General features: G+C 36.0%; 1 protein-coding gene across 1 annotated transcript; it reads left to right on the top strand.

Moving 5' to 3' along the window:
• Positions 1-35,931: 35,931 nt before the first annotated feature.
• Positions 35,932-57,286, top strand: CYLC2 (cylicin 2). The gene is made up of 7 exons (XM_006088108.1): positions 35,932-35,948; positions 42,921-42,961; positions 44,440-44,561; positions 46,169-46,819; positions 46,955-47,213; positions 50,200-50,257; positions 57,139-57,286. Exons 1-7 carry the CDS (start codon positions 35,932-35,934, stop codon positions 57,284-57,286), a joined length of 1,296 nt encoding a protein of 431 aa, XP_006088170.1.
• The last annotated feature ends 14,803 nt before the right edge of the window (positions 57,287-72,089 follow it).

Genomic DNA, 72,089 nt, shown 5'->3' with positions numbered 1-72,089 from the left:
AATTGTGCTCCCCACCCATTCATATATTGAATTTCTAACAACTGGTACCTCAGAATGTGACTACATTTGGTAATACAGTAAACCCTCTATCTCAATTTAACAAATTTCAAATTTGATAGACAAAATTTCCCAAACACCCTGTTAATTTTAAAATTATTTTAAACAAGAATTGCTTATAATCAAATAAACAGGTTATTTTTTATTATTAATTCACTGTTATTTTTAACAAATTTTAGTGAATGGCCATATGTTAGAAAAAACACTGTAGCAACTTTGTGGACATAAATAAATATTACATATCTACAACTATAGTCTACATATTTAAATCCAAGAGTCACAGCTTGTAAACAATGTTTTGCGAATGATTAGCACATGACCACACTGCATAGCATGTGCCAACGGGTTCTGTTATTGGGTAGCATGACTTTCTGTAGCAGTTTGAACGTGTGCTGGCCGTTGTTCTTATGTGCATTAAGCCATGTCCCAGCCGTGTGCATTTGCTTACTAGTGGTGACTGGTGAATGCAAGCATTTACTAGACCTATTCAGCATAAATTTAAAATTATAGTAATACATATAAGAAACTTTTCTGTGAAATTAAATTTTTTATACATAGTTAATTTCAGTTACACTAAGGTGTCTGCATAAGTAAAAACAGGTAAACTAATTTGTCAATTTTTTAACATGCATTTGGAAAACCTACCTCATTATGTAATGGGCACCACTCTTGACCAAGTTAGTACATGATATGGAGGTTTTACTGTTGTTTTCAAGGAGGTGATTAACTTAAAATGAGGTAATAAGGGTGGGGATGTAATCCAATACAACTAGTATCCTCAAAGAAGAGATGGGACACCAGAAGTGAGCAGTCATAGGAAACAGAGGGAAAAAGAGGCCATGTGCAAGCGAAGGAAAGAGGTCTCACCAGAAGCCACCTCTGCCTGCACCAATCTTGACTTCCAGCTTCCAGAACTGTGAGGAAATATGTTTCTACTATCTAAGCCTTCCAGTCTGTGCTACTTTGTTATGGCAGTTCCAGCACACTAATATACTGACTACTCCTGACTCTGAAGTAAAATCTACACTAATAAAAGAGAAACATACCCTTTTCATTGGTACACTTTTCATTGGCTAATCAGTGAGTATATGCAAATTAACTGTCAGCCAAGATGGCAGCCGGCAGCCAGGCAGCTGGAAGCGAGCATGAGGCTTGCTTGCTGCGGACTCCAACGTTCCCCGCCTCACTTGCCGGCCTCTGAGCTACAACTCTAAGCAACTATGTACTATGTTGCAAATAAGAAGATAAACAAAACTCCAGAAACCAGCTGGACTGAAAGCCAGGCGGACTGAAACTTTGTATCGATGTTTTCAGCAGCAAAGCCTCAGAGCTAAAGCTGTCCCAGAATAAAAAAAAAAAAAGAAAGAAAACAAGGAGCCGTTGGAAGCTTCAGTCACTCGCTTCCAGAAAACAGCCCTCAGCCCCTCACCCAGACTGGCCAGGCACCCCAGTGGGGACCCCCACCCTGATCCAGGATACCCTTCAGGCAAACCAGCCAGCCCCTACCCGTGCACCAGGTCTCTATTCTATATAGTAAAAGGGTAATATGCCTCCCAGCACCCGGATCAGCGGAGCAGCGAGGCTCCCGGCACCGGGATCAGCGTGACAGGGGGCAGCGCCCAAACCCCCTGATCGCGCCTGCGGCTCTGTGTGTTACAGGGGGCGGGGCCACAACCTCCCTATCTGCCCTGCTCTGTGCCTGATAGGGGGGAGCTCCCCAATCCCCTGATTGCCCTGCCCTGTGGCTCTGTGTTTGACAGGGTGCAGCGCACCAACCCCCTGATCGGCCCTGCTCTATGTGTGACAGGGTGCAGCGCCCCAACCCCCCGCCCCCCCACGGGTCCTGCTCTGTGTGTGACAGGGTAGAGCCATAACCTCTCCATCGGCCCTGCCCTGAAGTGTGACAGTGGCGGCGCCCCAACCCCCTGATCGGCCCTGCTCTGTGGGTGATAGAGGGTGGCGCCCCAACCCCCCTCCACGGGCCTTGCTCTGTGTGTGAGACAGGGTAGAGCCATAACCTCCCCATTGGCCCTGCCCTGAGTGTGACAGGGTACAGCGCCCCAACCCCCTGATCCGCCCTGCTCTGTGTGTGACAGGGGGCGATGCCCCAACTCCCCTATCGGCCCTACTCTGTGAGTGCCAGCGGGGAGCGCCTCAACCCGCTGATCGGCCCTGCTCTGTGCGTGACAGGGTACGGAGCCCCAACACCCCTGATGGACCCTGCTCTGTGCGTGACAGGGGGCAACGCCCAAACCCCCTGATCGGCCCTGCTCTGTGCGTGACAGGGGGTGGCGCCGCAACCTCCCCATCGACCCTGCCTTGAGTGTGACAGGGGGCGGTGCCCCAACCTCCCAATCGGCCCTGCTCTGAGCCTGACCAGGTGCTGCACCTAGGGATTGGGCCTGCCCTCTGCCACCCAGAAGCAGGCCTAAGCCAGCAGGTCGTTATCTCCCGAGGGGTTCCAGACTGCGAGAGGGCACAGCCCAGGCTGGGGGATCCCCCCCCCCCCGAGTGCACAAATTTTTGTGCACCGGGCCTCTAGTCCTATGTAATAAAAGCCTAATATGCTAAGTGTCCAGTCGTCCAGTAGGCCGTTCACCAATCAAAATGTAATATGCTAATGATATGCTAAGGCCGCTATGATGTGCACTGACCACCTGGGGGCAGACACTCAACACAGGAGCTGCCCCCTGGTGGTCAGTGCGCTCCCACAGGGGGAGCGCCACTCAACCAGAAGCCGGGCTCATGGCTGGCAAGCACAACGGCAGTGGCAGGAGCCTCTCCCACCTCTGTGGCAGCACTAGGGATGTCTGACTGATGGCTTAGGCCAGCTGTGGGCAAACTACGGCCCCCGGGCCGGATCCGGCCCATTTGAAATGAATAAAACTAAAAAAAAAAAGACCGTACCCTTTTATGTAATGATGTTTACTTGGAATTTATATTAGTTCACACAAACACTCCATCCATGCTTTTGTTCCGGCCCTCCGGTCCAGTTTAAGAACCCATTGTGGACTCGAGTCAAAAAGTTTGCCCACCCCTGGCTTAGGCCCAGATTGCGAGAGGGTGCAGGCTGGGATGAGGGACCACCCCCCAAGTGCAGGAATTTTGTGCACCGAACCTCTATTTATATAATAGTTTTTTTCCATATTCTCTTCTTTTTCAACAATCACTCTTCGATCACGCTGTGAATTTTCTTATGAATATTATATACCCATATGATTAATTACTATTCAAAATGTTTATGAACTAGAGCTTTTAAGTCGCCTTAAAGCATCAGTATAAATAATGAGGAGGGAAGTTCTTCACTGACTTCATTTCCAAGTCATGTTCCCTTGTAATTCATGCTGGTTCAGATCCACAAAATCTATGTGCCAAGCTTCATGTTAGCTACAAGGCTCATAAAAAGGACATTTGCAGGAGACAATGATATAAATAGCCATCTTTTGTATTATTTAAAAACTGTGACTAGGAACATAGTCACATAATATTAGGGATAATGGAGAGGAGGAATCTGTATCACAGTAGGGCAGTGCCTAAGTTGAGTATAGATGAATAGTGACCAGGAGTTTGACAAGTGAAAAAAATGATGAAATAAAAAGGGAACAATATGAAGAAAGACATGGAATTTCAGTACTTTCAATCCTCCCTCTTGGCTAGAAACTAGCATAGTTACCTACAGGCTTCCCAGCTGCTGACATTTCCTATGTCTGTCACTCCTGAATAAATGATAGAAAGCACACTGTTATCTTTATTATGCAGAAAAAATTTAGAGTAGTGACATTTCTTGCCCAGAGGAACCAGGCCAATAACTAATAGATCCAGGGACCAACACCAGTTCAGTTTTCTACAAGTGGCCATCCTTCTAAACCTATACTTCTTTTAGATGCCAAGCTTTCTCTGTGATATTATTATGAGGCCCAAATCATTTTCCTAGAAGGACGAGAGCAAATATCAGTTCATCATTTCCTATGCGAAACAATTTTATTGGTAGTTGAAAATTAATTGCTGTTTACTCAGTTATAATTACTTTAAAGAACAATTATAGGTGCTTAATACCCTACATATCATTTTGAAAAACATGAAACAGAAATTACAAAGGCTTAAAAATGGCCAGGCCAGTGTCCCTCAGTGGTTGAGCATCGATCTATGAACCAAAAGGTTTGATTCCAAGTCAGGGCACATGTCCAGGTTGCAGTCTTGATCCTCAGTGTGGGGCATGTAGGAGGCAGCCGATCAATGATTCTCTCTCATCATTCATGTTTCTATCTCTCCCTCTCCCTTCCTCTCTGAAATCAATAAAACATATTTAAAAAATAAAGTAGGGTACATTGCATTAAGTGCTGGAAAGGTAGGTGTGAATAAAGGTGTGGAGGGCCTTGGAATGTACATTAAGAAATGGAACACCAATTAACATTAGATTGTGTTTTGATAAGACAAAATGCCTCCTGAATGGAATATGATTCCCTGCCAACTAACAATAGGCATAGTAACTGTGTAGAACACATAATTCTTCAGGAAAGTTGGCAGTTTATATCACAGTTTAAATGCATGGACCCTTTTAGGAACCAATTCTAAGTCTAGGAATATATTTTGTAGGAATCCTCAAATGGAAACAGAAATAGATTTTCAATGATATTCTTTGCAGCATTCATCATTCATTCATTCAGTGAATATGGTTAAGCACCTACAATATGTCAATGTGTCAGGAACTATACTAGGCATTAGGAATTAAATGAGCAAAATAGATCCAACACATGCCTTCATGAAGATGGCAGATTCATGAGTAAAAAATCAAATATTCACACAGATGGTTAGATATAAACTGTTAAAGTAATATGAAAATAAACACAGGGTGCTATGAGAGCATAATGATGGAGTGGTTACAGTCAGGTACACTAAGGTAAATAATGCTGAGTTCGTTACATTTAGGCTACTATTTCAAAGATAAATAGGACATGGTGGGGTCAGAATTGAGAGGGGAACCCTAAAAGGATGAAATTTAGTCTGCGAGATTAGAGAAATATCCCTAAGGAAGTGCAATTTCATCTGAGATGTGGAAAGGGTGGGAGGAGAGAGAAAGAGGGGAATATACAGGGGAGAGAAGAATTTCCAGATAAATGAAACTACTTGTGCAAAGATATGAGAAAAGCACATTTTTGCAACTAAAATAATGTCATTGTGACTTAAACACAGCATTTCAACTCTGACAGAAACCTTTAAATATAATTAAGAAAGAGATAAATTATGTTATATCTATAATATGCAATCCTATGAAAAATACAAAGAGATGATAGATGATGTATTATTAACTGAAACCTCCTAAACAACCCAAATATTTCTCAAGACACTTTGTTTAGGAAAAGGCAAATATAATACAATAGCATATATTTGTGTGTGTTCATGTATGTGCAGGGTCAATGACTTTAAAACTTTCATATATGAAAACAATATTTTGCCCTTATCATTATTTTTAAGATATTCTATGTCCTTAATCTTTATCTGATCCAGAGGGAAATGTTTTCTTATGCTTGGCAGTTGTGTAAGTAGGGAATAGAAATCAGACTTCAAATATGATTCAAAGGTGTATGACTTGGGCATCAATTTCATATTATGGGCATTTGAATTGTGTTGCTGATAGTTATAAGATGTTGACTAATTTCTAGTGTCCTATCTCATATTTCTTTTATTCCAGATGATAAAATCAAAATTGTACTGCCATAAAATTTGTGCACTGTACAATTCTGAATCATTATAGTTGAAACATTCATCAAAGCAGATGACAGAAGCAGGTTTGAAGAAAAATAATAAGATCTGTTTGGATGAAAATGAATTTTATTGTTTGCCATTTGGCTGGGAATAATTCATATAATTGTTTTGTTTTGTTTTGTTTTTAAAATTTTGGAAAGATGGGTTTGGATAGATCATTGCAACAAGAAAATAAAAGGCTGGAGCCCTAACCGGTTTGGCTCAGTGGATAGAGTGTCGGCCTGCGGACTGAAGGGTCCCAGATTTGATTCTGGTCAAGGGCATGTACCTTGGTTGTGGGCACATGCCCAGTAGGAGGTGTGCAGGAAGTGGCTGATCGATGTTTCTCTCTCATCAATGTTTCTACCTCTCTATCCTTCTCCCTTTCTCTCTGTAAAAAAAATCAATATAATATATTTTAAAAAAATAAAAGGCTGGATTATCAATAGATAGATAATTTTTGCTAAAAAAAGAGGGAGAGGTACAAAAGTTTATAGCAAATTTGGGGCGGGAAACAAGGAACCCATAACACAAAAATTAAATAAGAGCAATAGTCAGCATGGCTCAGTGATTGAACATTGACCTATGAACCAGCAGGTCGCAGTTCGATTCCTGGTCAGGGCACATGCCCAGGTTATGGGCTCGATCCCTACTGTGGGGTAGAGGATCAATGATCCTCTCTCATCATTGATGTTCCTCTCTCTCTCCCTCTCCCTGCCTCTCTAAAATCAATAAAAATATAATTTAAAAAATAAGAGCAAGCAATTTGGGAATATACAGGCTGTAGTAAGGTTATCCATAATATTTATAAGATCCATTGCAACAGCTAAGAGATGTAAGAAAGTGAAGGCCAAAGGTGTACGTAAAACATTCACTGGGGGATAGATGATATCTCAAGTCACTAGATGGGATAGGTTGGGAAAGCTCCACAGAAAAAAAAGGCCTAAGATATACCCTGATCATTAACTAATTTATAATTCAACAATTATTTATGAAGTGTCTATTAATGCATGGAATTACCTATCAGTGGCACAGCAGTGAAAAATACCGTCAACCAACTTATAATAAGCACATGTCTAAAGTAAAAGCCAACAAAAGAGTGTGGAAAGGGGGAGAGATGGAGAGAGGGAGGGAGGGAGGAGGAGGAGGAGGCTAGAGAACTAGAGACAGAAATAGAGAGAAAAGAAAAAAAGAGAAACACAGAGAAGAACACAGTCAAGGAGTAAAATTAAAAATGGATCAAACTAAAATATGTCTTCTGGATTGCTCCCCTGGGCCTGGGAAGTCATGTGCCCTACTGTAAGGCTATTTTGAGTAAATGTATGTGTAATCATTATCATGACATACAGATGGTGGTATGTGCCATATAACAAAATAAATAATGAGTGAATAGGTTCAGAGGAAGAATAATCATAAGTGTGAGAAATGCCCACACTCCAACTGCAGAAATTAAGACAGTTTATGAATATATAGATGCTACAAGGCTAAAAGAGCCAAGTTTCTTTTTAAATAGTCTTTGTAATTTCTTAGACCCTGGCACATGCAGAGTTTTGCCATCCTAAAATGAAACAAAAATAGGTCCATGACCTGACTCTGTCTTGACTACAAGAGTTTTAAAAAAAGAACAGGTGAAAAGGTGTGCTGCATGTTTTATTGTGCACCTACCCATCCCTCAAAAGAATTGTATGCCTTTTCTAAGGTGGTTACTGATAAGCAAACAGAAAAGCAAACATAAATATTTAGCATGACTCAAAGTACTATGAGGAATAGAATATATAATATTCAAGCCACATAGAATATATTAGACTAGAGGCTCAGTGCACAAATTTGTGCACCTTGAAAGGAACTGTGGGCCGTGAGGCTGCGATGGGCACAGGGGGTGCCTTGGCCCATCCTTCACGCTCCAGCCCAGCCCCTCCCACCACGGGGGGCAAGCGGGGCCAGCACCATTAGCAGGTGCCAGTGGAGGCTGCTGCCCTGATCACCCCTCAGGAGCTGGGGGAGGTGGAGAAGCCCTCAGGGGAGATCGGGGCCAGCAGTCACTGCTCCCACCCACTGACGGCGCAGAGCGATTGGGGTTGGCGCTGGGCACTGGAAGCAGGTGCGAGCGTTGGCTCTGGTGCCGGCAGCAGGCGCGAGCAGGGCCAGTGCTGGCAGCAGGTGCAAGGGCCCAGCAGGACCATGCAGGCGGAAGCAAAGAATTTTCAGTACCCACCAGAGGCTCGCCCTGATGACAGCAACCAGAGCCCCGCCTTGGTCTGGCGCCCCCACTTACCTGCTCCACCATACCACCGCAGCCGATGCCCACCATGTTCCACGCTCTGCTGCCTGCTGCTGAGGCCTGCCATGTTCCATGCGTGCCCCCTGGTGGTCAGTGCACGTCATAGTGTCTGGTGTTTTTTTTTTGGTTATTCCGTTGCTCTGCAGTTCAGTCTATTTGCATATTAGGGTTTTATATAGAGAGAATTGGCTGTTATTGCTGAGCTGGTAAAATCAATACATTTGCCCTTTCAAAATAAGCAGCATTTGAAGAACTGTGGAAGCACATCAATGATATCACAGTAAATCTGGAAACCTTTATGACTGGTTTATTCTTCATTTAAAAAAAAAATCTGGCTTTTATTGAAAGGTGTTGGCATTATTCATAGCTAGTTTGACCCTCTAAGAAAAACATGGTAGGCTCTTTTCTCAGCAAACATGCATCTCAATGAGCCATTACTTCAGCAGTGATATCGTCTTTCATGTATTTATAAGTATCTGTTTCAGCATATGATACTTCGAATGTGTATTGCTAAGATTTATTTGATAAGGTATTGTCCCATCTTGATTGCCCCATCTAATTTTTTCCCTTGTCTTTTCTACAGATAATATAAATCAAAATCTTAGTGCCATGAAATCTAATTGAACATCTTGCAATTCTGCGTGATTATAAAAGAATGTTATACACGAACAATGCTTTATGTATTTTAATGGTTTATTTGCCTCTTTTGTAAGATAATACAAATGACAGAGAAGCCGCTTAGGAACCCACATGGCAGTTTTCCATGGCACTATTCTATCTGTTTAGTTGGTTTAGGTGCTATCTATGAAACCTGATGAGCTTAGTAATAACTTTAGAAAGCAGGGTTATCAACGAACTGCCGATTTCAGCAGGAAAGAGTATCATCCACAACTGGCAATCTCTACAGACTGCCAAATTACCCAAAAATTCTATTCTGCAAAGCAGTATCTTTAATGTTCCAATAAAAAGTAACTCTTTTGGGGATTGCTTTTGTGTTTGTAATTGCACACTCAGAAACTAATTTGCATAACACTGCAAAGGACCACAGAAAAGGTACTGATAAAAAAGATAATTCAAGATGACTGGAAAGCCATTTGTGCTACTCTGTCTTCATTTATTCTTCATTCAAGGATCAGGTGCCTACTTTGTGCCTTGCACATGCTAGTCACTGGAAATAATGATTAAAAAATTTTCCATGCCCCAAAGGAGACCATGTTTTAGTGTCAAAATAGTAAACAGGCAATAAGAGCAGTCTTTGCTATTTCTTAATATACAGGTATATATCATGAATATTGTACTGGGCATTAGAAGTTTAGGAGTGATGAGTCCAGGTAACTACTCAGATGAGTTGACATTTGATGAGTTAGAAACAAAAGATGAGAAACTGGAGAGAGGCAGTCTATGTAGAGGGAGTATCATGTGAAAGTGTATAGAAGATGAAAGAGCCAAGTGCATGAGGTACAGACAGTATAATGTAGATTGACTAAGTATAGGGAAGAATGAAAAAAAATGAGAGTGCAGATTTGAAAGTTAAACAGAAGGCCGGTTAATAATAAATTTGTATGCCATGTTAAAGACTTTTGATTTAATGCTGAAGGCAATTAGAATTCATTGAAAAATTTATATTAGAACATGTCCAAAACAGATTTGCATTTTAAAAAGATCTCTGTGGAATGCATTTCATAGAGAGACATGTACTAAGATATTTTAGGAAATTCTTACAGTAATCAAATGAGTGATGATATGGACCAAAATTAAGTTAAAGGAGTGGGTTGAAGAAAAGGGAAGAGTTATGAAATATTAAGAAAGTAGAACTGACATAAGTTGGTAGGAGAAAAGAAAGAGTAAATAGCCAAATATTAATCTCTTCAGAAAAAAATGATTTTTTTTAGAATTCAGAATCTATCTGAAATGTTATAATACTCAGTTTTTACTGCAAAAGAATTAATCCAATGAAATGATTTTATATATTTTATTAAAGTTTCAAACGTATTTCACATACATTTAAGTAGATATGATATATATATATATATATATATATATATATATATATATATGACTAATGTTTGCAAATTTTAGCTCTGATTTTACCCAATATTTTTTATAAAAATAAAATAAGTTTATCTCTGTTAATTTGTTAATTCAGTGCCTGGCACATACTGGTTCTTAAAGGAACAAATATAAGTTAGAAAACAACAGATCATGTTTTACACATTTTATCTGAGTACATGTCTGGAATAAATCCAAATTTGTAAATGTGTTCTAAATTCAACCCTTCCATTTAACTACCTGTTTAGTAAACTTTTGAGAGTTTCCTGAAATTTTTGTTGTTGGGGCTGGTGGCATTTAATATCTGTTAAATAAAATCACTGGAATGCTGATGTCTCTATTTTCTGAGTTTATAAACATTTTGTAATATTTTTTGCATTTCTAAACAACTATTTTTCTTCTTTTTTATTTATTAATTTGATTTGTTCATTGAGTAAATGCTGATAACATTTTACTTTGTGCCTGGTACAGTGCTTAGTAGATGAGGAATCAGAAGTGAATAAAATAGGTAATGTCCTTTCCTCAATGAAATGGAATATGTATCTGTGTATTCTTTTGTGTACTAGTGATATATATCTCCAAAGTTTCTGCAATTCACACCTGTTCCCTATAGGTTTAGATGCTTGTGCATAAAGCTTTAATTCAAGAAACACTTAACCCTTTCAAAGACTGTGCTAGAGCTCATTATACAAATCTATGTGCTATGATGAGAACTAGGTATGCATAAAAATTAACACTATGCCCTAACCGGTTTGGCTCAGTAGATGGAGCATCGGCCTGCGGACTCAGGGGTCCCGGGTTTGATTCTGATCAAGGGCATGTACCTTGGTTGCAGGAACATACCCAGTAGGAGATGTGCAGGAGGCAGCTGATCGATGTTTCTCTCTCATCGATGTTTCTAACTCTCTATCCCTCTCCCTTCCTCTCTGTAAAAAATCAATAAAATATATTTTTTAAAAATTAAAAAAATCTAATAACACCATGAGACATTTGCCATTGAAAAGTCAGCACAATTTATCACCAAAACTAAGAAGAGAAACTCAGAGATATCTTTCTGATATATCAAAGTGTTATAATGTTAGGCTATTACAGAACGTCTGCTCAGAATAAAATTCAATGACTACAAAATTAGATTTGCAAGGCAGAAAAGTTATTATATTGAATTAATAATAGGCTAAATAATGATCAAAATCAGAAAATCAGCTTCCATTTATGACAATAAAATTTGTAAGATTGTTTTTGTTGTATAGTCTCATCTCCACACTGCCATTTTTAAAATAAACTAATTATCCCTAAAATTATATATCATTTTTCACTTTTATTGTGATTCTGGAGTATTAACTCCATGAAAAACTCTTTACACATCCTCCATTGCATATGAGAAATCTGAGCCCATTCTCTCACCTGTCAATGCATAATTTGACTCTGATGTTAGTGTTAGTTTCATTAGTAGTCTCCTACACCTGTTTCTAAACTTTTTAAAAATCACATATTCAGTCAGCCCTTTATTTCACCTTTATTTACTTACTAGAGGCCGAGTGCACATGAGGGCCGGGGGGGGGGGGGGGGGAGCCCTCAGCCCAGCCTGCGCCATCTTGCAGTCCGGGAGCCCTCAGGGGATGTCCATCTGCCGGCTTAGGTCTGCTTCCACCAGAGAGCGGTCCTAAACTGCAGTCGAACATCCTTAGTGCTGCTGCGGAGGTGGAAGAGGCTCCCACTGCCGCTGCTGCACTTGCAGCCTTCAGCCCACCTTGCAGCTGAGCGGAGCTTCCCCTGTTGGAGCGCACTGACCACCAGGGGGCAGCTCCTGCATTGAGCACCTGCTTCCTGGTGGTCAGCGTGTGTCATAACGTCCAGTCGTTCCAGGTAGTTCTGCCGTTAGGGTCAACTTGCATATTACCCTTTTATTATATAGGATATTACCTAGTGTGGAATTCATGTTAATGTTAATGTTAAAAAATACACTTAACCCTTGATTTATTCTGAATTTTCCTTTGCAATACTTTGATAGTCCACTGTCTATGGCAACACCATCTATTGGAATCCATGCTTGTCCTTACCTAATCCTGAACAATTAAAGGCATTTTACACCTAATACAACACAATTAACTATCTGTCCTTCCAGCTGAACTACCATAGTTTGGTCTCCATTTCTCTCACATTATTAGAGATGTTTTAAGTGATTTTCTAATCTCTTGTCTCTACCTTTGTAAAATAATCTCTTCGTTAAGGTATATTTGTTATACAAATAGACTATACATATATAATGTATATAATTTGATGAGATTGGATTATTTTTATATCTATTAAACCATTACCACAATCAAGGTAATATGCATATCCATCATCTCCAAAAGCTTCCCCCTACTCCTTTCTTATGAATACTTAACATGAGTTCTATCCTCATAACAAATTTTAAGTGTCCAATACTGAATTGCAGCTATAGGTGCTATGCTGTACAGTTGCTCTCTAGAACTTGTTCATCTTGCAAACTGAATGCATATACCTGCTGAGCAACAGTTCTCTACTTCCCACTAACTCTACCCCCTGGTAGCTGCCATTTTGCTCTGTTTCTATGAGTTTGAATATTTTAGTTATTTTCATATAATTGCAATCATGAAGTATTTGTCCTTATGGGATGGGCTTAATTCATTTTCTTGGCACCACCTTTGGAGTTTATTGTCCTTGGAATGATCAAGGTAATTTTTTAAAAAAATATAAAATTGATCATATCACTGACTGTCATTAATCAACTTCTGGTTAAGAAGATTAGAATAAAGACAATTTTAGTTTATTACCTTATATTGGAATTGACCAAAAGTAACAAAAATGTCATCAGTAAGTAACAAAAATAATTAATTATTATGAATTCTAATAATGTAATTCAGCAAAATACTGTTAAAATCACAGTACACCTGGCCAGTAGCTATGACAATCAATGACCACCAGGGGACAGACACTCAATGCACAGGCATGGAAACATGGAACAGACTGATTAATCTCAGAGGGAAAGGGGGAGGGAGAAGGATGGGAAGAGATTAACCAAAGATATTATATGCATACTAGAGGCCCGGTGCATGGATTCATGCACTGGTGGGGTCCCTCAGCCTGGCCAGCAGGGATCAGGCTGAAACTGCTCTCCAACATCCCCCAAGGGGTCCCAGATTACAACAGGGTGCAGGCCAGGCTAAGTGATCCCACCAGTGCACTAATCAGTGCACCGGGCCTCTAGTTTTATATAATAGACCCATTGAGCAAAAACTGAATTCACTTCTTCTAGCTTTCTTGCTACTAGTTAAAAATGTTTAATAAATTTATTTTCTACCTCTGTCTCATTTTTCATCTATAAAATATTAATACTTTGGGTAAGATCTATGAGCTCTTTTCAATGCTAATACTTTTGGTTCCATTTGTCTGCCTTGAGTTTTATTAGAAGGAGATAAGCATAAAGGAAGTAGAAAAGAGTAAATCAGAAAAGAAAGTATATCTGGATGTAGACTGAAGCAGGCAAGCAGATAAAATTGCATGAGTGGGATACAGGGCGTCAGTGGGGGATAAAAATGGGACATCTGTAATTCTTTCAACAATAAATATAAATTTTAAAAAGTTGCAGGAGTAACAAAAACAACAACCAGATAACAGGGACAAATGATAAAAAAGAAAGTCTGTGACCTTGAGCTATGTTAATACTATCCTTAAATGTACTTATTTAAAAACAGAAACTTTTCTTTATGTAGAAAAAGGAAGGTCATAATTGGGGTTCTGCAAATGTGAGGGGAGTTTGAGAGAGAGGGCCCAAAGGGTAATTTTACCTAACTCATTGTATAAATACTAAAGTGATCATTGCACATAAGGAAATCTTTGCAGCACTCATCAAATTTGATTACTTAAATTGATTTGAGAGAGAGAGAGAGAGAGAATATCATCAACTGGTTGCCTCCCACATGCACCCAGATAAGGGATCGAACCCACAACCTAGGTATGTACCCTGACTGGGAATGCTAGGAATGGAACCTAAAACCTTTTGGTGTACGGGACAGCGCTCCAACCAACTGAGTCACCTGGCTAGGCCAACAAATTTAATTTTTAAAGTTCAATAAACCTCACAATTTTTCTAACCCTTCCACAAAAATTCTGTCCTCTCTCCATTACCCTTTTCCCCAACTATCTTTCTTCTTCTTGCTCCCCAGATGCTCTCATTTGTTCTTTTGATGTCTTTTCTTTCTATCTTTGAAAACATTTTCTCACAAAGGACACACATCCTCTTTGAAGCATCTAGTTTTGGGTTATTGATTTTGTTTTTCTGTAAGTCATGTCCTCCTGCTGCTTGTCTCTGCTGAGCCAGCACCAAGTACTCACGTGTGTGAACAGACTGAAATATAAAAGCACAATATTGACTTTCAAAAAATCATAAAGAATAGAAAAGAAGACTTGGAAAGACTTTACTACATCCTTTTCCTTCCTTTTATAGATGGATAAGTTGAGTCAGGATGGAAGAAGGACCTTGCCTAGGGCCAACCATATTGCATAGACTGAGTCAGACATAATATTTCAAATGCTCTGACCCTACTGAGTATGTCATACCACAGTGGAAAGTGCCTGCTGGAGCTATATTATGTACCTTTGACTCCCTTATGCCATATGCGGGCTACACTAAACCCATCCTCACATTCCAAAAGGAAATATTCGATTAGAAGATGTTTACGGAGCCCTTAATAAAGAAACTTAATATGTGAAATTTGTTTCTGCTGGGTATTGTTCACAGTGCTTCTTTTCTTATTTTGCTTCAATTATGAAGTACAAACTCAAATTCCCTATGACATTTCTGTTCTCATTTACTTGGACCTCTTCACACATTCAAGCAAAAATCACATTAAATTAAATTTGAAATTTACTTGTTTTTTCCCCAGAATATACATGTAGTTTGAATTTTGGTGAATAACTGAAAAACCTTGCAAGATTTGACTTGTGGTTATCAATGATCACTTCTGACTTTATTTCTACTGCAGAGACAATCAAAATGTATCAGGGAATTTCTTACTATTCCTTTCAGATACTGAGTTTGTTTTCCTTTCCCTCTTAAAATGAGAGAAAAGGTTTTAGGAGTTTTATGCAGAAGCAAACTGTTAAATTATCACCTTTGGTGAGTCCTTATGTTTATATCCTATCTTTCATACCTCTCAAAACTGTAAAAACAGAAGGTCAAGGTCTCTGGAATTTGGTAGAAAGTCTAAGATTATAATTAGGCTTTGAAGTTCACTTATTTCCTCAAAGTTATATTTTTATTACATTTTTGGGTTTTGTGGATTCCTTAGCTTTGTGTGACATATTTTAAAAACATTCCATATATTACTTGTTTCTATTTCTATTTGTATTTTGGTTCTAAGTATTTAGTATACCCTGTTAATGAAAAATAGAATCATCACTGTAATTTCCACTGGAGAGATTACAACCAAAAAAACCAAATTAAAATAGAAAGAAAATAATCAAACAATCTATAACAGTGTTAAATACTATAGCAAAGTTCAGTAGGCTATGCATGTAAAACATGTATTTGGATCAAGACATATAAATATATATGTATATAATATATACTTACAATAATCATTTCACTATAAAATAGCAAAGAAATTATAGCACTCTTTGAACTCAGTTGTTATTTTCTATATAATTCTTTCAAGAATTATGGAAATATATAGAAGAATAAAATAAAGTTGTTCACTTGAGGACCTTTAGGTTCTTGGAAAAATAAATCCATAAATTATATGATTTGAGGAGATCTGTAGGCCTTTGGGAGTTGCCAAAGAAATGAAAGAGAAAGAATACATATAATGTACACAGAAGTTAATTGGAAGGGGCTGTGCTTTAAGGGATATAAGAAAACAGCATTTGGCAATTTATTATTCTTGCCTTTTTTTCCTTTTGAAAGTTGGTGCTAAATTTCTGCCTACCATTGACCACACTTCAGAGCAAGGTTAAAGATTTTGGTTTTAACTATTCAAGAATTATTTTGCTCAAAGTTTACAGAGAGGCAATGGCTTTTACAATCCAATTAATTATTTTTTCTTTTATTATTAAACACAGTGTTCCTCTGCTCCAATGTCAGCGCTTTCCAGGCTCATCAATTTCAATTTCCTTAAAAAGATCCCATCATGTAGCTACAGATTTTATTTTTGGTAAACACATACATCTATACTTTGTTTTAAAAAGTCTAAATTTACAAGATCCCATATGTATTTATATTTTCTTTGTGACGTTGGAATTTACATTTGAAAGAATACCTTTTTACCCACAGACATAAAAGCTTTACTAGACTCAACTTCAGATATTAATAAATCAGTGGACTCCCTGTATTTTTATTCACTTTTACTTTTGTTCAAGATTAATAACAATGGTACCATTATTAATTAAATTGGTTCACCAAATTTTTGAGCATATACTATTAATTATATATTTAGGACACAAAGTTACACAATAAAGATAATATCTGTAGCTTAACACTTAAGTTCTATTGCTGGAAATGGATAATTAATTACAGCAAAAAGGTATATATGCTATGCTCTGAGAAATATACTGTAAGTGTAACACAATTGTAAAGATGTGCTTTATACAGACAATTTCCAAATCTACAAACATGTTTCAAGCAGAACGAAGAGCATGCTATAAGTGCTAGAGGGGAGAAAAGCATGTCAAGTTGGAGATTTCATTATGTGTTTAGTGGCTCTGTTGAGTTATGACAGATAGATACACCTGAAAATAAAATATCTTGTCTTATATTGTATGTGCTGTGAATAATATAAACAGTGAGTTACCTAATATTTAAAAAATTTTTAATTTTTATTAAATTTATTGGGGTGACACTGGTTTAAAAGATTATATTGGTTTCAAGTGTACATTTCTGTGGTACATGATCTTCATATTCTATTGCTTACCCATTACCCAAAGTCAAATCATCTTCCATCACCATATATTTGACCCCCTTTACTCTTTACTACCCCCAGTTCCCTTCCCTCTGGTAACCACCATAATATTGACTGTCAGAGTGACCTTAATCTTGCCCATAACTTACTGTGTTTTCAATGGTCATAAAATTCTTAAATTTGTTTCTGTTTTCTGCTTATTTTTAAAAGAGTTGATAAAAGAAAAAAATGATTACCTGAAACATGTGCTTGGAAGAAATTCTTTTCATAACAGATGTGCTATATAAAGAATATCAGGATGTACTGAAATCATTCATATCCTTTCTTTTATAACATGATTGCTCAGTTAATTATATACATCTTAAACATATAAAGAAAAGAGAACAGGTGGTAAAAGTCTTAGTTAAAAAGAAGTAAGTCCATGAAAGTAACTGTATTCATCATAATTTGAATTTCCTTGCTCAAATTATTTTGTTCTATGGATCAGAAAAATGAAGAAAAGGAAAATTCAAGAGCAAAATTTTAGTATCAAAGTCATTGATGTATCCCAACAAATGTCATATGACTGCTAATACTACTAAAGAACAAACAGACAGCCATATATACAGTGAACTAGACTTTGCTTGAAAGAGGACAATAAACTTCTGGGTTAAGAAGACAACAATTTGAAATCTTAGAATCTTTTAGAAATTATTAACACAGTAATTCCTCATTAACCATTACTATATATAGGTACCATGCTTAAAAGAGAGAATCTACTCCTCCTCAAAAATACATATATTCTACAATAAAAATAAAATAGAGCTTTGTTTTCCAGCTTTTCTAATTTATTAAAGCATACTTATACTCATACATTTGCTCATTCAGAGACCTGGGGCCATTTTATTACATTCTTACTACAAGGCCCATGAATTTCACTTTTAAGTCACACAACTGTTTCTAAAAGTAGACCCCCTAACCTATCTCCTTGAATCCATTCTTACCAATTTATAATCAATTCTCCTCAAAGCTTCTTAAAACTTCCAGGGGGTCTTTTTAAAATGTTAATCCGATTTTGCAAAGTCTATGGTTAGAACTTTTTAATCCCCTACTACTTCCCTTAGGAAAAAACCCAAATCTCACTAATTCCTAAATTTTCTAGCATGGGCCTTGCTCTATAGCTATTTCTGGTATTTAAGGCTATATCACTCGTGGTATAAAATAAAGATTAGTGCAAAGATTTTTCAGAATAAAAGTTAGTGAAACTCTTTAAAGCCAGTTACTTTGTGTAGTAAAGGGGATTATTAACAAGAACTATTGTATAGGGCAAATTGAAGGGTTTCAGCAAAATCTTTCATTTTTTTCTGGTAGAACATCCTTTTTTAAATTTTTCAGTTTTATTAAGGTATGATTGAAAAATTGTAAGATTTTTTTAAAATAGTATCATGTATTCTTTTGTAAAGAATTGAGTTTTCTCAATTATATATATTCATGATAGTTTGAATACCTAATGGAAAAGGACTATGTTTTGCTTGCCCATTGCTTTCAGATACCTCACCCTCTGCCTGACCCAAAATAGTCATAATACTTGGTTGAGAGATTGAATTCGAGGAGTAAAGAGATCAAAGAAGTATAGAAAAGGGCCTAAATCTGTCCTTAAATTATAATATTCTCTTTTAGGATAGGATATTAGTATAATTGCATGATTGCTTAAGAGAAACACTGATTACACTTTTCAGACATATGCCTGGCTAGATTCCCTGGTAGACTTATTTTCTCTACTACAGAGAATCAAACCTTTCATATTAACTTCTCTTAGCAGCTTGCTTTACTAGTGTCCCCACTTTACATAACACAAGGTGGTTGCAGGTTTGTGATGAGATAGGCAGATAGCGATTCCGTGAGTGCACCTGGACTTGCTTGCAGCCCCCAATCCTCCTGCTTCACATTTATAAGAGGTCTTGGCTGGGCTGTAAAATGAGAATCTGATGGAAAGGAAGGGCATTCTTCTGCCCTGTGTACTGTTGCTTTGAGCATGAAATGGAATTTAAAAAATTAAAGGAACACACTAGTCCTAGAATCCATTGTTCTGATACCATCTGTATCACATCTCACAGGTGGCCTTGACATTTTCGCAGTTGCTCAGAGCACTATTTTATCTTTGATGTGCTTCTGTTAATGGTGCACGGAGTGGAGCTGCAGCAGCATCCCAGCCTGCTCAGTGCCTCCATGCAACGTTACATGCAACAGAGCTGGGTGCATTTGGTTCCCTACTGTTCCAGAACACATGAAGGTAGAAGGAAAGGGAACCTATAGTCCCCTACAGAACTTTATTAGGGCTATGCAGAGAAGTGGGAAACAGTTCAGGTCTTCATGGCCTCCAGCAAAATGAGAGGGATCATGGGGCGTCGGTCAGCCTTTCCTTACCAATGGAATACATTTTCTCTCTCACTATGTATGCAGGATCTAATTGCCCCCATAATTCATTTTCACAGTTTGAAAACTATATGAGGCTACTTGAACTTCACCATTCTGGAAGCTAAAGGAGTATTTCCAGGATCAGGCCCCAAAGTTGCAGGTTCCCGGAGCTTTGGAACCCATTCACTATATCTGTTTTATGTTCACCTGGGCCTTGGACTAGGTCAGGGTCTGTTGCTGACTTGGTTATTTGGAATGAGCCTTTCTGCTCCTTGTTTTTTGTTTTTTTACTAGGGCTGAAAGTAGATCCTTATATATATTTTTTCTTCTTTTCCTTTCAGAAAGAACCTGTGTTTTCCATGGCAGGACTGACAGGGTTTTGTCTCAAAGGGTCTTAGGTAATTCACTAGTTTAGACATGGTGACATTTCCTCTTGTTTGGACATCCCCTCAATGTTTCTGTCCACTGCTCCAATCTCCTACTTTGAGGCACACAGTATCTATTCTCTGAGCCATTTGGAAACCCGACTTTTTCTGGCTATTCCTTGCAGCCTGAATCTTGGGCTGCTTTGCTGTCACGAGCTCCTCCCGCTGGCCTCCCTATAGGCATCGGCATCTGGGCAGCTTCCAGGACCCACTGTGCCAACTCTGGGTATGCTTTTGCTATAATACATAAATGTCACTTTTATAAATGCAATTAAATAATAGGATTATATGCTTTTCCACACAAAGATGATGCATCTTTACTTGCTGCTAAATAGATATCATCATATTATTTACTATTCCTGGTAAGTTAATATGTTTTTGACCAGTGGAAAATAAATCAAGGCATTCATCAAGAAGACATTGTATGAGTTGCATAATCAGTTCAAGAGAAATGCAAGCAGCAGTCAGGAGTCAGACATTTGTCAATCCTGCCTCATTTCTCTTTGTTTTCCTTTAACAGCAAATTTTAACCTTGGTTGATTAAGTGCCTCCTTGACCAGTTCTGCCATATCTAGAATTCAAGCTGGTAAGAAATGAGTTATACCTAAAGAGACCCAGCTTTCTTATTTCCTTTCCAAAAATGAAGAGTTAAATTGATTCGGGTTCAATACCCTGGTATTGTGTTCCTGTGATGTAATCTGATTTGCAGCATCTCTCTCTTTTACTTTCCCATATCCCCATCATGTAATTATTGTTCCTAAAATGAGGTTTCTTACTTCATATTTTTGTTTAGGTCCTCATTCTATGGTTTTGATAATGGTGACCTAAAACAAATCCATGACCTAGATTCAGCTCAACATTATTATTCAATTTTCCAAGAAAAATATGGGAGTTTTATCCTTAAACTCAAGCCTCCTTTCTTCTAGATAAAATCTGTGATTTTACCCGAGTGTGTAGTCACCTAGAATAGAGACTATTTCCAAGCTTTCTTGAATATGATCATGTGAAAAAAATGGAAGCATTGTATGTAACAGGTAGGTAATTTCATTTAAGCAAATAGTGTTGCTCTCCTATATCACCCTTTTATTTTCTCTTTCCTGTTGTGCAGAGTGTGGATATGTTAAACTGGAGCTAGAGCAGGTTCCTTGAATCATAAATTGTAATATTCTTGGTGCAAACCACAGAATACAACATAAAATAAATTGGATCTCTAGACATTATTGGTTTTCATATCAACCCTGGGCCACTTGTCTGACTTTAAATTAAGTATCAACTTTTATATGGATTAAGCTGTTAATATTTTGTTGTATTTTTTATCATTAGAACTGAAATTAGTCTTAACTAATAGAAACACTTGACCAAAGGGAGAATACATACAAGAATAAGTATGACGACGGTAAACAGGTCAACAAAGTATGGTTTCAAATCATAGCTTAACTTTTTAGTTGAATGACAATCTACTTAAGTATTATGATTCTCAATATACTAATTTTATTAATAATAATAAATGATACTTATATTAATAAAAATTTAATTATTGTTTTTATTATATATTCCCCAATAAATATTGTGAGAATTAAATGAGATAAACCATATGCAGTGTTTAGAACAGGAGTCAGTAAATTAAGGCCTGCAGGCCATATGGACCTGCAGATCATATCCTGTCCTCTGTTTGTGTAAATAAATTCTCTAAATTTAAAAATTACAATTGACATACAATATTATATTAGTTTCAGGTGTACAATCCCATGACTAGACATTTATATAATTCATTAAATGATCACCCAGGTAACTCTAGTACCTATCTCATACCATATATAGTTATTACAATATAATTGACTATATTCCCTATGCTGTACTTTACATACCTGTGACTACGCATAACTATCAATTTGTATTTATAAGTCACTTCCTTTTTTTAAAATATATTTTATTGGTTTTTTACAGAGAGGAAGGGAGAGGGATAGAGAGTTAGAAACATCGATGAGAGAGAAACATCGACCAGCTGCCTCCTGCACACCTCCCACTGGGGATGTGCCCGCAACCAAGGTACATGCCCTTGGCCGGCATTGAACTCGGGACCCTTCAGTCCGCTAGCCGACGCCTTATCCACTGAGCCAAACCTGTTAGGGCTTCCTTCTCCTTTTTCACCCATCCCCCTTAGCAAATTTTAATGGAAATACAGCACATAAATGGTCTGTGTATTGCCTTTAGCTGCTTTTATGATAGAATGGCAGAGCTGTAGAGTTGCTATAGATACCATATGGCCCACAGAGCCTAAAACAGTATTATTTGGCCCTTTACAGAACCCATTTTCAGACTTCTAATTGAGAACATAGGAACTAATCATCTGATTATGTAATATCTCTGTATGAAATCCTTGTAGTAAGGTGTGGTCTTGCTTGTAAAGTGATTATATCACCAAACCTCAAGTATGCATATTCTTAGAGATGTTTTTTAACCCTTTGAGTGCCAACCACTATCCTAGAACTATGCTAAAATTGCCAAGGCATTTTTGCTGATTTTACAGCAGTTTAGGAAAAAAATTATGAATAGCAAGTAAATGAAGTTACATATTCAAAAACTTAAGGAAACCTTTACTACATTTGTTTTCATCTTTGACATATATTGTTTGCTGATTGTATTATAAAATACTAGTAGAAAAAAAATTGGACAAAACATATAATGTTAAAATAGAGGGACACCCTTTTCCAATATCTTCTACAAAATCGTCATCTTCACAGCAAGAATTGACATATTTAGCAATATCATCATCACTAATAAAAGCAGACTTAGAACTGGATGCCATTTCGAAGCTTTAGGGCTACAAAATCTGAGTAAACTTCATAAAATCGTAGTACCTGTAAAAAATTAGGCAGATAAATGCCAGTGGTCAATTTTAGAACTACAAACATACAGCATCATAAGTAATCTGCACTTAGGTGCCATCTGTCAATAAAGAGTGAACTACTAGCAGCTAATAGTGACACTGCAGGAGGAGTGCGATAGAGCTCCCGGCACTTTTGGTGAAAGACAGGAGGAGCGTGATTGCGCTCCGCTCCCCAGCACTCTGGGGGTTCAGTGAATGAGATTTTACTAATCCAACAGTGTTTATTGACCTAATCCTTTGGAGGCTTATGGCATAGGTCTACTGAAGGCTGATATGGGTAACAGTGTTAGTCTATAGCCTCAGAGCAGAGAATAACGGATTGGTCAATGCTAGATGAAATCCATGATCCATTTCTGTTATGGGTTAAAAAAACTATCTTACACATAAGCTCTTTCCCTAGCAATGTAAGATTCTTCTCATGGGATGAAATCCACTAACCTTCACATATTAGAAGGCCACCAGGCATAATAAATCAATTTAAATCCAATTGAACTGATGTACCTTGGGCCTTAAAAATCAATGATTTAAATGAAATAGTATCCTGCAAGAATAACATGTGGAAATGTTAAAAGATTTAGCTCCTTCTTACACAGCTAATACAGAATTTGATTTGAAAGTATCCTATTTACCCTTATTAGCAACCACTCTAGTGTCTTTCACGAGAGTCAGGCATTGCTCTGGTTCTGACTGCAAAACTTTGCAGGCTGATTCACTAAAGTGAGTCTACCAGCCATTACAACAGTACTTTTAAACAAGCATCAGGCTTTGTTCTCCTAAGAAGTATTCCTGGGAGGCTCAGCATTTCTCAGTCAACTACTCCTGCACACAGTTAAGGTTTAACTCTTTAGTGGATTGTTGCAATTCTTCATTTGAAGATGCCTATTATGTGGTTAAATTAATCACATTCACTTCTCCAAAGGATTCAAAATTGCTGCTGCCTTATAACAATAACAGGATTTTCAGAGTAGCTTTTTGTACAAGTCACTTCTTTTATAATGAGATTGATAAAATATTCCATTTAATTTGATTCCAAAAACATTTATTTTGTCCAATATATGGAAATATACTGTCATTTTGAGATACAGGTTTAAATTAGTTTGGTTCCTCCTTGCAGATAGCTAAAAATGTAATGTTGTTGACACACATATGCATATATACAAAGAGGTAATGAAATATAGTGAAGAACCTCAATGTGGAAGACCTTAATCTGGAATCAGTTTAACATAGTTCAAATAACAGATTTTATAATTGCTTGTGCTATAATATTGGGCAAGCCTTTATGAGCCTCTCCTATCAGTAAAAAAAAAGGAAAGTTATTATATTTACTTACTTTTTTCAGTTAGGATTAAATAAGAAGGCATATGTTAGGAGTTTGGCCTTTGGTTGGCCTCTGACTAATGTTGATTCACTTCTCTACTTTGAATGTACCTAGACACATGGAAAAGAGTGATTCTAAGGAAGAAAATGTTAATAAAGCTGTAACCAACTTTAAAAATAGCTATGGTTTTTGCAGGCAGCAACAGGCCATCCCTGGAAGCCATAGAGTGTGGAGTCAAGGGTTTTGAAAATATAGGGTAGTCTTCTCAATATAGACATAATATTTGTAGAATATTGAGAGGGGTATAAGTTTTGTGAAGAGGGGAGTGAAAAGGGTTAATGGAAAAGTATAATAAAATATCACATTACAGTGATTAGAATAATGAATGGACCAGTACTATCTCAATTAATATTTGTTGAATGAATGTGAATTACTTTTGACATATGTATATATTTTTACTGATTTCAGAGAGGAAGGGAGGGAGAGAGAGAGAGATGGAAACATCAATGAAGAGAGAGAATCCTTGATTGGCCCCTTCTGCATGCTCCCACACTGGGGATTGAGCCCGCAACCTGTAGCCCACGACCTCCTGGTTCACAGGTCGATGCTCAACCACTGAGCCAAGCCAGCCGGGCTGACATATGAATTTTTACCCTAGTTCTAAGTGTCCCTCATTCCTAATGAAATGGCAACAGGTTCCATTCTTTGCAAAATATGTTAATGCAATTAGGCAATTTACTGAATGTTAATCTATTAAAATGATGCATAGGTTACCCTATTTCCTCAGAGTGACTGATTTAATTTCAATGGAAAAATAGAAACTGGGCACTAAACACACACACATACACACACACACCATGTAGCAATGTCCTTCAAAGAAAAAAAATGCTTCTGCTACTATTATCTTCTTGTCCTTTCCTGCCACTTTTTAAAATTTAAATATTTAGTTTCCCAAATAAGTGTATGCCATTCCATGTGGCAGTCGTGCCAGAAGCAAAGGTCACCTATTATTTTTCCAACTGAATCCTGGAGTAATGAGGCATATGAGACTTCCAAATGTAGAAATAAAGAAGAGAGTAAAAGTTCTATGAAATCTTCAGTTTTGAAAGCGCAACTTTACCATCTCAAGAAGGGATATATCTTTAAATAAGCTGTTTTTCCCTCATTTTTTATTTTCCAACTAATAAACTATTAAAATAATTTTAAAAGTGAAAAATATGGCCCTAGCCAGTTTGGCTCAGTGGATAGAGTGCGAGCCCTCAGATTGAAGGGTCCTGGGTTCGATTCTGATCAAGGATATGTACCTCGGTTGTAGGCTCAATCCAGCCCTGGTTGGGGCGCATGTGGGAGGCAACCAATTGATGTTTCTCTCTCTCTCCCCCGACTCCCTTCCACTCTCTTTAAAAATCAATGGAAACATATCCTTGGTTGTGGATTAACAACAACAACAAAATTATGTATGCTTGTTCTGATGGAACCAAAGAAGAGAGAGAAGTTTGGAAGTTTGTTTGCCACTCTATAGCCAGCTTAAAAGGAAAATAACCTGCAGGCATGCAGTCTGAACGGAGGCATGAGGCTGGCATTATAAAATAAATATACATGGACCAACTTCTGTAAGAAGGTGATGTGAGCCTAAGCAGTGAGCAAATAAATCTACAGAATTCCCAATGCACCTGTTTTTTTTTAAGTTAATTTTCAATGTTATCACAATGTAGTAAAGAGAGAGCGTGAACTCAGTGGAAGGAATGTCATATTAATTTTGAAAAAATATGGGGTTTGATTCACTTCTTTTCCTCTGTTCCAACAGGTGAGTTGGGGCAAATCATTTCACATTTTTGGTAACGTTGGATTCCATGGTTTTCAAAATATTCTTTGATGCTAGCTCTAATTTGATGCTAGAAAATGATTGCTGTAATCCAAAGAGATAACAACAAACAAAATTTCAATTAAGATGTAAACAGAATGCAACTTTTGAAGACAGAGTTTCAAATAATTTCCATTCCTCTGGTAAGGAGACTAATGAGCAGGGAAATGACCAACTGTGAGCAACAGATGGAAAACAAGGGGGGGAACCTGGAAATGTTTATCACCTGGATCAGCGGTTCTCAACCTGTGGGTCGCAACCCCTTTGGGGGTCGAACGACCCTTTCACAGGGGTTGCATAAGACCATCAGAAAACACATATATAATTACATATTGTTTTTGTGATTAATCACTATACCTTAATTATGTTCAATTTGTAACAATGAAATTGGGGGTCACCACAACATGAGGAATTGTACTAAAGGGCCAAGGCATTAGGAAGGTTGAGAACCACTGACCTGGACAATCGGTCCCTGGATAATTTAATGGTGACTGAATTTCTTTTTCACCTTGCCTAAACACCTAGCAAAACTCATTGATGTTACTCCTATGACTCTCCTGAGGTCACTTTTATCAGAACAAATGCTCTTCCATAGCAGCCCAAAACCGAGTTAGAAAAGAACAACAAAGAAGGCGTTTCCCATTTGCCATTCAGTGGTGATTTTGCATCCAGCTAGGTTTCTCCCTGCCTCCTTCTTTTAGAAAGGGTTCTATTCCAACCCATCCCCATTACCAATCCCTTAGTCCAAGTCTAGAATTTTTAAAAGTATCTTTATTGTTGAAAGTATTACAGATGTTCTTTTCCCTTCATTGCTACCCCCTGCCCCGCCCCCCGCCAGTCCTTCACCACACTATTATATCTGCCCATGGGTTATGCATATATGCATATACATTTTTTGGTTAATCTCTTCCCACCCACCACCCTCTGAAATTTGTCAGTCTGTTGCATGTTTCCATGTCTCTGGATCTATTTGTTCATCAGTTTATTTTGTTCGTCTCACATATAAGTGAGATCATTGTCTTTCTCTGACTGGCTTAAAATGGCTGCCTTCTTATTGTATCCTTACAGAGACACAGAAAGTGAGGGTAAGAGTGAGTATAAGGGAACTCCATGGGGTTCCTTTATGAGGGTGCTAATCTCAATCTGGAGGGCTTACCCTCATGGCTTAATTACCTCCCAAAGCTCCACCTCCTAATACTATCACTTTGTAATTTAGGATTTTAAGATACGATGTTGGCCAGGGATACAAATATGCAGGTGGCAACTGTCCTCAAGATCAAATATGGCATAGAGACTATTATCTCACAAATTCTGCTGTTGTCATTTGTTTAAAATAAATTACGACAAGACAACACTCTGAAAATTCACAGTGATGGGATGGCATGAACATAAGCATATATTGCTTTGGGCTGTGCAGAAGTACATTATAGAATATGCTATCACTTCCCACCCATTTCCCTCAGGACATACCATTGTGAGGGCACAGTTAGTTCAATTTCCAACTACTAGCATGTGCATCTGTTTTCCTGAAGGATTTCTGTGCCAGCTAAACCTGTGTGCTCAGAAGCCAGTGACAATGAAGATTTAACACCTTCCTGGAACAATACCCACTGATGTCTAATGAGCATTGGGGTACATGTACCCAAGTTCCTTGCCCCCCGGGTAAAGTAGCTCTGATGCACATGTCCTCCAGAAGGATTCAGTTACCTGCAATCCCACCATTCACCACAGCAGGGCTTGTGTGTGTTTTCCTCTTTGAAGTAGCCTGATTGCCTAGCACATAACAGCCACTCAATCATTTTACAACCTGTCATATAGTAGAAGGTAGCATATTGTTTAGTCTGTTAAATGAATTAATTGATGAATTGATTTTCTACAAATTGACACATACGTCACAGATGGGCAAAGACCTGATAATATATGTCTGTGAATTCTATTAGAACTATTATTCTTTTGTTGCTGTCTTAGTGGTGGTGGGTGGGGGGGTGTAGGAGGGGGAGGAGAGGAGGGTGGGGACATGTACAATATTTGCATCACTCTAGAAATCAATCACAGTAATTTTTCAGCCAACACTATGGCGAAAAAATATGCAAGGAGTCAGTAGTCACTCAAGATAACACCATCAAATCACAAATAGTTAATAGTTGTAATTAAGTGAACCTGCCTATTGATCCTTGCTTATCTTAGTACTGAATGGTGAAAAAAAAAGATTGAATATTCTCCTATTAGTTTTAGACACTCAGTTGTGTGAAGGCAAAGGGACAGAACTATATGATTTATGAAGGTCTCAGCTCTTTGAATAAAAGTCTAGCCCAATCCCAATTAAATGCTAGGAGAAGTTCTAATTTAAATACAATTTTATCAGCAGCCTATATTGTCTCTTCCAGCTTATTTGTATAATCTCTCTGAGGAAATAATAAATTAAAAAATAAATAAACAAAACATATCTATAAAGCCTAATTACTCACCAGTAAAATAACAGAAAGCCTAATGCTAGAACTTATTAAGAACTCTTACAAATAGACAGATGAAAGGGAATTGAGAAAATGTTGACCTAATCTTTCTTTCATGGCATCCACAAGCTTCACCTCATCAAACAGAATACTTTATAGAATACAGAAAAAGATTTCATACTATGGCCAACCCCTCCCCGATTCTAAATCCCAAAGTTTGAAAACAAACAAACACACAAATGAACATAAATAAAAAATTGGGCACCCCTGGTTCAACTGAACCAACTCAGTTGAAAATATGAAGGTATGAGATGAAAAGACAAAATAGGATAATAAACATAAAGACCAGTAATATTATAAGATAAGTAAACACACAAGAGCACACCTAATACAAATACAGTAAAATCCAGTTGAAAGTAAGGAAAATGAGACAATAGATCGATAGTCATTAATATCAACAATCAACTCTTTTTGGATGTATAAGTAACAAGATTTATGAAAAAAATACTTGTTAGTAAATAGGTACAAAATCATTCTGTGAAAGTGATATTAACCTAGAAATTCTGATTAAGAACTGGGAAGGTTTGGAGACTTTAATGAGCTTGCCATAGGTCCATGGAATCTGGCAGAAGATGGAATATCCCTGGGTTAGCGACAAAGAATTAAAAAAAAAATTATTGGCCCTAACTGGTTTGGCTCAGTGTATAGAGCACTGGCCCACACACTGAGGGGTTAGACTCCCATCAAGGACATATACCTTGGTTGCAGTATTCATCCATGGCCCAGGTCAGGGCACGTGCAGGAGGCAACTGATCAATATGTCTCTCTCACATCAAGGTTTCTCTCTCCCCTACCCTTCTACTCTCTCTAAAAATCAATGGAAAAAATATCCTCAGGTAAGGATTAAAAAAATTTATTGAATTTATTTGGGGGATGTTGGTTAATAAAATTATATAAGTTTCAGGTATAAAATAGTATAATAGATCATCTGTATATTGTATAGTGTGTTTACCACCTCTAGTCAAGAGACAAAGAACATCTTATCATGAATCAACATGCAGCATGAGTTCCATGTTTGCATCAGTTGGTCTTACCTCACAAGTCCTATAAGTATGATGGAAAGTGGCCAGACAGATGCTTCACACAAAGCTGGTTTGAGTCACATGTGAGGAAGCCAAAAGTGAGGAAACCCCAATCTTTTAAAGAAGATTTCTAGCAAATCTTCCCTACCTATGAACCTTTTTTATTTTCCTGAAAAGCACACAAACCTGGCTTCTGCCTTAAAGGGAGACACTATTTCTTATGAGGTTGTGAACTATAATATCTTTGAAAAGATCGTCTGTTTATAAAAAATAAGTAAATAAACACACACACACACACACACACACACACACACACAAATGTGGTAATGTCTCTGCTCCAAGGGTCATGGATGCTCACCAATCCAAGGCCTCCTTGGAGAATGCCTGGTAAACAAAACAAAACAATAAACCATAAAAATTATAAAAATGTTCCACATTATACTGATAAACATTTAGGATTATATATCTTGTTTATGAATTGAAAGTCTCAATTCTGTTGATGAATACTTTTTGCAAATTTATTCTAAATTTAAAAACTCCTAATTGAAATATTAAAGGATATAAATTTATTTGAATAAATTATATAATTTAATTAGTAAAATTTACCAACAATAAAAAATTGAGTTAAAGGCTATATAAAGAATTTTGGGAGAAACCAAGATGGCGGCATAGGTAAACACCGGAGTTTGCTGCCTTGCACAACCACTTCAAAAATACAACTAAAAGACGGAACGGACGTCACCCAGAACCACAGGAAGGCTGGCTGAGGGGAAATTCTTCAACTAGAAGGAAGGAGAACAGCATGCCGAGACTCAGAGGAGGCGCAGTGCGGAAAATACAAAGGTGCGGAGGTACGCACGGAGCGGGCTGGTGGCTGAGGGCGCGGTTGTCGTTTTCAATCGGGAGGGAGTCTCAGACTCTGAGCTCCAGTTCTGGGCGAGTCTCTAGGGACCCAGACTCAAACGGGAGAAGTGGGACTGTCTGGCATCGGTCGGAACGCGAGGGCAGCTTTCTCTCCGAGGTTTGCAGCAGTTGCTGGGACTCTGAGAGACAGAGCCTCTGGGGACGGGACTGAGAGCAGCCATAACTGCTCGCTCCGCCCGCCCTGTTGATCCAGTGCGACCCGACCCGCCCAAGCCCTGCGCAGAGCCATTTGCCGGATAGCCTCAGGCAAAGGCTAGATTAGCACCTCCCCAGAGGACAGAAGTTTTCCCACTGCAGACACAGTTGATTCTCACAGCCAGTTGGCCTGGAGGTCAAATCCCCCTAGTATTAACTACAACAATCAAGGCTTAACTACAACAAGACTGCACACAAAGACCACTAGGGGGTGCACCAAGAAAGCATAAAAAATGCGGAGACAAAGAAACAGGACAAAATTGTCAATGGAGGATATTGAGTTCAGAACCACACTTTTGAGGTCCCTCAAGAACTGTCTAGAAGCCGCCAATAAACTTATTGAGATCCACAAAAATCTAATGAGACCCTCAATGTTGTGATAAAGAACCAACTAGAAATTAAGCATACACAGGCTGAAATAAAGAATATTATACAGACTCCCAACAGCAGACCAGAGGAGCGCAAGAATCAAGTCAAAGATTTGAAATGCGAAGAAGCAAAAAACACCCAATCGGAAAAGCAAAATGAAAAAAGAATCCGAAAATACGAAGATAGTGTAAGGAGCCTCTGGGACAGCTTCAAGCGTACCAACATCAGAATTATAGGGGTGCCAGAAGATGAGAGTGAGCAAGATATTGAAAACCTATTTGAAGAAATAATGACAGAAAACTTCCCCTTCCTGGTGAAAGAAATGGACTTACAACTCCAGGAAGCGCAGGGAACCCCAAACAAAAGGAATCCAAAGAGGACCACACCAAGACACATCATAATTAAAATGCCAAGAGCAAAAGACAAAGAGAGAATCTTAAAAGCAGCAAGAGAAAGAAACTCAGTTACCTACAAAGGAATACCCATACGACTGTCAGCTGATTTCTCAACAGAAACTATGCAGGCCAGAAGGGAGTGGCAAGAAATATTCAAAGTGATGAATGCCAAGAACCTACAACCAAGATTACTTTATCCAGCAAAGCTATCATTCAGAATTGAAGGTCAGATAAAGAGCTTCACAGATAAGAAAAAGCTAAAGGAGTTCATCACCACCAAACCAGTATTATATGAAATGCTGAAAGGTATCCTTTAAGAAGAGGAAGAAGAAGAAAAAGGTAAAGATACAAATTATGAACAACAAATATGCATCTATCAACAAGTGAATCTAAGAATCAAGTGAATAAATAATCTGATGAACAGAATGAACTGTTGATTATAATAGAATCAGGGACATAGAAAGGAAATGGACTGACTATTCTTGGGGGGGGGGAAGGGTGTGGGAGATTCGGGAAGAGACTGGACAAAAACCATGCACCTATGGATGAGGACAGTGGGTGGGGAGTGAGGGCGGAGGGTGGGGTGGGAACTGGAAGGAAGAGAGTTATGGGGGGAAAAAAAGAGAAACAAATGTACTAATCTGAACAATAAAGATTTAATAAAATAAAAAAAATCATGGTAAAAAAATAAAGAGAATTTTGATATCTTGAATAGTGATGGTTTTAAAAATGTATAATATAGGACACTGAAGAAAGAAATTAAAGAAGCATATAGTGTGTTCACGGATTAGAAGAATTAACATCATGAAAATATCCACACTACCCCAAACAATCTATAGATTCAATGCAATTCCTATTAAATACCAATGGTATATTTCAAAGATCTAGAAAATTATCCCCAAAATTTATATGGAACCAAAAAAGACCACAAATAGCTTCAGCAATCTTGAGAAAGAACAAAGTTGAAGGTATCACAACACCTACTATAAACCTATACTCTATACAAGGCCATTGTAATCAAAATACCCTGGTCCTGGCATTAGAAAAGACATATAAATCAATGGAACAGACAGAGAGCCCCGCAAACAATCCATGCCAATATGATCAAGTAATATTTGATAAAGGAAGCAAGAATCTATAACGGGATAAAGACAGTCTCTTCAATAAATAATGTTGGAAAAATTGGACAGGTACATGCAAAAGAGAAGAAAAGAAAAAAAAGAAAAGAAAAGGAAAGGAAAGGAAAGGAAAGGAAAGGAAAGGAAAGGAAAGGAAAGGAAAGAAAAAAAAGAAAAGAAAAGAAAAGAAAAGAAAAGAAAAGAAAAGGAAAGAAACTAGACCACCATACATAAGAATAAGCTCAAAATGGATAAAAATTTTAAATGTAAGCCACAAAACCATACAAATCCTAGAAGAAAATGGGCAGTAAAGTCTCAGCTATCTCTCATAACTATATTTTTGCCAATATGTTTCCTATGCCAAGGAAAATAAAGAAAAATAAACAAATGGGACTATAACAAACTAAAAAAATATTCTGCACAGCAAAAATAAATCAAAATGAAAAGGGAACTCACTGTATGGGAGAACATATTCACCAATGATACATCTGATAAAGGGTTAATCTCCAAAATATATAAAGAATTTACACAGCTGAATACTTGGAAGACAAACAATCCAATTAAAAGAATGGGCAACAGACCTGAATAGGCCCTTTTTCAAGAGGACATACAGATGGCCAAGAGACATATGAAAAAATGCTCATCGTCACTAATAATCAGAAAAATGCAAATTAAAACCACTATGTAATGGCACCTCACACCTGCCAGAATGGCTACCATTAATAAATCAATAAACAAGAAGTGCTGGCCAGGATGTGGAGAAAAGGGTTCTTAGTGCACTATTGGTGCAAATGCAGACTGGTACAGTTATTGTGGAAAATACTGTGAGAGTTTTCTCAAAATATAAATATGGAACTGCCATTTTTAAAAGCTTTGTATTTACTGATGAAAGTATTACAGATGTCCCCTTTGTTTTTTTCCCATTGACCCCTTCCAACCCACACCCACCCCTCCCATGGAATTATCATTTGACCCAGCAGCCCCACTTCTGGGAATATATCCCAAGAAACTGAAGCACCGATTTGAAACAATATATGTGCCCCTATGTTCATAGCAGTGTTATTTACAGTAACCAACATCTGCAAATGGCCCAAATGCCCATCAGTAGATGAATGTGTGTGTATAGTACAAACTGTGGAACATTTACTACACAATGGTATACTATGTGGCTGTAAGAAAAAAAGAAGGAAATCTTACCTTTTGCACATCATGGATGGACCTGGAGAGTATTATGCTAAGTAAAATAAGCTAGTCAGAGGAAGACAAATACCATAGGGGCTTACATATATGTGGACTCTCATGAAAAAATAACCCTGATGAACAAAATAAAACTAGAGGCATGGATACGTGGAACAATCTGACAGATATCAGAGGGGAGGAGTGAAGGAGACTGGATGAAAGAAGGTGAAGGGATTAGCCAAAGAACATATATGCATAGTCCATGGACATAGACAATGGTATGATGATGGCCAGAGGGAAGAGGATGGTGAGTTAATTTATTTTTTGAATTTTATTTTTCAATTACAGTTTATATTCAATATTATTTTGTATTAGTTTCAGATGTATAGCAAAATGGTTAGATAATCATATACTTTACAAAGTGTTTCCCCTGATATTTCCAGTCCCCATCTGGCACCATACAGTTATTACAATATTGTTGACTATATGCCATATGCTGCACTTTACATCTCCGTGACTATTCTGTAAACTACCAATTTGTATTTCTTAATCCCTTCACTATTTACCCAGTCCCTAATTACCCTCCCCTCTGGCAACCATCAGTCTATTCTCTGAGTTAATTTAAAAGTATACTCATATGATTGGCTTATAAATACCAGTGTCCCCCAAAATATATACACATTCTAACAGCTGATTCTGTTACATTTTGAAAATGAAATATATTTTAATAAATCCTGCCTTTATAATTATTCAAAATGTGTATAAATTTTTGGTAGACACCCTGTATATCTATCTATCTATCTATCTATCTATCTATCTATCTATCTATCTATCAATCAGTCATCTGGCTATCTATTATCTATATATAAATAGAGAGATCTTGAGTTTAAACCAAAAGAGAGGACAGCATTGTTAAATCTTGGAATAAGGATGGCTTTGTAATTCTATCTGCAGATTTCTATGTTTAAAGAAAAAGACTTGAATTTAATACCTCTTTATGCCAAACAATAATTAACAAAATTAAAAAATTATAGTGTTAATTCCCTTAATGTTTCTTGTATTCTTATAAACCAAGTGGAAAAGGGCCATATGAAAGCATGGGTAGAAGGCAATCATCTACAAGTTGGGGAAATAGCTCTCAATAGAATTTTAAAAATTTTGGCACTTTTATAATGAACTATGAGAAAATCAGCCTGTTGTTTAAGCCATCAGTCTGTGATATTTTATTATGGCAGTTGTAGATATTTTAAATATATTTGATAAAATGTCATCTTCATCTTATTTTTTTAAAAAATTAAAATTAAAGAGAGATGTTTACTAACCTGGATTAATAGTAACCAATAGTGTAAAGATTCAACAACTGGTAATTCAAAGAATCAATCTGCAGAGAGCCCAAACACATTCTTTAGAAATTTAGTAACATCCAGAAACTATGAGAAATTGATGGTGTTTCTATTGAAATCTCTGCCTCACTTTTTGACTCAGCCATATATTTTTCATGCTGATTAGTGAAATTAGTGACCGTATGATATCTTGTGAATGGAAACACTTTCTGAAGTTCTAACACTAATATTTTAAAAGGTCAATGTTTATTTAAAATGCAATTTAACTCCAACATTTCCTGTAACTTTGAATATTTTGACTTAGTGTATTCCTTACGGAAAAAAAATCACTTGAAATTCCCCCAAAGAGAGCTTAGATAATGGCAATGTGTCAAATACTACTCTGTATAGTAATTATTTCCATCTATTGGTGGGGTGGAATGGTGGGTGGAGTAAAATTATCTAACTCGGATCTGTAAGTAGGTAATTTTAATAGGCATCCAGCCTTTTAAAAAATCTTGTATCTTGAACAACCCATTACGTTAAGATGGGAAAAAGCCATATAAAGTTATGCAAAGGATTTAACAAGAGTCACATGGATTTCAGGGAAGATAAGATTGCAACTGATTTTAACAAATACTGAGATTCATTCTTTTGTTATATCAGTTAGTTAAAACTACATGAAAAATTGAAACAAGTATTTTTTTAAGATGTTAAATCAATGGGTTATTTTTAAACTATCAGTAGTTATTTAGTCAGTAATAACGAGTGAGAGTAAATACCAATCTTAGACTGAATATTAGAGACTATTAAAACATAAGTAAAAGTGGATGCTTTTGTTTTTCCCCTTTAACTACTAGTGCTCTTGGCCTCTTTATGATGTCACCTCTCAACATCACTAATTTGAACTTACAGTGCTTAGGTCCTGGCAAATGATAGGTGGGGATAATGTCTGTACCAAGATTGTAAGTCCTCTTTTCAAATTTTATGTTTTAAAATAATTAAAATGCTCTAGTTAGCTGTACATTTATTCTCTTTTAGTGTAAAGAGATGTTTGTTACATTATTATCATGCCATTGATAAACAAGACACATTCTCAAGCAACATTATAGGTTGCTTTGATCTAAGACTTAACTAGTTCATTTACTTCAGTAAAGTAGAGACATGGCTTTAGATAAATCTTTTTCAATGTGATTCTTACTTCATTTTTTGTCATTGTATTTTGGAACATAAGACTCCTTAGGGGTCATTTAGAAATTTATGGGAATTAAAATATATCACAGTGACTGGAAAGTGCTGCTGACCTGTAGAAAGCCTGGGTCAGTGGTCGACAAACTGTGGCTCGCGAGCCACATGCGGCTCTTTGGCCCCTTGAGTGTGGCTCTTCCACAAAATACCATGTGCGGGCGCGCACGTACAGTGTGTTTGAAACTTCGTGGCCCATGCGCAGAAGTCAGTTTTCGGCCTGGGCGAGTCTATTTTGAAGAAGTACTGTTGATATTTGGCTCTGTTGACTAATGAGTTTGCTGACCACTGGCCTGGGTCATGGGTACCAAACCTTTGCTAATAAGTGGGGCAGCCCAAAGAATACCATCTAAATGCAAATTGTATCTCCATTGAGAAATACTGAGTATACTAAAGTAGTTTGCAATAAAAGAAGATAATCCAGAATGGGAAGTTTGCTTGTAGTTATTTCCTGATGCGTAATTTATTTTGTGTTAAAATGAGATAGGGGTGCCCTAGCCAGTTTGGCTCAGTGGATAGAGCATCAGCCTGCAGACCAAAGGGTCTTGGGTTCGATTCCAGTCAAGGGCATGTTCTTTGGTTGTAGGCTCCTTCCTGGCCTGGGGCTCTGGTCAGGGCTCCTGCAGGAGGCAACCAATTGACGTGTTTCTCTCACATCAATGTTTCTCTCTGTCTCTCCTTCTCTCTTCTATTTCTCTAAAAAAATCAATGGAAAAATATCCCCGGGTGAGGATTAACAAAAACAAACAAACAAAAAATAAATAAATAAAGATGATTAAATGTTTAAATAAATAAATAAATAAATAAAATGAGATAGGGGAAGAAAACCTTTCAATTATGTCTCTTTTATTTTTTACTGTGAAGACATTAAACAAAGGCAATGGCATGAACTCTAAAATATAAAGAAAAGTTTTCTTTGGACAGTACTGTTAATGGAAAGATAAAACACAAATCTTAAAAAAATAAATACTAATAAGCAAAACAGGCTTCCCCTTGGCACTGGTGCCTACTTCATTACAACATAAAGAACACACTTCAGTAAAAGGTTTGAGTGTACTTGTCATAATCACTTTAGAATTGTTGACTATTACACAGTAATTTATGTTAGGGTATATAACATGACAGAACTATTGTAATTAGTTTAAAGTGTTTAAGCATAATAATATATTGATGACATTACTATTATCACGTTCATTGTATGGCTTTAAAAGAACTTCACTGCATGGCTAAACATTATTTTTGGTTTTATGGTGATTTCTTTATTTTATTTTTCTGGTGCGATCTCAAAACTTTTGCACTATTGTAGAAGAAAAGTGGTTAAACTCAATCAAATGGCCTGATTGTTAGCAAATGACGTGCACACAAAACCCGTAATAAAAATTCATATTTCATTGGGTTCAATTAGTAACTTCCAATTCATTTAACAGAAAGGATGAAATGCAGAAAATAATTTTTGACTTTTTCTTTCCTCTGAATTCTAACAATGACAGGACCTTAACATGTGTTATTGCCCTGTAGCTGCAGTTGATAAAGAAAATTCTCTTCTTTGAGCTCAGCTCCCCCCTCCCCTCTATTCCACTTTAATATCTTTATTTGTCAAAATCTAACAACCCCACTCAATGGCTTCACCCCTTATGGCCTTTGCTTCTAACTCAGGTATGTCAGTCAACTCAATCCTTCCATTCCTAATATTAAATTGTAGGTCTAAGACTTATGAAGGACATGGGAAAGGTTTTCATAAATATTTGGGATCAGATGTGGAGAAAAACTTTTTAAATTTCCAATGTTAGCTTCCAGATCTCATATCCACTATACATTTTATCTTTTTCTCCATTGAACTGCACTAATAATGACTTGCCTTACTATCTAGACCTAGGGACTCACCTTGATATAGAAGGTTTTGTAAACCTTGGAGCTATTGACATTTTAGGCAGGATAATTCTTTATTGGTGTTGAGAACTGGGAGTGGGAGTTGCCCTGTATATTTTAAGATATTTAGCAGCACCCCTGGTCTCTACCAACTAGATGCCAGGATCAGCATGCAAGGGAGCATGAACACAAATCTACATATAATTATAACCAAAGATATCTCACCTTGTAAAACATCCCCTGGAGAAGGGCAGTCAAACTAAATCCAGGTTGAGAAACACTGCACTAGAAAATGTTAGGAAATGAAAGGAAATTCTACCATATCACACAGTCATCTCTGAGCAAGATGATAGTAATGTGGCAACTGACCTTGGCCTTTATGTAGAGACCCCTCTAGCAAACACAAGAAGAGTACCTTAGGTCCCAGTCAGTCCGTGGAAAACTTCCTGCCAAGACCTTTACAACCTTAGTTGCCACACATTTGTTGCAGAATCTAAAAGTTCAAATCCTGCTGGCAAGATATCTTGGGATATTCAGATATATATTGTGAGCATTTCAAATGAAACTGCAGAAAATATCACATTAATGAAAGCCCTTGTCCTTTGAATTTATTACACACTTTTAAAAACTATACAGGGATATCCTCAAAGGCAAGAGTAAATATAGGTGTATGTTGTACTTAGATTGACATTTTTCAGACTAAAAACAAAAACAAAGGTGGTTAATTAAATGTTTACTCCTTAAAAAAACTGTTTTCATTAGTAAGTGATAAAGTTCCTCATGTCTCCTACGTTGGGATCTCAACTATTTACTTAGGAAAACCAAAATCTAGATTCCCGTCCTAAGTCATGAACACAGTACATTTGAGAAAGCTGACAATGAATATGTTCATTACTTACAAAAGCTCACAGATACTGAGACATCTTGAAATGATTGAATGTGTGGACCTGAAATGAAGGCAGACTTGTGGCTTGTGCATGCCATTCCATTTTGTTTAAGATGAAACATTAGCTATTTGTTTACTTATATATGTCCAGAGACCTTAATTCAAGAACTAGTTGTATTGACATAATCGCTGCAGTTTTTTCTTCTTTTTTGGAGCAAGTAATTAAATTAGACCATCTTCAAAGTCATGAGGGCCTTATTTTTAAAGGGTGCAAATAAATATATATTTATATAAAAATGATTTCAAAATAAAAAGATACACTAAGAGTTCTTTTTAATAACAAACTTCAAAAAATGAATCTAAATGCATTCTGGTTCTAGAAATTTTCTTGAATGTCCCAGGGAAGCAAGGGAGAGATGCTGCTACCGGAAGAACCAGACTTAAAGGAAAAAGTAGGAAAATGCTCTCTAGTTCAAAAAGATTGAATTGATTTAATTGCATATTGCATCAGTAAATTTACACTAAGGTATTTGAATAATTGTTATTTGGGCATCCTATAAGCTCTTCTCATTAAAAATGAAAGCGATCTAAATTTATTGAATTGTCACTAACCCTATCTTAAGAAATATAAATTTTCCCCCACACCATTAGGTTAAATTGTGCCAGTTTCCCATCAATCCACTCTGCCCTTCTCCCACAGATAGCTGTTATGTTACCAGAAACAGTATTTCCTATTCTTAAAATCATAGAAATTAAATCATATAGTATATACTTTTATGTTCCTGATATTTTCTCTCAGTATAATGTTACTTTTGGATTCATCCATGTTGCCATGTTTGCATATATCAGTAATCCATTCCCTTAGATTGCTAGGAAGTATTTCATTACATGAACATATCACAGTTTACGCATTCTCCAACTGATGAATATTAGGGTTACTCTAGTTTTAGGTCATTATGAATAAAGCTGCTACCCATATTTTGTCCAATTCTTTTTGTAGACCTCATGGGTAAACTACTAATGGAAATACTAAATCATACATAGAACATGTGTAAGTTGAACTTTAAAAATATCAAATGGTATTGAAAAGATGTTGTGCCATTTTTATACCTACCACCAATGATGAATATGTCAGATGCTTACAGAGTTGCTGACAGTTGGTATAATTAATCTTTTATTTTACCTGCTCTAGTGAGTATAAAGGGGATCTTCTAATCAGAATATATTTGTCCCTGAGGAAAAAAAAATTAGTTTTCCTATACAGGTCTTACATATTTCAATAAACTTATCTCTAAATATCTTTAAGTTATTGCAAATTGTATTGTTTTCTTATATTTATATCTTGCCATTTCTCTAGTTATAGAGATGCAGTTTATATAATTAGTCCTTGTTTATAGTAAGAAAAGTGTAATATGCTAATTAGACTGGATGAAGCTGGGGCTGCGAGGGAAGCCGGTGCCGGCAGCCAGGGAAAGAAGGCCTACTCTTGCACGAATTTCATGCATTGGGCCCCTAGTATCATATAATTTTACTGGAGGCCCGATGCACAAAATTCGTGCAAGGCAGGGGGGGTTCCCTCATCCCAGCCTGCACCCTCTCCAATCCAGGACCCCTCGAGGGATGTCCGACTGCCAGTTTAGGCCCGATCGCATCGGGCCTAAACCGGCAGTCGGACATCCCTCTCACAATCCGGGACTGCTGGCTCCTAACCATCTCTGCCTGCCGGCCTGATCACCCCTAACTGCCTCTGCCTGCCAGCCTAATCACCCCTAACTTCCCCCGCTGCCAGCCTGGTCACCCCTCACTGCCCCCCCTGCCGGCCTATCACCCCACGCAGCCTGCTGTTCAGTCATTGCATGAGGGTATCCCTATCAATATGCATATTCCTCTATTATTAGTATAGATAACATTGCCATAAGAGCTCTAAAAATAATATTTGTAGATGTGATTGTATAGTCTATTTGCTCAATCATGTCTTTTGTAAATAAAAATAATTTTACTTCTTCATCTCCAATTCTGATGCTTTTATTACCTTATGAAACAAAATAGGGTCTGGATTACAATGTTGAATAGCAGTAAGCATCCTTGCCTTGTTTCTGATCTATAGAGGAAAAACAGTCAATATTCCACCATTCAATTTTATTTTAATAGTATTATATGAACACATTTTATCCATTTAAGGAAGATGCCTGCTATTCCTAGTTTTCTTAGAGTTTTTGATTATGAATGGAAATGTTACTTTTTATTTCAAAAATTATTCTACATGTCTTGAGATAATCAAATAAATTCTTGTTTGTTAGAATGATTGCAATGGTTGATTATATATATATATATATATATATATATATATATATATATATATATATTAAATCAACCTTACATGTCAGACAGTAAACTTCTGCAATGGTTTTAAGCTTCATTTGGTCTAGGACTCACTTGATTGTCTTTTTGGCAGTCCAAAGGATCTGTAAAAGCTCTCCTCCAACACCATATTTCAGATGAATCAAATTTTCTTCTATTCAGCCTTCTTTACTGTATCCAATTTCTGTATATTTTCTATATATTTTTGTTATTGACTTTTAATTCAAGTTCTTGGTGATCAAAGAATATGTCCTATATATTATACAGGGAATTAATGGACAATGCCTATGTATATTTTAAAATATCAAATTTAACAATATTATTTCATAAACCTGAAATATTTCCTCTTTCAGAGAAAAGAAGTTCATAACCATGTTTGGACTTCAAAATTTCTTCAGCATTGTATAAGTATACATTGGTTAGATCCAAACCTAGAGATTCAGATATAGAGGGGCAAGTAGTTTTAATGCATGTCCTCAGATAAAAAAGAAACAAAACTAAAAAAGCAAACAAACAACCCCCCACCAGACCAGATAATTAGTCAACACATCCTAAATTGTATTCAATTATTTTATTCAACATTTTTAAAGAATGAGTTTTGAAATGCAAATAAATAATTTTTTTAACACTTTAAATGAGATAGGGGAAGAAAACCTTTCAATTATGTCTCTTTTTTTTTTGGACACATGCGTTTTAATTAGTATAGTATATACCTTAATTTTTAGAGGAGTGCCACATTAGTATATTTGAAATGTGACAGGTTTTATGCTGGGAGCTAGAGCTTTAATGTAGTTAAAAGTAAGCATGCGTGTGCATGTGTGTGTGTGTAAGACCATACCCACTCATAATCAACAATGACTCTATTTCTATAGTATGATGGGAAGATGCAGAATAATATTTATCTGATAAATAAAAATATTTGCCTCCATTACAAATATATTAAAATTAGACTACAAATGTACTTTTTTTAGACATATGCAATTATAGTACTATAATAAATGGAAACTTATAGATGTAAAATACTTTGCAACATAATTTTCTCAGATTTTTTTAGAGAACAGATGAAAAATCAAAATCCAGGTCAATACTGTGGTGCACACTAACTCACACACATGCACACACACACATTCACAGACACGTAGACATTGAATGATCTTGATTTAGTTCAGTTCTGAAGATATTATGAGGAGCTGATTTTAGTTAAGCGTAGTGTTTTCAAAGTGCTGTCTAAGTTAAAATTCAATTGCAAGTAATTTTGGAGCATGAGGTGAGAAAACGAATTCAATGATGGTTTCACAATTTTAAAAATGTCTGTATTTTATATATGAAAAGTTGATAGATTTTTTTTTCCCTTATGCTTTATTCCTGTTGTTTTAGCTCTGTTGAAGTTTGTCCAAAAAAAAAATATTCTCATCTCTGTTTTTCTGGGATCAAATAATCTTACCTAACAATAGAGATCTGAGAATGCAAAGTATTTCTCTAGTTGGTGGAGGCAAGTGCTTAAGCATAATAATGACCATAAAATAGAGTGATTTTTCTATAAATTAACTGAAATCTTTCCCTCTTATTTTAATAGCCAAAAACTAAACTATGGGTCATATGATAATTACATCCCAGGTAAGAAAAAGTTCAATATATATATATTTTAAAACATGTATGATTAATTTAGGCATAAGGAATTATCCTCCATTCAAAGTGATAAAGCAATAGCTGTCATGGAATATTATTAAAAATTAACTTTTTATCCCCAACCACCTTTTTCAAGGGCTCCGTGAATACCTTCTAAAGATATTTTGTCCTAAATCCAAAGTAGATTAAGCAAATATGTATAGCAATATGAAGGTGGATAGATGTACATATTAGAAATCATGTAATCAGATAATCTCACAATTAAAAGGCAGTGTAGAAAACTGAATAAGCAAGTTTTCACTCATGTCAGAAATGTCTTCTACTACATTTTTGATAGATGTTATTAGGGTTAAAATTGACAAAAAATTCATTAATTGACAAAGCCAGTCAACCTTGTGTTGGAAGACTTCTTACATCAAGTGGTTTTTCCTCATATATTGATCTTAATTATGCCTTTCATTCTGCATATTTTCTCATTGATCCTGCTCTGTCTTTAGGAGATTCACAGGACAAGTCTGTTTTCACTTACACATAATATTGCTGCACATATTCAAATACAGTGAGGCTCTCTCTCTCACTTATCTCATTGGTAACCTTTAACTATTTCTATTATAGTTTGCAGGTGACTATATCCTCCCAGTCACAATACTGCAGGTAGTCTTTATTTGTCAATTTCTTCATTAACATGCCCCCTATAACAATGCAGTTTTGGGGTATAATAAAATTTACTTTTGTAGCTTGGAAAACGATTACTAAGGAGATCTAAAGCAGTGATTTTCAACCATTTTCATCTCATTGCTTATATAATATATTGTTTGCTGATCTGACCAGAAAAAGGTTTAATTTTTATTCATTCACACCAAATGACGATTGTTATGTTGGCTGTTGTCATATTTTTATTTGGCAATCTAAGGAAAAAGAGGTCAGTGCCCCTGACTATATAGTCAGGTATTGCATGTTTTAAAAATTCTTGCAGCACACTATTGTGCCTGCTATGGCACACCAGTTGAAAATCGCTGATCTAAAGCATTAGCATTTAGATTCAATCATGTATTTCCTGAACATTTTATAACAGGCACTGCACTAATTACTTTGAAGGAAACAGAAGTAGTTACCATATTTTCTGTTCTCAGTAGAATTGTGCTCTAACTAAAAGAATATAAAGTCAAAATCTAGACTGTACTAGAAGACTAAAAGAAAGTAGTAAAATGGTTTATTTCCATTTATCTTACTGCAGTTTCACAATCGTTATTTTACATAGTTTTCTGTAAAAGTGAGAAAAATAGAAAATAAATTTTATTTTCTCATATTAATAGTAGAGGATTTCAAACACTATCAAATAAATGAAGACATTATTTTAATTATTTGTTTCTTCATTTACATGAAATGCAATATCTTAATGTCATATTAGTTTTAATGAAATGCTATTTATTCTAAAGTTTATGTTTAATGCTTTCTTATTTTAGTCAGTGAATTAAGTAAAAAATCATGGAATCAGCAACACTTTTCCCTGGCATTTCCCAAACCACCGCGGCCAGGAAAAAAAGTGAGATCAAGACCTTCCCAACTACAAGACAAGGCAGCTTTAGTGAGTATTTAAAAAAGTATCACTAGTAATAACCTTGTGAAAGCATATAGAGTAATATGTCTTACAGATCATCACTGGCTAATGAGATTTATGTGATGATGGAAATATTTTATATATTTACCTTCCTTTGTGGCTATTTAATACTTCAAATAGGCTAGGGCCGTGGTCGGCAAACTGTGGCTCACAAGCCACATGCGGCTCTTTGGCCCCTTGAGTGTGGCTCTTCCTAAGCCTTAGGAGTACCCTAATTAAGATAATAACAATGTACCTACCTATATAGTTTAAGTTTAAAAAATTTGGCTCTCAAAAGAAATTTCAATCATTGTACTGCTGATATTTGGCTCTGTTGACTAATGAGTTTGCCGACCACTGGGGTAGGGTAACTAAGGAACTAAATTTTACATTTCAATTCAATTAAACTCACATGTGTCTTTTAGATGTCATTACACAATATAGTTAAATGTAATTCAAATTCTATTTGGAGACAGTGGATATATTTATTAGCATTTCACTGTACAAAAGTTCCCCCTTATTCCATATTAACCATTTGTTCAGTAAACCTACATTACAGAAAACAGGTATCCAAAATGACAGAAATCTGTATATCCTGCTACAATTAGTATGAACATTCAGAAAATACTACCCTGCTGGAAAGATTCCCTCAGAATCATTATACTATGGTGACGTTTCAATGTTTCCTCATTTCCTGTAATATAGAATTCAGGATTCTGAATTTTGGAACATAAATATCTCATAAGGTTTCCGGAGTCATCATGGAATATAAAAATGTTGACAGAAAATTTTTACAAGATAAATATATCATCAATTCTTGTTTATTTTTGGAAATGTATCCAAGCTACAGTGATCCAGGTTTCTTCTGTGTTTGTTTTCTTTTCTTCCTTTATTCAATTTATTTTTCCAGTGTTTGTTAGCATTCCTTCCATTTTTTTTGCAATTAAGCTTTTGCAAATATTTGATTACAAGTTGAAAACAAAATGCACCATTCTGAACAAATGAATGTGCACTGCATGGTACAGCTTTCATTGTTGCAGTTTCCTATCTGATGATACTCAATTTTTATCTTGCCATGTAGGAGGCATGTCAGGCTTTTACTGTTAAGCACAGTTAGCACTGTAAATTCTAGAGACCTTGAAGGTAGCAATAGAGATCATGATCTGCCTGAAAACAAAACTATTAGGTATTAAAAAATATTTAGTTTCTGAGTTAACCTCAAAATGGAGGCTAGGCAAGATCTTTAAAAGATCTCAAAAACACAGAGTCAAAGAACAAACAAGCCCTCTCCTGCTTGTAGAGAGAGGGTCTAGTATGTCATTAGCGAGTGAAGGTCTGTACCACTTTTAACTTACAACCTTGCAGGAGTTATAAAGATACTCTACATTGAAATTAGATCCAAAATGAGACATGACTACCCATTCAAAAAAGAATGACATTATAAACTCAGAATAAACTATAAAATCTACAATTTATCTGATACTCACTAAGATCTAAAATTTTTTCATGAGTGAAGTTAAATGTATTTGGTATCTGGTTATAAAGGCTGTGAAACTAATATAAGCTATTTATCATTATTCTAACCAATACTGCAGAAACCTGATGAAGACAAATTAAAGGGAGGTTCTCAACGACCATTATGGATGCACCGTTCTTTAATGCTAATTTCGGAAAGACCATCTGTCTATTTAGCTGCCAGGCGACGGCCTCCAACTCGTGGCCCAGATGCAGCAGCAGCTAAAGACAAGAAGGCCGCATCAGAGTCAGAAACTGAATCCGCAGTTTCACATGAGCCCAAAATAACTAGGAAAGATTCAAAAAAAGACAAGCATTTAGAAACAAAAACACCAGGTACCAAAAAAGAGAAAAAGTCAATAAAGATCATAGACTCAACTACAGAATTAGAAGCTGAAAAGGGAGACACAAAGAAAGATACAAAAAAAGATAAGAAAGGCTCGAAGAAGGGCAGGGGGTCAGATGCAGAATCAGAAGAGGAAAAAGGAGAACTGAAGAAAGGTTCAAAAAAAGAAAAGAAAGTTTCAAAGAAGGACAAGGGGTCAGATGCAGAGTCAGAAGAGGTAAAAGGAGAACTGAAGAAAGGTTCAAAAAAAGAAAAGAAAGTTTCAAAGAAGGACAAGGGGTCAGATGCAGAGTCAGAAGAAGTAAAAGGAGAACTGAAGAAAGGTTCAAAAAAAGAAAAGAAAGTTTCAAAGAAGGACAAGGGGTCAGATGCAGAGTCAGAAGAGGTAAAAGGAGAACTGAAGAAAGGTTCAAAAAAAGAAAAGAAAGTTTCAAAGAAGGACAAGGGGTCAGATGCAGAGTCAGAAGAGGAAAAAGGAGAACTGAAGAAAGGTTTAAAAAAAAGGAAAACTATAAAGAAGGGCAAGGGGTCAGATGCAGAATCAGAAGAGGAAAAGGGAGAACTGAAGAAAGGTTCAAAAAAAGAAAAGAAAGGTTCACAGAAAGACAAGGAGTTAGTAGCTGAAGAACCAGGAGAGGAAAAAGAATTGCTGAAGAGAGGTTCCAAAAAAGATAGGGGTTCAAAGAAGCACAAGGAGCCAACTGAAGAACCTGGAGATGAAACAACAGATGCAAAGAGATCCAATGAAAAAGAGGATGAATCAAAAGACAAAAAAGAAGGCAAGAAAGAAAGAAAGAAAACAACCAAGAAAGAAGGCAAGAAAGAAGGAAAGAAAGAAGGCAAAGAAGGTGAGAAAGATGCCAAGGGAGAGACTGAGACAGAATCTGGTGATGCAAAAAAGGAGGGAAAGAAGGGCAAGTAGGCCCTGGATAATCATTCAAAAGCATATTTACTGAAACAGTTTAGTAATCTGAAACTGAATTTATGAAGAGGGAGCGGTTTGAGTATTTGATCAAATACCTTTAAAATGGGGTGAAGAACAATACAAAGAAAGACTCAGAAAATCTTCATAAAGTGTAAAGATGTTAAGAAAAACTTAATAGATGATTCATTGAAGGATGCTTATGCTTATGCTAAATTTGGGGATATGAAGGCTTAAATGAAAGATACCTAGAAAGATTCGAATAACATACAAGTGAAGATGTAGAAGTTAATGATACTGTATGAATATGCAAAAGAAAAAAATCGATGAAGGCTTTGATACATTCAAGAATGAAGATATTGAACCCAAAGATTCAAACAGTTTGAAGTCATATCCACAGTTTCAATTAAGAATCATAGGGAACATAAGAGAAAGTCAAATTTCAGAGTGTCTACTTTCAAATAAATATAAATATAAATTAAAGGTAGCATTCCTCAAAAAAAAAGAAAGAAAAAGAAAAAAAATTCTTTCTTGTGAAACTATATTACCGTCTCTGAAGTATAAATAGCCACAACCAGGTTTATGAATGTTGAATGTTCCACTTCCAAGCCAAGTAAACACATTTGGTAAGTTTATTTTATTTTATTTTAAGCAAACTGAAATTAAATAAAAGATCTAATTTATAGGTATAAATTGATACCATTTTTATAAATTCTGTAATCTGCTGGCTAGGTTTTGAACTAGAATTTTATCAAGGTTAGGCTTTCTCAGTATTAGAAAAATTTGGTGAAAACACCAATAAATGAAGATTTTAAAGTGCCCATGGGAAGGTTAAGAAAAGTAGAATTATTTTTCATGAGGGAGAAAACTGGCCAATGTTATATGATAACTTCAACAATTACTTATCATGAGGTGTTTTTCTTTTTAAATAGAAAATGGTGGCCAAATGATCTCCATTTAAAGAAGAAATGACATCATTATTGTACAAATTACCAATGTGAATAGATTTAAAGGAGGTATGTTAAATAAATTACTGATAAATTGCTAAATATGTATAGAAAACCAAATTAAGCAGAATAGAGTCTAATGGGGGAAATATCTACATATTATTTAGATGTTAACTTTATATCTTCATAACAATATTAAACTCTCTTGTGACCATAAGTCCTATTAACGTGAAGAAAAATAAAAAGCAACAACAAATGCAACCCCTTAGATAGAAAGGGACTCCTATCCCACATACTCTCCAAAGCTAGCTTTCGTGAGGGGTAATGGTTTTGCCTGCTCTTTAAGCCTCAGTCTCTGTCCCGCTGCATCAACTACCAAGAATTAATGACTATTGTATCTCATGGTTTTCCACAAGGCCCTACCTTGCTGATTGACAGAGTCAGCAGTCAGAGCTGTAAAAACAGAGTCAAATCCTGCCCCACTGTTCTTTACCTTTTCCAGGAAACTATTCATTCTCCATCTGCTTATAATACAATTCTATATTCAGATTTTCAACCTTCTGTGGAAATGTTAGCACCTCCCTGAGGATTTAGGGAATCATTTGAAATCTCCTTTATCGCTCTCTCTAAAAAAAAGCCCTTAAGATTATTCTCTAACATGATATTCAAAAGTCATATTTCAGATTAAAGTGTAACTCAGTGAAAAAACAATTGAGTTTCTGCCTTTACCATTCTACTGAAATGCACTAGTCACCAAGAACTTCCATGTACCCAATTCCAATAGCATTGTCTTTTGATTGTAGCCCCTCTTCTCTTTTCTCTGTATATATTTCTCTAGTTATTCCATCCATTCCTTTCTCTTTATACTCCATTCCTATGCTGTCGAATCCTGTTTTAAAGCCAGCACTGACTTATCCACTCAGCTCCAAATTCATATGTCCAAATGTGAAATTAAAGCAACTATCCGACTGTCTCCCAAGCCATCTCAAAATTAACCTGTCACAAAGAGACAATACCCCTCCATCAAAGCCTGGTTTCCCCCAAGTTTTCACCAGCTCAGCAAATGAAACTAACATCAAACTTGTGACTCAATCCAAAATTGGTGGGCCATTCATAATTATTATTTTTTCTTCACTCTGCTTATCTTTTAGTAAGTCCTACTTGACTACCTCCGAAATATCTGAATTGTTATACTTCATTCCATTTCTACCACTTCCAAACTAGAAGTGCTATTGGCCATTATCTTACTTGGAAACACCAAAAGCAGCCTAAATGGAGAATACAGGTATATTTATGGCATAGATTGGAGGGAATGTTTCACAGGTATATATTTATTTCCAAACTCATCGAGTCATCAATTGTGTATGTTAAATATGTATAGCTTTTTTATGTAAAAAATACATACAAATATATACACACATATATACATACATATACAAATATACACACATGCATACAAACATACACACCATACAAAAGAAATCTCCAAACTTTACAGTGGTTATACCATTTTGTATTACCACTAGCAATGGCTGAGGGTTCTATGGATATAGTCCTTTATCAGAAATATTTTTGTAAATATTTTCTCCCAGTCTGTGGCTTGTCTTTATTCTCTAGATCAGTGGTTCTTAACCTTGGCTGCACATTAGAATCACCTGGGAATCTTTTTAAACTCCTGGTTTCTGGACCTCATCCTCCGGAAATTCTGTTTCTTTGTTACTAATGTTGTGGCCCCACCCCATAACAAAGAAACAGAATTTCTGGAGGATGAGGCCCAGAAATCAGGATTTTAAAAAGATTCCCAGGTGATTCTAATGTGTAGCCAAGGTTGAGAACCACTGCTCTAGATAGTCTTTCACAGATCAAACTTTACTGAAGTCTTTTTTTTTTTTTTAGTTTTAGGGCCAGATGGTTTATCTTGGAAAGACAGTGCAGTTGAAAAGGAAGGAAACAGGTACAAATTACTGGTTATAAAATAAGTCATGGGATTGTAACATTCAGCATAGGGAATATAGTCAGTGATACTGTAACTATGTATGGTGTCTGGTAGGTACTAGACTTATGTGTGATCACTTCATAAGGCATATCAATATCTAATTGCTATATTGTACAACTGAAACTAATGTTATATTGTATGTCAACTGTAATTTTAAAAATAAATATAAAGATCAGTTTTCTGTTTTGATTAGTTTGCATTTAACATTATTTTATATTAGTTTCAAGTGTCTAGCACAGCAGATAGACATACAGACTGTCCTAGCTACGCCGCTCCCAGGATGTAGAGTTTAAAAAGTGTTCCCTCCAATAATTCAAGTACCCACCTTGCACCATACATAGTTATTACAATATTGTTAACTATTTAGGGTAGAGCTGTTATTTTTTAAATTTTTTTACTTTATTGATTAAGGTATTACGTTTGTGTCCTTATCCCCCACTGCCCCCCCACCCCCCACTCATCCCCTCACCCCCCTGGTGTCTGTGTCCATTGGTTAGGCTTATATGCATGCATACAAGTCCTTTGGTTGATCTCTCCCGCTTACCCCCACCCTCCTCTATCTTCCCACTGAGGTTTGATGGTCTGTTCAATGCTTCTCTGTCTCTGTTTTTGTTCATCAGTTTATGTTGTTCATTATATTCCATAAATGAGTGATACCATGTGATATTTATCTTTCTCTGACTGGCTTATTTCACTTAGCATAATGCTCTCCTGTTACATCCATGCTGTTGTAAATGGTAAGAATTCCTTCTTTTTTACTGCAGCGTAGTATTCCATTGTGTAGATGTACCAGTTTTTTTAATCCACTCATCTACTGATGGGCAATTAGGCTGTTTCCAAATCTTAGCTATGGTAAATTGTGCTGCTATGAACATGGGGGTGCATATATGCTTCCTGATTGGTGTTTCTAATTTCTTGGGATATATTCCTAGAAGTGGGATCACTGGATCAAACGGGAGTTCCATTTTTAGTTTTTTTGAGGAAACTCCATACTGTTCTCCACAGTGGCTACACCAGCCTGCATTCCCACTGGCAGTGCATGAGTGTTCTTTTTCTCCACATCCTTGTCAGCACTTGCCATTTGTTGATATGTTGATGATAGCCATTCTGACAGGTGTGAGATGGTACCGCATTGTCGTTTTGATTTGCATCTCTCAGAATATAGTGACTTGGAGCATGTTTTCATATGCCCCTTGGCCTTCCTTCTGTCTTCTTTTAAAAAGTATCTACTTAGGTCCGTTGCCCATTTTTTGATTTGGTTGTTTATCTTCCTGTTAAGTTGTATGAGTTCCCTGTAAATGCTGGAGATTAAGCCTTTATCAACATTGGCAAATATGTTCTCCCATGCAGTGGGCTTTTTTGTTGTTTTGTTGATGGTTTCTTTTGCTGTGCAAAAGCTTTTTATTTTGATGTAGTCCCATTTCTTTATTTTCTCTAGTTTCCACTGCCCTAGGAGCTATATTGGTGAAGAAATTGCTTCGGCATACATCTGAGATTTTGCTGCCTGTGGATTCCTCTAATATTTTTATGGTTTCCCATCTTATGTTTAAGTCCTTTATCCATTTTGAGTTTATGTTTGTGTATGGTGTAAGTTGGTGGTCTAGTTTCATTTTTTTGCATATATCTGTCCAATTTTCCCAACACCATTTATTGAAGAGACTGTCTTTGTCTTGTTTATCAGTTCTTTCTTACATGGATTTGCCTTAGGTGTTGTATCTAAAAAGTCATCACTCAAACCAAGGTCATTTAGACTTGCTACTATGTTTTCTTCTAGGAGTTTTATGACTGTGCATTTTACACTGAGGTATGTGGTCTATTTTGATCCAGACATATTTCACTGCCTATTCTCTCTCTGTTTATTTCCCTATTACCCAGCCACTTCTATTCTCTACATGTTTTATTCTTCTATGCAACCTATACAACCACTGTCTGCCTGCCTGTCTGAATCTATTTATCTATATAATCTCTAACCTAATTTATCCCCAACTACCTATCTGTCTAATCTAAATCATCATTGCATTTTGTCTGTCTCCCCCAAAAGAATAAAAGCTCTACCTGGGGGATAATTATGTGACTTATTTACTGTTATATCTTCAGTGTACAGAACTATTTCAAACATGTAGTATATACACATTAATCTTATGTCAGGTAAATGAATAAATACAGTTTGGAGGACTTAGTGAAAATAATGACTTACTTGGACTGAGATAAGTAGTTTTCTTTCTCTCTAGAATGTGGTATAGAATTAGATATACTAGTAAATTTGAAGCTGGAGTGCTCATAGAGTAAGACAGGTAAACAATATGGAAATGCTATCCTCCTGAACTTTACAGACTTAAAATATTCTCAAATTGTTTCCTTTTCAGCTCAGAAACAAGAGTTATTTTTTTAACATTTGAAAGGAAATAAAGCTCACAGAGTACTATCCATAAGACTAATTCTGAAATTGCTATTTATCACATACGGATATGGCCCAATTTTATTTGACAAGGTTTCTCCATCTCAAATAGTTCACCTTGGAAGTTATACTATCCAGCTTTATAATCTTCCTATTTACAAACCAGCATAAGTAAGTAAATTTTTTGTTATTTCCCACCACTTAAGGACAATTAAGAATTTTATCTTCTTCAAAATCCAGGTTAAAAGTACTGGTGAAGTTTTCTGAGTCTTCACATGTAGTTCTAATTTCTGATCTAAGGTACTCAATTCATCTGTAAGGCTACTAGGAGCCCCTAAAAATGACTTTACTCATCAGTTTGGACCTGACCTATGGCAAAGGATGTTGGCTTTTTTTCCCAAACCTCTATTTTATTAATCAAATTGGGTTATGAATTTGATTTATAAATACCTGGAAATGATTAAAGAAAATAATATTACAACTCATATGACATATAGGCTTTTGGCCATTAAAATAAAATGTTATAATAAAACAATTTAAAATCTTCCAAAAAGATGAATTAACATATTTTTCAAAAAGTATGTCTAATTCTCTTATAGTTATTTGCAAACATTTTCTTCATGCATAACACTAAGCAACAGATCTGATTGGTTGTCTAAAACTCCAGATCAGCGGTTCTCAACCTGTGGGTCGCATGACCGTTTCACAGGGGTCACCTAAGACCATAGCAAAACACATATATAATTACATATTGTTTTTGTGATTAATCACTATCCCTTAATTTAGTTCAATTTGTAACAATGAAAATACATCCTGCATATCAGATATTTACATTACGATTCATAACAGTAGCAAAATTACAGTTATGAAGTAGCAACGAAAATAATTTTATGGTTGGGGGTCACCACAACATGAGGAACTGTATTAAAGGGTCGCGGCATTAGGAAGGTTGAGAACCACTGCTCTAGATGAAGCCTCTAATATTTCCTTAATATCAAGGCCAAAAGGGGAGGTGAAAAGGATAGGGGATTAATTCTAAGGTAGAGATCTAGTATGTTCAGAACAACCTTCTATTCAATAACCCTGCCGTATGTTTCAATTCTCAGTTTAGACTTTTCATCACAAAATTTGTATGTGGAAGATATTTTTCCAGTTTTACTAGTTAATTTTCCATTGAGTAAAACTTAGAATTATAAAAATAAAATACAGATGTTAAAGAATTGCTAATTTTGGAGACTTGTTGACCAGAGAATATGATTAAATCATTTGCAGTGATTATTAAAGATATTCAAATGTGACTAAAATCACAGAAGAAATATCATAAAATTGAATCAAATCTTGAATTTAGAAATGAATAGGTTCTGAAAGAAAATGTGAGACCCCTGGACTCCTTATGTGGAAACAAAATGGTACAGTGGATTATTATTTAGTAATTTCTGATATTATAACATTCTATGAATATACCACAATATGACTCATCATCAGTAAAGGTATGGATATTTGCAAAATGTCTTTTTTCCCCCTCTTCTATATGTAAGTGTATGTGTGTCTGTCTCCTTGTGTTTGTGTGATATTGTTAATATCATATATTTTAAAGAAAAATGTTCACGTGAGTGTCATAAAAGATGAAATAACTGATTAATTTTAATACTTTGTAAGAACACTGTCTTAAGTAAGAGAATACAAAAGTCACATTATGCTCAATATATACACTGATCTTCTAAATTATATGAACCTTTAGATATTACCAAATTTTTAATTCCATAAACATTACTCCTTGGAAGACAACATAATTTAACATACTTTTCTACTAATTGATACATAAGGAAAAGAAAAATATAAATAGCAAGATTTTAACAACAGCATTGACAAATCTGTATTATTAGACATGCAATTAAATTACTTTCAATAATTAGAATGTATATATTTTGAAGCTTACATAATTTAAATTACTAGTTCACGAAATGCAGTGATTTTTCTAGAGGATCAAGGTGACCATAATATTCGTGTGTGTGTGTGTGTGTGTGTGTGTGTGTGTGTGTATGCAACCAAATGTCTCAATTGTTTCTTCAGCATTTTAACCAAATGTCTCAATTGTTTCTTCAGCGTTTTATGTTAATTTTTGCCAATATCTATAAAATATTCACCACTCATGGATATCCTTAATTTTTTTTAAATGTATGGTTATTAGAACATTTTGTAAATCCAATGACTTTCACCCTATATGTAACCTATATATAAAAGTCATTACACAGAATAAATACTGGAATGAAATGTGCTTTGAATTCCAGAATTCTACAGGCAATAATTTGTTTTTACTAAATTGAGATGATGGTTAGATTGTGCAGATACTGCTATGGTAGCGAACATTTGAAAGTAGCAAACATTGTTTTGTGGGGCGTGGCTATAGGGTGAAGCCTCTGACTAACCTGTTGGCAAAGTCACAAACAAGTCCCAGCTTAGAGGGCACAGTCCTCTTAGCATAATTAGGCTTGACCTTATGATGCTCCCTAGATCTTATCTGGGAAGCTAATGGGCTGAGGGAGGTGCAGGAAGTGCTGCCAAAACAAGTGAAACTCACAGGAACAGTGTAACTATGGTAACCACTACCTTGTTTACCTCTGACTATAAAATAAAGGCTCAGCTTGCCTCTGGATCTTTCTCTGTGGCCTCAGCCAGGCACAGGAAGATCCACGGAGACTAAAGAGAGCTATGCTGATCATCTGAATGCTGTCTCCATGTAAATCATTCTTTGCCGACTCTGTCCACACCTTTGGGAACCCCTGGCCCACTGGGGCTGGACCTCGGCAGTGTTTAGGTAAAGTAATCATCAATACCCCAAGTTCATCAAGTTTGGAATAGAATAGAAATGAGAAATATTTTGGAAATGTAAATGTTTCTGCCTTTAACATGGGCTATGAGCTTATTGCCAGTCACAAACATTAATTATGCCTCTACACTGTTCTATCATTTAGAGAAAGTTATATGAAAAGAAGAGTCCAAATAGCACAGAAGTCATTGAGAACATGACATGGGAAAACAAAGAAGACAAGATTCTCAGATAAAGGGCATTTATAAAGGTCCTACCAGAAGTATAAGAGAAACTTGGCAAGAGTTTTCAAGATTTTATTATTCAAGGTCTATAGTATGTACTAAATTTTAATTTTGCTAATTTTAATAATGTTTAATGGTAGGATAGCATATAAGAATCCATCACTAGTTCCTATATGATTCTGGTCTACTAGGTACACAAATCTCATCAAAATAGCCTCAGTCCACTCTTTGTGAGCTATGCATTCACTTTTGCAATAAGTTAAAATGTCCTTAAATGAATACCAGTCCAGTTTTGTAGACTTATGAACATTCTTTTATTAATGGCACTAAAAATAAACTTAAAATAGTGCACTTATTTGCATGAAAAAGATTTTCCATTATGATTATAATTAGGTTATATAACTGAGAGGAGATATTCACATCATTTTTCCCAGAAGCATCTTCTTGTATATAATAGAGGAACTAGAAGTTATAGGGATATTAATAAATCTAGATTACTGGATAATTGCCATAAATTATCCTTTTTTTACTTCTTAAAAAAACAGGCTGAGTCCCCTTTATCCACCCATGTACTAATTAAGCTTTATTTGTGCTTTTCAGTAGGACTTACATCACGTAGAGAGAAATAAATACTTATAATCTATTTGTTATACCATATTTTAATATACCTATTTCTCATATTATTATGCTATAAAATATTAAATTGCTAAAAAGCATATATACTTCCTGGGAAATAATAAAATATTTCATAAACATATTTTCAATATTGCAGTTAATGTGATTTCATTAAAAATTTTTATGTCATTACATTGTATACGCTACTTCACATTCTTAAAGTGCAAATAAATATGAAAATAAAGTTGATTAAAAATTTCATTTATTTACTTGTTAATTGAATTGTAGTAAAAACTTAAGAAACCTATTTTTGTATCTGTGTTCCTAATTTCATACCAGACACATCGATGATAATAAAACACACTTTCCAAATTAAAAATATTATAGATATATTTAAAATAAGTATAACTACTTGATATCTATCTATTCAACCTTGTTTCTATGAGGTATCAAGTCTGTTAAAAAAAAATAGCAATCAATGAAAAGAGACAGAAAAGTTATAAATCATCCACTAAGTAAGAAGTCATGTACCACATTACTTTAAAATCAGCAAAATATTTAAAAGCAATGGCAAAATCCAAAAATATTTCAATATTATGTATTTCAAGTCATTACTCAGATGCTTAATCTACAAAGTCGTTTTAAACTGAAATAACAGCAGCAGCAAAATCAACTAATATTTACAGTGCACTAGCCATTTGCTAAACACTTTTTTTTCATTGTCACTTAATCATCAGAATAATCGTAATATGTTATTTCTGTTTAACTGAAGCTTAGAGAAGTTAAGCATCATGAATAAATTTGCACAACTAGTGGTAAAACCAGGATCTGAGTATGAATTTGAATCTCATGTGACAATAGCATTTAGAACATTACTTTGTAACTTAATTGTTCTGGGATTTGAGGAAATTGTTCTTTAACACCTCAGCCTCTGTTTCTTCACAGCCTCCTTTCTTTATCTGCAAAAATATATAGTTATGTGAAAATCATGTATGTAAAGCTCCTACTACAGGATTTCTTAAGAAAGGTAATAACTGCTTGCTTCTGTAAGTCATAACAGAAACTCAGCTGCTACCGTTCCCACTGCCCATTGCCTTTGGTGTGTCTCCTCAGCAAACACTGCACTCTGCTTAGTAGTTTACATGAGCTGCATTTGCAGAAATGTGCTGTAGTGAACAAAAATATGAAACTGAAAATATGTATTTGAATCCTAAATCTATCTCTCTGTAATCATGAAGGAGGAACACAATGAAGAATATAAAACACTGAACTCAAAGCAGAATGGAAGAGTATCTCATACCCAACAGCACTGATTTTAAAAAGCATTAGAAAAAATGAATGATAACTGCAAAAACAGGTAAAGTTTCATGTATTTATCTATTCATGATATTATTAAATTAATCAGCTCTAATAGATTTCCAATAATATTGCATATGTACCCCTTATCGTTTTTTTAAATGTATCGTTATTTTTGAATGTATTGAAGATATCCTCATTTTCCTCCTATTGACTCCCACCCTGCACCAGCAACAACCCAACCCTGGGGCCTTCACCTCACTATTGTCTGTGTTCATGGGTTATGCATATATCTATATAAGTTGTTTGCTCAATCTCTTCCCACCCACCTCCCTTCCCTCTGAGATTCATCAGTCTGTTCCATGCTTCCATTTCTCTGGATCTATTCTGTTCATCAGTTTATTTTTACGTTTCACAAAGACTTATGATACATGATAAAGTTTTTTACATTTCATATTTTGCATAAAAATAAATACGTAGTTGCTATAGAAATTATACTTGCAATTCTTACAATTGGCAATAATAAAAGAAAAGAAAGTTTTATAGTATGTAGAGAGGGTAAAGAGTAACAGAACATGGAACCCAGAAGTTCAGCCTTGTGATAAAGGTAACTTAAATAAAAACACACAAATGACATTGGAAATGTGCTTTTTGTAGAGAAAAAAGTAGAGGTGTGATTTTATTGATACCAAGATTAAGCATCCCAAAATATGCTTAAGAATCTAATGATAAATAGAATCCTTGAAGCAATTTTAACACAGATAATCTCTAAACTATTTCTCTTGAATGATCCTTGGAGTGTCTACATGAGTATGTCAAGTGACATAGACCACTACCTTCCAGAGTAGAGCATTTTATCTTTGACTACCTTTGGCTTTTAGAAGATCTAGCTATAAATTTTGCTTATTCAAATCTTCCAATTTCATTTTTTGTTTGCCTCATCAAATACCAATATCTATTGGATTTCAAATATATGCAAAACTAGACACACACAAAAAATGGAAAGATAGAGACTAATATCAACAGCTAATTTCCAGTCTATGCTCAGATCTGGAGATATAAATGAATGAATGAATGCCAAATAAAAGTTGACAAAAGTTTCAAAAGCTGGGTAAAGAAAGTAGTCAAAGACTGAGTGAAGGAAAGCAAAAACCTCTGGTAACAGAAGTTCACCGCCATGTTCAGAGAACAAGCTATGGGACAGCTTTTCTCTTTATCACATTACCATAGGAAGACCATTGCCTCTTGCTGCTCCTTCTGGGGAAGGAAAAAATATATAAAACTACCATCATGGTGATACTAGAGTTATGAGGTGCAGGTAGAAATCAATGAAAGATAATTCTTCTTTTCCTGTCCTTTAGCCAAGGATTACGTCCAACCAAGAACATCTCCTAATGGAGCGAGTCCCTATATCACCCAATGGGAGTGAAGCAAAAGAGAGTGATCAAGACTATGACTGAAAAGTCTCCCACCCATCAGGAGCCATATTGTTAACTGCAAGTGGGCAAAGTGTATTAAGAGTTTAAATGTTAAACTTTTTTTTGTACCAATGTTAATAACTTCACAGTATTTCTGTGTATGGATGTACAATTACTTGACCAAACTATTTTAGCACAATAATTGTTTGATACAGTTTATTTTTTAATTGAATTTTGTGTCTTGTTTTTAATTTTATATGACAATAAACCACCGCATTTTTGACATATGAATTAATTTTTCTTTTTACTCATGTCATTCATTTATTCTTTAGAATTTTAATGGAATTATAAGTGTATGTGCAAGGCAATATCCCATCACTGTTATACTTTCTGCTATTTACTACTTCTAAACATTATATTTTAGTTTAAGACTTGGGGTATTAAATTCTTTTGTTATCTCGGCCAATTCCCTGGTAACTTCATATTGTTATATTAGTTTTTCATTAATCATTATTAATTTAAGTGACAAAAAAGGACAAACTGTATGTCAACTGCTTCAGTTGATTTAGCAGAAAAAATAACTTCCTTTTAGGAAGAGAAAATATATTGGAATAATGGTATAGCTGAGCATGAAAGATGCGGCCTTCTAAGCATATTCCAGGTAGAAGAGGTTTACATTAAGAAACGTAAATATCTCTACATAAGAGATAATCAGGAATTTTTTTTTTCTTGTAAGGGGAGGAAGGAAAACTGGCATTTGGTACTGGAGAAAATTATCCTACAAGGTAAGGGTGAGACAAACAAAGGGCATAAGAAAGCAATAAGGAAATTCCCATTTATGTATAATGGACGTCTAATTTTAGGACAGTGATATTTAGTATGTAAGTTTTTTCATGCCACATCTATTGTTATCATCTCCAACCCCAACCTGTACCAGTAGGCTTATTTTAACGTTATTTATGGAGAATAAATGAAGAGTTGACTGGAAAAATGGTAACAGTAAAGAGGACAAAAAAGAAGTTTGAAAGGGGAGTTAAGGGGAGCACCATTTGTAAAACAAGCTTAATAAACTATTAAAAATATTGTAATAATACTGAATCCTCCTAAAATTTCAAATAATAGAGAGTTGTAAAATCCCAAAGTTCATTTCATTACATTTAAAGTTTTGTTATTTAGACATAAAGGTCATCTATAGAATGCTAAAGGTTTGGCATAATCTAGAACACATTTATTTAATAAAGAGATCTTTAATTTTCAATGATATTAGAGCTTTTAATTGTTGCCTCTAAAAAGTATGGGTATTAATTATATCCAGTATGTTTAACTTACCTCTTCAGAAACCTCTTTCATGGCATCTCTCCGATTTATACATATTTAAATGTAGGTAACTATATTCAAAACATATTTTTCTAACAACTTTATATCAATTTAACCCCTTTTAATTTTTTCTAGGTATAGTTGAGTCTTTCATAGAATTCATGCAGGAGGGGTATATTAGTTTTCTAAGGCTTCCATGATAAAGTACCACAGACTGGGTAGCCTAAAAAATAGAAATTTATTTTCTCACAGTTCTGGAAGCTGTGATCACAGTTCTTAATCACAGTTCTGAGATCAAGGTGTCTGCATAGTTTCTTCTGAGGCATCTTTCTTCTTCGCCCTCTTCAGGTGGTCTGTCCTCTGTGTGCCTGTGTCCTAAGCTCCTCTTTTTAGAGAGAAATCAGTCATATTATATTGAGGTTTGCTTTAAAGACCTCACTTAATCATAATCACCTCTTTGATGTCCCTATCTCCAAATTATGAGGTACTGGGGGTCAGGATTTCAACATACAAATGTTTGGGAACCGAATTTTGCCCATGAAAAGAGGTATATACGACTAGTTTATTTTTAGGTTTTAATCACTCAGAATCCTAAAGACGGTGGGGTTTGGAACTCACAGATTCAGTAGAGCAGTATGTACTTATTATTTTGGTAAAAATTCCTGCATCTGGAGAGAAGCTTTAGCATCTTACTTGACTCTGGTTTGATTATATTCCAGGACTACCATGAAGATGTACTGAACATGCTACCATATTGGAGGAGTACAGTCTCCCATTCAGTTGATGATCTTCCTGTCATGAAAGTTGCTTGCCACCTCTAATTTTGAATAAACACCTAAAACACGATGGTGAAAATATCAGTTTTTTAAAAAATCTACTCTCCATACTATGTGTGTCTATTTCCCCGTGTGTTCTGACCTAACTCAAGACACTTCCTACACATACATAGTTGTCTGTGGCTCTGTTTTGTCAAAGCATTAAAATAGTCTTAGATAAAACCATCTGTTTTTCTTACTCTTCTATGTTGACTTTGCCTTCAGCTCTTGAACGTCAGAATTGGGATATGGAGGGATCCTTATCTCCTTTACCTCATAATTCCTTTGTCAGGAATTTCAGAATTCCCTCCAAGTTTGAAGTTAGGTGTTTGCTTTTATTTCCTAATTTCAACACTGACCTTTTTCTTTTTCTTTTCCTTTTTCTTTTTCTGTTGTTTGATTGTTGACACTGTTCCCCACCCCAATCCCTTCCTTCCCAATTTTTGTAATCTGGGTTGGTTCTTATATGGATTCCAAAGGCTTATTTCTACTTAGATGCTCTAAATATCCCCAAAATTGTAGTATTCAAGTCTCTTGTTCCTAGTTTTCTCCACTATAACACATTTCTCTGTCACACTTTGAAGTTTAGTGCATGAAATTTGTGAACGGGTAGTCCTTTTGAGGTAGCTAAAAATCATCATCATGAAACAAGATTCTTGACCTTAAAATTAAGATCTATATCATTCAATCAATATCAGGCCATATTATTTTCCTAAGTTTACTCAATCACTTTTGAGTTTCAAATATTCTTTCAATTGAATGTGAAAATACGTATACATAATCTGGTCTTAAACTTATTTTTCATTCTCCCATTATCATTATACCTTTTTCTTTAATCCAAAAATATGTCAATATCTTTCCAAAATATGTTTAATATTCCTGTTTCTTCGTGTTTTTATCATACTGTTTACTTATCTTAGAATATTGCTTTCTTTCATTATATCTGTCAGACATTTTTATACCCCCAATATTCCTATTTAGGCAACTAGCTTCATAGCAGGTTTCCAGTCTATCTTCTATAATCTAAACCTAAGACTCCAGGTAGGTTTCTACCAGAGAAATATCAACGTCTCCTTATCTTCATAAGCAGGAATCAGAGTAAACATGGGAAGCAGTACAATCCTTCCAAAGGAATCGTGGTTACACTCTCCATCAGTTCCTCTACTCAGGACTGGCTTCATTGACCAGTGAAGTTTCATAGGGCCCAGCACTAAAAAAGGACCCTGCACTTAGGGTTTAATGTTCAGCAGCTACCATTTTGAAAATCTTACCTTTGAATTTGTGTTTTGTACATAAGTCCTATCAGATAATGTAGGATTGTTGTGGGTAGGGTCAGATATAAGTGAAGGCCTTGCAGCATCTGGGGCTGGGCAAGGTGGCAGCAATTCCTCACTCCTGCTGGCAGCTCCATGGTGCCTTCCAAAGGACTTGGGGGGCCTCTCATCCACTCTCTATCCAGATACTGAGAGCATCCCAGCATGAAAGTTGTGATCTCTTGGGGTCTGCATGGGTCAGGGTGGTGGGTTCCTGGGAAAAGGAAACTGATTGCCTATCCCCAGACTCAGCCCTGCATTTTCATTTTTAACTGTGCCCCTCATATTATGTACAGACCATTCCTCCAAAAATCCTCCAACAATGAACCATTGTATAGCAATTATTCTAAGGTAATAGGAGTTATTTTTGTCCAAGTTACACAGTTCAACATTTAAAATTAAACAAGAGCAACAAAGACCTCACAGCCACTGATTATAGTTTTTTGCTCTTGAATGATTTCAATAAATATCATTATTAGTTTAAATTGAATTAAAGCAGTCCTAACGGTAAGATTTTTACATATATGAATAATTATAAAGCACATATAAGTGTAATCTGAGAAAACAGCTCTATATATAAAAGTTAAGAAGGGACATTTCAACATAGCATGGCATATAGGACATGTGTCCAGATTCTGGACCCTACTTTTCAGATGAGTAGTATTCTTAAAACATTTGTTAGTTTCCAAGTATATTTTTATTTATTATTACTTTTTATTTGTTTAAACCTAAAATATGCCTGAAACAAAATAGATGCTCAATATTTAATTACTTTCTTACTCTAAAATCTTTGATTATTAACTCAGAAAAGCATATTGAGTTACTAACTATATCACATAGGCCATGGCCTGGAAATACAAACATTGACACAGAAAGAATAAAATTAATTTTAATAATTAAGTGAGAAATTTAGCATTTTCCAGAAGATCTTAAGAAAGGATAGATGGGGCCTTGGAGGGGAAAAAAAACACACACACAAAGGATAAGTAATTTACACACTGTGACTGTTGATATTTAGTGAGAATTACTGGAAGGCAATTTAAGAACATGAGTGAACTCTTTTGTTATATATCAATGACATATAGTACTCTTCAATGAAATATATCCAAATGTTCAATAAAAGTCACAACAACATACAGCTTGGCAGTCTGTGTGAAAACTGACAAAGTTAAGGGAGATCTATCAAAGAAATGCACAATTGCATAGTCAGTGTTAGCACCTTGAGCATGGTATAGTCCAACAACTGCATTAATTTGCCAAGAATAAGACCTCAACCCAAATAGGTAAACTTCTTATAAGAACTTTACTGGAGAGAATGGGATAATGGTAAGCTACCACTAAAAATAGTAGCAAGCACTTAGATAGCATTAAATATATGAGACACTGTTATACACAACACAAAACTACTCTGAAACACATGCTACTAGCATACAGATAAGGAATCTAAGGCACAGAGAGGTGATTTGCACACTATCAAGCAGACTCCAAGTGGAGCAGCCAAGATTTGAACCATGCTTCCATCTCCAGAGCTTATGCTCTTATCTCTACCTCTTAAGGTGTCGGCCCAGTAGCAATATGGTTGTAGATTTTTGAAACAGTTTATACTATACCTATTTTATACTATACCTATTTTACTATATTCAGCCTGTGAGTTGTATCTTTTCAAGTGATAGGTAGACCTGATTATTTGTTCTAGATTCATCAGTATAACATTTCCTAATTGATTATTTTACTATATTATTTTTCACATTATATTGTCTAAAAAAGGGGTGAAAATGTCTAGATGAGACTTTGCAAGTACCATTGCATTGCTGGAACAGTGTCTGAGGGCTCCACAACGTACTACTTGAAAGTGGTGTTTATTTGACAGACGGCACACAAACCAGGAAAAAAAGAGGTAGAGGCACACATGGCAAACAGGCCTGACTTCTGTTACACTTGTGAATTTGCTGTTTAGCGACCTCAGCAGTTAACATAATGCAAGGCTATTATCACTGCTGAAATTCTTTGTTTTTCCAGTTTGTTCAGAAATTCATTTTATTCATCTTGTCGCTAAATGAGTCAGTGTTTCTATCTAGGATAGAGAGCTGGGTCACAAAAAATGTAAGAAACTGCATAGAATGTGTATAAATTTTATTTGTATATTTGATTAAAGATAAAAACATAGATTTTCATATTGCTGTATACTAAGAAAAAACATCTAAAATGTATGAAACACCTGTTCTGTGTCAGGAAACATGAGCCCTATCACAGAGCTCTATTTCTCTGCTTAAACTGTGTTAATATATTTTCCTGATCTACCCTAAAAACACACTCCATTCTGCTCTTCATTCTTCCTGCTCTGACTTCATTAACATAATCATATTCTCCTTTTATGCAACTTTATGTTCTCATAATGAAATGATTGTTAATTAATCACCCGACCTCTCAGTAGCCAGCCTGCCTTGAAGAGTACCCAACCAAGCTTCCTCTTTTAATTAATTAATTAATTAATTAAAATCCTCACCTGAGGATATTTTTAGAGAGAGAGTAAAGGGGCGGGGGGAGAGAGAGAGAAACTTGCATGTATTAGGGAAACATCATTTGGTTGCCTCTCATATGCGCTCCAACTAGGGATCGAACTTACAACCTTTTGGTGTACGGGACCACTCTCCAACCAACTGAAGCCCTTCCCAGGGCCAAGCTTCCTCTTTTAGACTATAAGTTCAATAAGGATAGGTTCTGCCTCATTTTTGAGAGGGGTATAAGGAGCCTAAAGTATCAGTTGAGGTCTGCTCTGCTGGACCTTGTTCAGGTGGCCTGAGGAGTGCACCAGAGATTTAAACAGTCGTGGCCTTTGCAATGTCAGTATGAGATAGTGACATTTAATCGTATATATGTAGCTTTATCTCATATTATAGAAGATGCTAAAGCTAAATGTAGTCTTCCTTCTGCGCTGTTGGACAAGACAATGCGTTTTACCTTTTTTAAAGCTGCTGATTTGAATGAGTGCCACAAAGCACCTATATGTGACTTCTAGCTTTAACCTGTTAGTGCCCCTTGTCCTTGGATAGGTAGCATTAGACAGGCTACCCCAAATCCTACTTGGTATTAGAAGTCAGGAAGGGGACAGGAAATAATCACCTTATATGCAGGTAGTTGTCCTCAGACCCAATAATTGGAGATCCTATGTTGTCTCAAGTTAAATCCAGTTTTATAAATTATGTCTTAGACCCAAACATGGATTCTTCCATGAAATGGTGTATTTTATTAAAATACAAATAAAAAGAAATGGTGACTCTTATTGTGAAAATATGCCAATCTCTTGTCAAGTTATTTAAAATACTCATGAAATTGCAAACCCAAAGGATAAGAAAGCAATTTTAAAAAGGCCTGAGATTGGAGCATTGCCTCTGGAAATCAAGTTTGCAAATAAATCAACAGAGAACTAGAATGGATTGTGTCTTACTGTCAGAATGAAAACAAAATAAAGGAAGAGAGAAGTTAATTAAGCCAAAAGTGGAGAGAGGTTTCCTTAAAGAGAAATGAGGAAATATTAAGAAACAAACTGTATACATATGAAATGAATCATGAGATACTGATGACCAAAATAGGCCAATATAAAAGGAAAATGAAGGCTTACATATAACTATTTTTTAAGGAAGACATTAGCGAATGTGTCTAAGTTTTTCATGTGCGTCAGGATTAAGAATGCAACACATTCTTAGGACAGCTCTCATTTGGCACAAACGTGGGATTGAAAAGGAAAATGAAAATTAATTGGTGTGATTACATCAGAATTTTTTTCACTTTTCAGGAGATCATTTGCACAGGTAAAATTTCTCCTTCCAGATATTTTGAATAAAGTACCATAGTAAATATAAAATGTTTAAGTCAATTTAATTTAAGTCCAAAGGTCATGGATTCTGAAATAGACTATTGTTTTGATGATGATACATACTAGTACTAGACTCCCTCTCCCCCATCCATTCACAACCCATCACTCAGATGCCATTAAATCCCCTATAGGATTCTCAATACCAATGAATTTATGTTCTAGAACTTAAATTTTCCTGAGAAATATGTTGAAGGCTAGGATTTGGCTTGATATGTATTTTTTAATATTTGGGAGTATGGAGTTGGTGCTATAACTTTATTTCATATTAGCTGAACACTTTAAAAGTGATATTCATAAGAGAACTGGCATTAGATTGAAGCAATTTCTGATGTCCTAAACAAATTAGCACCACTCCACAGAGAAACATCTGAGATGCAAACTGCCATTTATACCCCAACTGTACCGAGGTTCCTCTCCAAATTAATCCATATAAGGAGATAAAAGCTAGAACTTTGTCTATTAGGCTAAAACCATCATTGCATTCCATCAGCCATTTGCTGAAGTTCCAGCAATGTATACCTTTAATGAGGCTGTCAGCATCTGATGCCAATGCTAAAACTGCTCAATTAAGCTGACACAAAATTCTTGCACAGAAATTGTGAAATGATAAATTACTATTATTTTGAACCCATTAAGATTTGGTATAATTTGTTACTCAGCAATAGTAAGTGATGTATAGAGCAAAGGGTTTATATGAAAAGCTTTGGCTTGTAATCCCAATGTTCTGCTTAGTTGAGCTAGCCTGGGTCATGTTGTGAATTCTTTTACCCATTATTGGGGGTCCTCGATTGTAAAACAATATAGTCCAAAGGCCTGCTGTGATTCTAACCCCTCAAATAGGCCTTAGATCTGAAAATTTGCTTAAATTTAGATGAGAAGAAGCAAGATACTGGAATAAACCGGTCCTAAGTGTTTTTTACATTTTCTCATTGCTGTGAATGAGATATTTTATTCCACATCATTCACCTTATTATCTATCTGGTGCAAAAGCAATCTATGATTTTTGTGCATTTGTTACACAACATAGCTTTTAATTGAAACTTATTATTTTATATATTGGCTAGGGTCACAGTGCACAAATTTGTGCACTTTGAAAGGAACTGTGGACCACGAGGTTGCGGTGGGCACTGGGGCAGGTCTCAGCCTTCCTCCGCACCTCCGCCCAGTCCCTCCTGCTGTGACCCCTGGTCCCCAGTCTGTCTGCAGCCCTGCTCCTGCCACCTTTCCCAAGCGCTGATGGCGCCTGCCCCACTTGCTCACACCCACTGATGGCACAGAGCAATTGGGGCCGGTGCCAGCAGCAGGTGTGAGTGGTGGCTGCTGTCCCGATCACCCCTCAGGAGCAGGGGGAGGTGGAAAAGCCCTAAGGGTGATTGGGGCCAGCAGTCACTGCTCAGACCCGCTGATGGCACTAAGCAATTGGGGCCAGCACCAGGTGTAAGCGGGGCTGGCACAGGCAGCTGGTGCGAGCGCAGGGCGGGACCGCAGCATGTGTGAATAAAGAATTTTCAGTAATCACCAGAGGCTCACCCAGATGACAGTGACCGGCGCCCCGCCTTGTTCCACCATCCCACCATAGTCAATGCCCACCATGTTTCGCGCTCTGCAACCTGCTGCCGACACCCACCATGTTCCATATGTCCCCTGGTGTTCAGCGCACATCACAGTGACCAGTTGTTCAGTTGTTCCACTGTTCAGTTTATTTGCATATTAGGGTTTTATATATATAGATTTAGCTGATTATTATGTGACTTTTAATTTTTTTTTCAGTTATACTTGACATTTAATACTATATCAGTTTCAGGTGTGCAGCACAGTGCTGAGACATTTATATAACTTATACAAAGTGATCCCCAATAAGTCTAGTACTCACCTGGGATCATACATATTTATTACTATATTCCCTACGCTGTATTTTATATCCCAATAAAATAAATGACTATACTATAACTGCCAATTTGTACTTCTTAATCCCTTCACCTTTTTCATCCAGTTCCCCCCATCCCTTCCCATTAGGCAACCATCAGTTTGTTCTTTATCTATGAATCTATTTCTATTTTGTTTTTCAGATTCCACATATAAGTGAAATCATATGGTATTTGTCTTTATCTCTCTGACTTATTTCAATTAGCATAATGTCTTCTAGGTCTATCCATGTTGTCACCAATGGTAAGATTCATATATACATTAGTGTCCCAGTGCAAGGATTTGTGCACATTGAAAGGAAATTAATTAAAAGAAATATTTTAATATCGCTATTCGCATCTTGCTAATGAAAAAAAAAAATAGGATTCTCCTGAGTCTCCTATCTACCTAAACCAGGACTTCTGTGAGGATCAAATAAGATAAGGCACAGGAAAATGCTTCACAAACATTTGGTTAAACTATAAAATGTTTGCATCTGGCTACAAAGCAAGTCAGGATCCTGGGCTGAAGAAACTCCAAGGATGCTAGTCGCTAGGGAGAAGAAGCCGGGTGTTGCTACGTGACATCATTACCTGGCGCCCAAAGCCACCATTTCTCGGCAGGACTGGGCTGTCGGCCACATTTTGCACCATGGGGTCTTGGCAGTGTTGCCTGTAATTGGTGGGGTGTCACTCCGGGGTGGTGGCGGGGCCTGTGCCCCACTTGGGGGAAGCTGAGTGTTGGTTTGTCAGCGCCAGGTCCGTGGTGCCGTTTATTTTTAAATGGCCAGTGTGTGTCATGGCAGCTCCTGCATTGAGTGTCTGCCCCCTGGTGGTCAGTGATTGTCATAGCTATGGTCGGACAGACAGATACTTAGGCTTTAATATATGTAGATTCCACCTATTCTTTATCCAATCCTTTATTGATGGACAGGTTGCTTTCATATCGTGGCTAATGTAAATAATAATGCTGCAATGAACATAGGGATGCATTTATATTTTTGAATAATTAAGTGTTTTGGATTTCTTCAGATAAATACCTGGAAGTGGAAATGCTGTGTTATTACCATGTGATTTTTTAAAATGTGTATAATTCTATTGCATGCAGCATGGAAAAAACAACAATACTCTTCTAATAGTTAAAGTATTTTCCTGTAATTGCTTTGCCCATTACTCAAAATACATATAAATAAGAATTATAAAGATCACACTTGTGAATAGTTCTGCTATAAAACTTTAAAAGAATTATCTTTAAAGTCCATAGTTTTAAGGCATTACATGCTTACTTGCTTTGTTTTTTTTTGCTTATGCTATGTATGATTAATTTCTGTAAATTGCAGAAATAAGCCCAACTCCTATAGATTTTTCAGTTTCAGCTTTGCCTCATTATCTTTTTCCCTATTAAGATGCTGCTATGACTGGGAAAAAGAAATACATGGAATGTTATACAGTATCTCCATTATAAAAGAAGTCCAACTATGTTTCTGACTCCTTCTTCTTTTCCATTTGGTTCTGATCTAATAATAATTTCAGCCTGACAAAGCAGAGTCTGCAATTGTGACGAGATACAAGGTTTGGTTTTGATTTTATTCTAAGTTATTTTAGAAGCAAAATAAGCCATGAGAAATATAGCACTGACTTTTATGCTGTTGGCCGCCTATATTTTTTACTTATATTTTAATAGAGTATTTCTGAAAATTTAAATGGAATATAAGTTGGGTACTGAATGAAATAGCTTATTCTAATATATTAATAGCTTTTAAGTCACTAACCCACTCAAAGCTTTTCAGTTTCTACATGACCTGGTCAGACAGTACCAATACCTACCATTCTAAAAGCACTCCCATCCTTAAACACTGTAAAACAATAGTAACTGCAATTTATACCATGCTGGTTGCTCCTTTACATTTCCTTTGCCATGAGCTTTTCCTTCTTTAAACATTGGAATTTTTTCAGTCTTTTCACTCCCACATTCTCTTTCTCCACTCCTGTGATTTGAATTTCCATTTCTTAAATATCCACCTTGGGTTTTTGAGCTCTCTTTTTAAATTCAGATCTGATATTCTACTGGTTCTTCAACTGTCTTAATATGCGGCCTTATAAGTACTCCAAACTAAAAATGTCCCAAGGTAAACTTTTTATATTTCTTTCCAATCCTGGTCTTTTTTTTTTTTTAACAGCACCCTCTATTAGAAAATACAACTACTCTCCAATTATTTTTCCTTTCTTTTTTTTATATTTCAGTTATAGTTGACATTCAACATTACTTTATAAATAGTTTTAGGTGTACAGCATAGTGATTAGACATTTATATAATTTATGAAGTTAGCCCTTGGATTAGTCTAGTACTCACTGGGCACTATAGTTATTACAATATTATTGACTATATTCTCTATGTTGAACTTTAAATCCTGTGATTATTTTCTAACTACCAACTTATACTTCTTAATCCTTTTACCTTTTTCATTCAGCCCCACCCCACCCCATCTCCTATCTGGCAACCATCAGTTAATTCTCTGTATTTATGAGTCTATTTCTATTTTGTTCCTTTATTTTTAAGCCAGCAATCTAAATGTCATCATTTATTTCTTCTATAAACTCATTTCCCAAATCTGCTCCCAAATATCTCTCATATTTACTTATTCTTTACAGACTTATTGCCACCAACCACTAATGCAAGTCACACATGGACTAGCAAACTAGCCTTTATCTTCCTATTTATACTCAAGTTCTTATCTACACTATTCTCCAAGTGGTAGGCAGAAATGCAGTCTTTTCAGTACAAATATAATCTTCATGATTAAAGTGCTTGGTGGCTTTTAATTTTTATAGGCTAAAAAATATGGCTTTTCAGATTTCTTAAGGTCTTGCATTTACTTTTCTCTCTCATTTTTCAATCTATTCTTCAACAATTCACTATAATTTAGCTACAATAGATCTTATAATAGACCTGAGGGCAGCATATTTTCCTCCAAAGTTAAAATATTTTATCAGGGTACCCCCCAGATACTTTATGCTTACCTAGTCTCCTGTTATCTTTATAGTATTTTGTGTATTTTACTTGGCTTTTTAATATTTGGCATTAATTGGATTTCATTACACTACAGTTTTAAACATTTGACTTAATTTCACACTTACTTCAGTTACCGTTGTGTTACACTTCACAAAAACACTTTTGTAAATATTATTCTCATATACAGAAACATGCACAGACACTCATACTTATAGAGTTTAATGGACATTCTTGTATTAGTTTTATTGCATTTTTTCTTATTACTTACACCAGTTTTTACAATAATCTAGGCCAAAATTAATTTCTGGGGTCTAACCATTATAAATAAAATGATTTCTTGCCAAAATGCAAACTGTTTATATGTTTAATAATATCAGGTTACAAATACCTGTGTCAACTCTTTTGCCTGAGGGAAGTAGTAAACATCATGATGTTATTGTTTATTATCATCACCTTTGTTGGCTTATCCATTAATTTTTTATGAGATATACTTTAGCTATTTTCTTGTCCTTAGAATCAGTTTTTCTTATGATATATTTACTTTATTATACAGAGAGTAGCAGTAGGCATTTGTTATGCATATTAAAGTTGGCACAGTACCAGAACCTGAGGCATTATTTGCCACTTACATCTCTAAGTCCATGGGAATTAGATACATCCATCACTATGGGAACTGTTGACATGCTGGAGATCTTACATTTTATAAGCCATGTTCTGATCTTTAGACTCTTTCAATGTCCCCAGTTCATGCTATATTCTGCTCCAAAGTT

This window comes from Myotis lucifugus, unplaced genomic scaffold (assembly GCF_000147115.1).
Source record: "Myotis lucifugus unplaced genomic scaffold, Myoluc2.0 scaffold_43, whole genome shotgun sequence".
Lineage (NCBI taxonomy): Eukaryota > Metazoa > Chordata > Mammalia > Chiroptera > Vespertilionidae > Myotis > Myotis lucifugus.
Note: the sequence above shows the minus strand (reverse complement) of the source record. Positions and strands in the feature narration are given on the sequence as shown.

Excerpts from the sequence above, each read along its gene's own strand:
- CYLC2 (XM_006088108.1), top strand. Across the intron at positions 42,962-44,439 it reads ATATGATAATTACATCCCAG|TCAGTGAATTAAGTAAAAAA; the intron begins GTAAGAAAAAGT and ends TTCTTATTTTAG. Across the intron at positions 44,562-46,168 it reads TACAAGACAAGGCAGCTTTA|AAACCTGATGAAGACAAATT; the intron begins GTGAGTATTTAA and ends CCAATACTGCAG.